This window comes from Heteronotia binoei, unplaced genomic scaffold (genome assembly GCF_032191835.1).
Source record: "Heteronotia binoei isolate CCM8104 ecotype False Entrance Well unplaced genomic scaffold, APGP_CSIRO_Hbin_v1 ptg000654l, whole genome shotgun sequence".
Taxonomy (NCBI): domain Eukaryota; kingdom Metazoa; phylum Chordata; class Lepidosauria; order Squamata; family Gekkonidae; genus Heteronotia; species Heteronotia binoei.
In genome coordinates this window covers 574,376-633,559 of record NW_026800062.1, presented here as the reverse complement: position 1 = coordinate 633,559, position 59,184 = coordinate 574,376, and the positions used below count along the sequence as shown (strand labels likewise).

The window sequence follows — 59,184 nt, the reverse complement described above, 5'->3', positions numbered from 1 at the left end:
GCATACCCCTTCGCCGCCGCCGAACCCGGCGATCGTCTTGGGGACACTTCCAAAGAAAATCCTTGCCTCTCCGGCTTGATCAACAAGCCCCTTGGGTCCGACGGGCATGCAGCCTATTTCCCTCTCCAGTTCCGATCAGGAGATTGACCTCACTCAGAGATTGGTATCTTCGAAATTGACCTCTAAAGTCAGTGGCGATGAGGGCTCGGTGTCGAATGTCGACACCTCCCAGCATAAAGATCTCCCGGCACTGAGGGCACCGCTAGTTCCCACCACCCAACAGGAATGTGGAAACTCCAGATCCATTTTGTTGGCCGCCTCCTCTGCTCAGCTGGGACCCGCATCCTTGGTCATATCCTTTTGGGGTTACTCATACCATCCTCCTTACCTTTGGTACCCCTCACAGCAGCCCGACTGGCACCAATGCTCTGAGGTTTCTCACCACTCCAGGGTCTCAGCTCGCTCACCACCTGATTGGCAGATGCCGTCGGCATTGATCTCGACCCCAAGGATCAGAAAGAAGCTGTCTACTACGACCTCAGAGGCCGACAAGGAGTCCATTACCAAATTTATCCTGGATGCTCCAGGCTTACCTGATACGCTTGCGGACAGCTCTCCCTCCTCTCCTTCAGCCTCTGATGATGAGGGAAGAATGGTCTGACCAGCAGCCTACGGATTCATCTCCATATCCCAGGACAGCTGCAGATCTTCCAATTTCCCTCTGAGGACTTGAAGTCATATGGGGAGTTGGTTAAGAGAATGGCCCAAGCTCTGTCATTCCCCATAGTACAACCTCAAACTATCATCATCATATCATGCGCTTCTTGAGAGGGCTTCTGAGACTTCATCCGCCATCTAGGGCTCCTGCTCCCATATGGGACCTCCCTCTGGTCTTGGACAGATTGTCAAGAAGGCCCTTTGAACCTGTAGCTACCTGCCCTATGCATCTTTTATCTTGGAAAACAGCCTTTCTGGTGGCAATTACGACTGCCAGAAGGGTTGGTGAATTGGTGGCCTTGTTCTGTGATTCTCCTTACATTTCTTTCCACGATGATGGAGTATCCTTGGCCCCAGACATCTCCTTTCTCCCTAAGGTGGTGTCTATCTTCCATCTCAATTAGGAATTTCGGTTGCCAACCTTTTACCCTTCTCCTTCTTTGGACGAAGACAGGCGTCTTCATTCCTTGCTGTTTTTCCTGCATCGCACCAAAGCCTATAGAAAAGACCCTAATTTGTTTGTGTCTTATGCAGCCCCTAGATTGGGGTTGAAAGTCGCTGCCCAGCGACTCTCAAAGTGGATCACATGACAATAAGACTTTTTATTTGTTAGCAAAAAGACCCTTGCCGGATCCAATTCGTGCTCATTCCACTAGGGCTGTGGCTATGTCCACTGCCTTCCTTCAGGGTGCATCACTGACAGACATTTGCTCTGCACCAACCTGGGCATCCCCTCATGTCTTCATGCAACATTATGCCCTAGACGTTAGGAGGCGTAAATGAGCACAGCTGGGTAACCTGGTCCTGCAAGCCACTACTTCTGCCTAACCGCCAGCTCCCTCCTCCAGGTAAGCCTAGCTTGCTAATCTCCCATGGGTATGAAGCACAGAGACCGCGAAGAAGATAAACAGGTTGCTTGGTCATCTGTGCATTCACACCACCTGCCCTCCTTCCCCACTGCTGCCAGTCATGTTAAGTTTTCAGGTGGCGGAGGGAAAGGAATTGGCGGGATCTCCACGTCCGCTCGGTGAGCATGTGCACTGGGGCTGTCACGCATGCCCACTGGGTCGGGATGTGAAAAATCCCAGACTTTGGAGTTACCGATCAGGGATCGGCACTGGCGCTTCATCCCATGGGTGTGAATGCACAGATGACCACTCGAAGATCATCAGTTACAGGTAAGCAACCTGTTTTTATGCTATTTTGACTTCTAACTAGCAATTAGGATATAAAATGTTTCGTTTTAGCTATGTGCCTCATCTTGGGTTTTGGCTGGCTTCACTGTGTGTGTGTTCGAGGCCCAGCAGATTGAAGTTCATCTCCTATTTCTGTAAGTTTGATAGTTTATTAAAATCTCCTTGCAAGCAAACCTGGATCTTGCATTATCATTTTCTTTGGATTTCTGCAAACTTCAGAGCTTCTGGCCAGGGCTCCAAGAAATGTCAACATCAATAAGACAGCTTTTTATTATTTTACATCAGGAAACTACAAAGACTGCTTGTGTCATTTTTGAATCTTTTGAATTGCCTCCCATACATCATAGGACACTTTCTCTCCTCTTGGTAGCACCCATATCATCTCTCCTGCTTCCTTCTTTCATTCCTACTCGCCAACCAGCCTTTTTTATCTGCCTCTTCCACTTCAGTTTATTTATTATTTGTTTACTTCATTTATATCCCACCTTTCTCCCTAGTGGGTATCCAAAGCAATTTATGTCCTCTTCCTCCCCTCAATTTTATCCTTACAACAATCCTGTGAGGTAGGATAGGCTGAGAATGTATAACTGGCCCAAGGCCACCCAGTGAGCTTCCATGGCAGAATGGTGATTGAAACCTGGGTCTCCCAGATTTTAGTCTGAAGTCCTAACCACTACATCAAACTGGATTCTCTGGGCAAATAGCAAGCAGCCAGGCCTAGATGGGCCAGGCATGATAAAAAGTTTCCCAGTGGTAGCTGCCAAGCTTGGCCCTGATGAGTCATCCTTTAAAGGACAAAACAGGCCTGGAACGGGCCCCTTCCTCTTCCCCCGCCTTTTACTGAAAGAATCCAAAGATTGAAGACTGGCGATACTGTGGGGTTGCCTAGGAATGGCTACTCAGAGCATTTGTTTCTTAAAGCTACAGGCACTGGCTCTGTTATGCTGGAGGGTTTTAAACCCCCCCCCCCCATTTAAAAAAAGGATTTCATATCTTTGTGCAAATCTGGAATTTTTTCAAATATATAGAAAGATCCGTTTTCTCTGTTCATGGATGTAGTCTCTGGAATTAACAAGTGCACAGATCTGGGCATGTTAAAAATTAGATATATTGATATTGGTTATTTAATCAGAAATGACATGAACGGGAAGTAGTAAATCAGAATATTCCATTGCTTTCTCTTCCTCTCGCAGTATGATCAGGTGGGACATATATGATCAAGAAATATGATCAGTATTGCTATGTTGTCCTTTGTCCCACATCTCCTGCTTGTTAGCCTCCATTGTAATCAAGGGACTTGGACTCACCTGTTTTGTTTGGAAGTGCTGCTGAGCACTCTGCGCTCCCAGGATTCAGCAGGATCAGGCCACCCAAAGTTTAAATAAATTATACATACACATTGTGAATATTGTGCAAAATGTGAGCTTTAGGAGAGGGGTGAGTAGGGATCTAATAGCTAAAGTCTGGTGTAGTTTCCTATTTAAATGCCATGCTGATCTTTTTCTTAGACAGCCATATGAGGTTATGTCTGCAAAAAGTCTGCTATTTTACTACTCTTAATAGTTCCAGAAATCTTACCTTTCCTGTGCCAGAGTGGTGGTGGTAGTGTGGAATGGCATACAAGTCTCAAATATCACCGCCTCCATTTCTTATCTATAAGAATAACATTTGTTAGCAATACGTCTAGTGAAGATGTGATGATGGAAGAAAAAAAATTGACAGTGCTGTCACAATTATAAATAATACCAGTATGCATACAAGCATTACATTTAGGAACCAAATAGTCAGAGTTCGGATAGACTTTTATTTTTGTATGAGATGGTGGCCCACTGAGATGGCTTAACACCCAAGCACATCTGTTTCTAACGTGTGAGGACATAAAGCAGAAGTCTAGTGGCACCTTAAAGGCTAACAGAAAGATCAGCTGTTGATCCAATAACTGCAGCTTGTAAAAACCCTTTTAACCAGATTAACAAGAGAATCATGTTGCTAAGCCTGTTGGCAGTTCTCTTAGTGAAGAAGAGTAAAAGTGAACTTGGTGAACTTTCACGCGACCAGAAAGCTCACATTATGCTGAAGCAGCCATGTTTCAATACAAATCAGCATGAATGGCTTGTTACTCTACCGTGAGGCTCTTCTCTTTCTGGCACTACCCCGACTCTTTAGCAGTATTGCTGCTTTACTTCCCTGGGGTCTTACCAGCTTCAGAATAGGAAAGGGGGGCACAGAGTTGTACCACCCTAGTTCTTCTGTTTTTCTTGGAACAGTGTTCCTGCAGGGTATGACAGATTCCTCTTTTTCTACTTCTATCTGGCCTGGTTGTGGAGCTACCATTTATGCTTCCTCCTTGACCCCGCCAATGAGCTCCAGCCTCACCTCCCTGATCCTGTACCTATCGCCTGAGCCATTTTTTGGGACAGAGTTTGGAGCACCACTTCCCCCAGTCTCCTCCTCCATCCTTGCCGCTCTTTCCCTTTGTCTCACTGACCAGTTCCTAGGAGGCCTTCAAAAAAGTCTTTCTTTCCTGGCTTCTCCCAGGTTTTTGCATGGCTGGGCTCCTTCCAGGCCCTACCCAAACTATTATGATTGGGCTTTTGCTGACTGGCTCCATACTTGCTGGCTGGCCTGATGGCCTCTGAGGCTCACTATTCCCCAACATCTTCTGTTGTCCTGGCGTCAGGAGATGATGTCAGCAATCAATGCCCAAAACTCTGGAGCCTAGGAAGGAAGTTCCAAGACCCATGCCCAGTTACTCAAGCTACCTGTTGCCCAGGGTCCTGTCCTGGGAGTTCTGGCTAAGCTGATGATGGCTACCTGAGGTATGAGGGAGGTGTGTGAGTCCTGCTTGTGTCTTGCGGCACTGGAGAAGGGCTCAGTTTTGCCACAGGTAACTATGCTGGCTTTGTGAGAAATAAAGTCTACTAGTATTGGAAATTAAAAGAAGTTGATCAGGCTTTCCTCCTGAAACCTCAACTATTTCAGCACAGGGTTCTTTTCATCAAGCTTCAGGCTTACCAAGTGAGAAATAAGCTAGAGACACAGGGTGATTCCGCAATAGCCTTTGCTCCGGCTCCGACGCTGTGTTTCCCCCGGGGCAGATGTTGGTTTCCGCACATTTTGACCCGGGGCGACAGTTTGACTTGCCTCCGAAGCAGTGCTGCCCCGGATTAAGGAGATCGGCAAAATACCAGATCTTTTTTTGCTGCGGTTCCAAGGCTCAGAATTTTATGTGCGGAACTCGAGCCAGTGCGCTGTCAAACTTCTTGCATCAGTAGAACACACCCACATAACTCCATGCCCATGATTCCGCCCAGTTATTTCGTCATACTTCCGCAATTTTACTCCCTTTGAAAATTATGCAATATTTTCCTGAAATGGATTAATTTTTTTTAAAAAAACAACTCGTTTCGCGTTACAACACAAAAACAATATAACGATGTAACGCTATTTTCTTTTTCCGAATGCATCACTTACTTGCACCCGCTCTTCCTTACTATATTCCACCTGAATTTGATAATGTGCCATTGCATTGTGATTACGTTCTTCCCCCCTCCGAAAAAAATCAATCCCGACTGCTATATTTTTTTCCAAATAAGATCGTTGCAATGCAACTAAATAAAAAGCGATGTTGCACGAACTACTTTAAACATGCATGATTGCCACCTTTATCGATCCCCCCCCCCCATGGCCTCAAACGAGAGCGGAAATTAGATTATGTTTACAGCTTTATATTTTTGATAGGTTGGGGAAACTTTCTCCCTTAACCCCTCTGCATATTTCTTCCCCCCCCCCTTCACACATCTGTTTGTAATTTGTTATAGGTTTTAACGGAAAACTGTGTGCTTAACATTCAGCGTGTGTGGATAAAAATGGTGGATCGCCGACTCAGATTTCATGGTGCTTAATCTAACAATGGCAGGGTGAAAGGAAAACATGTGACTTTGCCAGTATTATGCCTCTGGCATTATGTTGTAATGCAAACAAAAACATTACGTTGTAATGCAAACACGCATGCATGTAAAAAAAAAGGAAAACGTATGAGGGAGGGGGAACTCCGGGAGCAGCGGTAATGCGGAATCAGAAAACATGGAACAGATTGGGAATTGAATCGGGGGGAAATCCTCTAATGCGGAATCGGGAAATCTGGCCCACATGAAACAACCCCGGAGCGAAAGGAGGGCAAATGCCAAATGCGGAATCAGCCACAGTCTTCAGTGGACAAAAGCTGCAGCTTTATTAAATAGAATGTATTGAAATCAGTTCCCTAAGATATATATTCACATGCCCCCGGGTTTGCCAGGTTTGAGAATAGAATAGGATTTCTTACATTCTAAATAGTCATGTAGCTTCTGTGGATTCCTAGCATATTGGGCTTCCTTAAATAAGGCTCTTAATTTCTTTTTCCAAGAATAACAATCCTGGTCAAACCATTGGGACATATTAGGACTACCTAATTTCACCACTTCAGCTTTAGAGCTGCGAAGATTCATCAGCAAGGCATTCCTAATTTTTTAAACCTCTCAGACTTAAAAAGAGCAATGAAATCTTAGGGAGACATGTAACCTAATCTGTCCATCACAGGTTATATTTTCCATAATTTTCCAAAGTAGCATGCTAAATGCATGCCCCTCCCATTTAATTTTAATATTATTATTTTGCTATCTCCTTTTTTTGGGTGGGGGTGGAGAGTATCGCTTTCTACACACAACAGAAATGTACAAATGCAATTATTATTCTTAGGAAATTATTTCTATTAAAAAAAAAAGGATTCGCCATAAAATTTGTTTTAGTCACTTCTTTATGGAAATAAAATGCTTTTAAATGAAAATGTTCCGATGCTGTTAAAAATGCATATTATGCATTCCCATATTAGTACATTTCTATTATTACATTTTTGAGATTCAGATCAAGCAAAGAGTATGTGATGACATACCACCTAATTCCAGAAACTAAATGTTCTTTCTACATCTAAAAAGTGTGCTATTTTCTTTCAAGAAGCTGCACAATTTAAAAAAATGTCTTCTGAAGCAACACAGTCTACAGATCTTATTTCTCAGGAGTACATAATTCATTTCTACTAATTTTCAATCTTAACTAGAAGAACTATCCTCAGTTTTACATAATCTCAAGAGAACAATAAAAATATTTCCAGTATTTTTGTTATTTTAGCATGCTGCTTACATTTGCAGTAGGAACAGATAAAGCTCTGTTTGATAAAGTTGACTCAAATCCACAAAATCTTATGGAGGAATGAGTGTTAGACTTTAAAGACTCTTATTTAGTTTAATTTAATTTTTTTGCAACACACTAAGATGGCTGTCCCTATGGATCATCTGTTGTTGTTCTAATGAAGTCTCAATAATCTCAAATAAATGTCAGTCAGTCTGCTAAATGGACAGTGCGTTATTCTTATTCCTGCCAGTCTTAATCAGTTTGTAGAACATATTTTGTGAAGGTGCGAAAACTTCTTATTGTTGTTGTTGTTTATAAGAAAATCTCAAAGAACAAGAGTACACTAAGTCTCTGCTCAGTGTGGAAAAATTAACACATCACAGAACACTTTTTGTTTCCTTGAGGCCTTTGAAATGCAAATCACCCAAATTCAGGACAGGCCCCATGCTGTTCAAATATGTAGAAGTGTACTGTTGCTCATTTACCTCCATTTACAAATCAGAAGAGTTTAAAAACAAGCTGTCTCTCCATCATCATTCTTTTTGTATTATCTACCAGTAAGCCTCACTTCCTTGTTAGTAGGGCCTGCCTATAAGATATAGTTCCGGCTGCACTTAAACAAAGACCTCTTGTTTAATATCAGACGTGGCTTGTGTATGTGTGCATGCACACACAGAGAGAGGATGGATTGAAATGGTACTTATGCTGTAAGATGACATTTGGCAGCTCCAAGTTGAACTGAATGGGCCATTGGCCTTCTCATTGGCCAATATTCAAAACTAGCTCAATTATTTCAGCAGTATAGGCCTACTTTTCACAAATGGTGGATCAGATAGCGGATCTGTTTCTGGGCAATGCCATGTCGGGACCACAAGGTTGACTGTTTATCCATACAAAAAAAAATCCTCAACACAAAAAGGGAGAAAGCAATAAAACTCTTTTTGGCAACTACTTTTCAATATGCAGGTTTCGTTTATTTGGGCAGAGAAGTATTCAGTGATGTGCACTGCCATTGCTTTCTGAAATGGCACATTGTGAAATAGGTGCACTTGAGAAAAATGCTGACTGGAGACCTTGGCTTTGTAGCTTATCTAGATGAAAGATCTGATCTTCCCAGAGTTTTTTCACCTAAAATTGCAGCTCTGTGTGACCACAGTTCAGATAGAGTCTTTGTGGGGGTGGGGAGAAATCTTTAACCCGAAGAGGAATAGGAGTAGGAGTTGGATTTATACCTTGCCCTTCACTACTGAGAGGAGTCTCAGAGTGGCTTACAATCACTTTCCTTTCCTTGTCCCACAACAAACACCCAGTGAAGTAGGTGGGGCTGAGAGAATTCTGAAAGAAGTGTGATTTACCCAGTGTCACCCAGCTGGCTGCATGTAGAGTTGTGAGGAATCAAACTCAGTTCTCCAGATTAGAGTCTATCTCTTTTAACCACTACATCAAAGCAGGCTCTCATTGAAACCATCTTTCCTGCACTGCTGCTAGTTTACAGAAAAAAACAATGGGTGGCATTTTCCCTTTTCTAGAGTTTACAGTACTATGGAGGTGGATTTCAATGGACAAATCTCTGAATAGGTGGAAGGGCCGTCTGTGGTTTACTTCTAGAAATATAGATCGTTTTCGCACACAGCTTACCTTGCAGTCACAATCCTGTTCTCTCCACAGCGTCTGTCGGATTTCCCACCATCTGCGCCAGAGTTACAGGAAGTGCCGCGGCTTTTGTGTAGCAAATGTAAACTGGGTTTTAGCAGTTGACGTTTGCTACGCAAAAGCTGCAGCACTTCCTGTAACTTTGGCGCAGATGGTGGGAAATCCGACAGACGCTGCGGAGGGAACAGGATTGTGACTGTGAGGTGAGCTGTGTGCGAAAACGGTCATAGTGAATATGCAGGTGGGAATCTCCCAGTACCTGACAGTTTATCTGTTACAGTTCTATCCTATCTTTTCTCCAGTGAGATAGCTCATGTGTTGAACCATAGAGGTGTCTATTGGATAATTCCCAGCTACCAGAATTCTGCTTATCTCCTTTGTACTTTGTTTCATTGGTCTTTGGACACTTACAACTACAGCAGTTCTGCTACTGGTAATGATAGCTAGCTTTCTTCATATTCAGGGAACTCACTGAATAAAATCCATGTCATGTGATGTCTTTTATTAGGACCTACCAAATTGACATAAAACATTGTACAACTTTTGAAGTCACCAAAAGTCATCATCAGGCTGGATGTTACTAAATAAAGTCTGATGAAAAGTTCTGGTGAGCTCAAAAGCTTGCACAATGTTTTGCATCAATTTGGTTGCTTGACATCAATGATATGGTCATTAATAGTTCCCTCACTACTTAGTAGAATGGACATCATTCTCTTTGCTTGCTGATCCTTGTGTTGTTCCTTTTCAGCTTGGGTTGGAAAAGACGTGGCATATGAACACATCCTGCGTGGTGGAGTGCCCTGTGAACTGTCAGCTGTCTGACTGGTCTCCGTGGTCTGAGTGCTCTCAGACTTGTGGCCTTTCTGGTTAGTTGGGAAGCATCTTTTTTGAATGGTATTTATACATCTCAGATCATATCAGTCCAACAAGAAAACAAAGAGTGCAATTGCTTGGATGAAGAGATTCATAGGTCAGTGAGGTCTGCTTTATCCACATGCAAACTTTCTTTCCCCTGATGTTGTGCTTGTGCTAAGAGGATCAGGATTGTCAAAATCCAGTTCTGACTTGAATCACAGCAATGAGACATGATGAATGCTAAATGCAGCCGTTAAACAAAAAGAGGCAGAAAGCAGTTTCAGATATAAGTTTCACAATTTATTAAGGCCAATAAGAGGGAAAAACAAAAACGCAATGTGATTGGTCCCTGCAAATTTGGCTCTCAATAATATACAGTTAAATGTACACATCTGATTGTTTTTGTTTGCAGAATCTAAAAAAAGGGAGGGAAACAAGGAATATATTAGCAAGAAGATAAGATAGAACTTTTTTTTTTACTCGCTCCTTTGTGTATAATGGTCAGTTCAGTCCTATAACTGCCCTCTGCTAAGGTGGATTCTATGCCTTTCTTCTGCTAAGTCTTCTCTCTAGGAAAAGACTTTCTGTAATGAGAACTATATTTGCTAATGGAGAAAGACTTGTTCTGATGGAGAAAATTCTATCGGAGGAATCTTGTTAGAAGAGAGAACAAAAGAACCCAAGAGAAGCCATGTTGGATCAGGCACAAATTCCCCCTGCTTGTATGGCAACAGTGCCATTAACCATGGTTAATGTTAATCAGGGCCTGAAGCCATGGTTTGAGGTGGTTGAAATGTTATAGCTGTGACAAAAATCATGCCAGCAACACTGGACATCAGTTATCACAAGGTGAATGTTGGGTCCAATATTTTTAAAAGGGTAGTTCATTTTGTGTGTTTCAATGGGAGATACAACACATTACAGTAACATTTTGTATGTTCTGGCCTCTTGGCTGTGAACATTCATCTCACCATACACATCTTGGCAGGTAATAGAGCGAACAAAACACTCCACAGGGGCAGTACTGCAAAACAGGAAAGGAAAAAGAAATGAGATTCTAACAGGTGCAGGAGGCATTCTGAGTGTCTGGCTTGTTCTTCAGAGTGTTATAAAAGAACTTTATTAACGTGATCTCAAGAGAGCTGCTACCAGCTAACTTCTGCAGTGACTTCTGACCAAGGAAACCAGGCAACCGTGTTGCTCTGCTGCCACTCAGTGGAATCTAAAGAAAAGCTTGCCGAACATCTCCTTAGTGTAGCATTTGGTTATACTAAGGAAATAATTTAACCTTTACAGGCATTACAGGAATTGTGGTTCATTGTGTTCTTATCGTTACATTGCCATTACAGCTTTTTAACAAAGGATTTTGATTGCTTGTATTCACAGTACATTTTGGTTCAGACCCTGCACGGGCCTTTAAAATAAGGGTTCATTGAAATTCTGAGTGCAGGGCAGTTGCTGGTAAGGAAGCTATTCAATGCTACTATACTTCCACAAGTACAAAAAAAGTCCTTGTGCCAGCACTACTGCACCATCTGTCTCGGTAATGAAATTTAATACCTTGGGAAGAAAGAAACAGAATCAGCTAAAAGGACCACAGAAGGGGGAGGGAGGTTACGTAACTACGTGAAATAGAGCCTTTCTAGAACAAGCTGGGGTAGCGTGTAGCTGGCCAGAAGATTAATGGCAGCTTAAACCCATTCTGTTTTAATTTTTTAAAGAGTGGGGTGAAACATTCTTTGAAAATTCTGTTTATAAAAATGTCTAGGGAGACAAAAAGTATAAAACTGCAGAACTCCATTTCCTTTCTGATTTTAAGATCTTCTGCTAAGCAGTTATAAGTCTTGTAACTAAGTCATAAGTATAGGTTCTTTGTGGTTATTGGGACTGATTTACTTTTAATTATTATTATTAGCCCCGGGCCCCTGAACTAAGCAGGAATGGCCCTGGTTAGTATTTGGGTGGGAGACTATGAAGGAAGTCTAGGGTCGGTGCACAGAGGCAGGCAATGGTCAACCATCTCTGAATACTTCTTGCCTTGAAAACCTTGCAGCGTTGCTGTAAGTTCAGCTGCAACTTGAGGGTACCTTCTGCTCCCAGTTATTATTATTTTAAGTAATATATACAGTGTCATTAAAATATATGCATATATTGATTTTATTAACAAAATATAGCCAGGTTTCTGCCTCCGAGTCTCTTTTAAAATAACTTCGTTAACAAACAATGTGGTGACTCTTATCACCCGCCAGCTAATGGTGGTGGAAAGTGCTTGCAAGTTGCAGCTGACTTTTGCTGATTTGGTAGGGTTTTCAAGGCAAGAGACAGTCAGAGATGGTTGGCCATTGCCTACCTCTGCATTGTGACCCTGGACTTCCTTGGTGTCTCCCATCCAAGTACAAACCAGGACCAATCCTGCATAGGTGTAGAGATTTGATGCGATTGGGCAAGCCTGGGCCATCCAGGTCAGGGTAGCTAACAGCTGTCATTCTCTAATTTGTCTAGATAATTGATGTAGCACATATTTACACCCCTTCGCTATTTGGTTTATGCCAACTAGATGTGATGGAGGAAGAGGCACATGTATTTATTCCCATGTCTGCTTATTCAAATATACTTTGGGTATGGAAGTCTGGGGGGAGGGGTTGTTCCAGAAAAGGAAGTGCACACATGATGGAGTTAAACCATGCTCTTTCCCATGCTGTGCTGCATTGTTTGCTCTATGTATTTTACTTCCAGCTCAGATAACTTCCAAATATCAGAGCTGGACTAGAAAATAAATGCATCAAAGATTGAAAAAGAGTCAGGTAAAGCAGGGTTTGGTTTTGTTCACTTGTGCACTGGATTTTCTGCCAAAAATGCAACTCCTCACTCTTTATTTACATGTGAGTGAAGGGACACGTGAATCAATATACATGGATCCTCCTGCCACATCTACTTTAGGCCATGTGAAAATACACACATGCTCAAAACCTATTTGTTAGAACTCTTTGGGCCAACTTTGTACTAAAAGAATGGTTCCTGAATAAAGGAATCCACAGGCTGAAACTGAGATGTTTTGATCCACATGATAGATACTGCTACATTAGTGCTTCTTGGTCTCTCTCTTTTCATTGAAGGAAAGATGATACGAAAGAGAATGGTTATCCAACCCTTCCAAGGTGATGGGAGACCATGTCCGTCACAAATGGAGCAATTCAAACCCTGCCCAGTCAAGCCTTGCTATCGATGGCAATATAGCCAGTGGACTGACTGCAAGGTCGAGGTAATAGACACCTTTCCCTTCATTTTATCTTTAGATATTTGTGAAACAAATATGTATCCATCCTATACGAAATGATCTGCTGAGAAACTCTAAACCACAGGTTCTCAGACTGTAATGAGGTTTCCTAAGAGGAATGAAACATAGTCTGGATTTTCTTAAGTGCTACAAAGGAAAATAATACCCATCCTTTTTAGCTGGTATCATTTAAAGTTAATTCAAACATTTACCAAGGGCATGTTGTATGGTCCTCATGAGACTGTCTGTACCATCTTAGAATGTACATTTGGGATGCGAGTTGAATGCATGATGGAATGCACTATGTTAATAGCAATTATAGTTCACTGCTATCAAGTCAGGGAAAAGAATTTAGCCTAATCTTATCCCTGACATTTCTACATGCAAGATTTTTTTTTGTCAGATGATCACTTTCAAATATAGAGGCATAGTTCAGATGCACAACAAACCATGGTTTGTCACTACATGAAGGAACCTGTGGAGGACATCAGACTATGGTTTTGGGATACTGAGGAAGAGAGGAAACCATTGCTTCTGGTTCAGATCTAACAACAACATGAGTTGTTCCAAAAATGGAATTCTTTACTGAGTTGTGTGCCAGGGGAGAATGAAGTGGGGTGGGCAAGGAAAGGGGCAAGTCCAAGAATCCCACAAGCTTGTTTCATGAATGAGGGCAGATGGAGCATGACTATTATGAAGATTGACCAGCTTTTTTTAAAAAAAAAAATTGTGTGTGTGTGTGTGAGTGCACCTGGAAGTCATAGCAACCACCCAATTTCAAATTTACCATTTCTAGGCAAGGTAGTAGAGTGGGTGGTGGTGACACAGCTGCAGGCTTTCTTGGAGGAAGCTAATGTCCTGGATCCCTTCCAGTCCAGTTTCTGCTCTGCCTGTGGGACAGAGATGGAGTTGGTTGCCTTAGTGGATGATCTCTGAAGACAATCTGGATTGAGGTGGATCAGAGCTTCTGATACTTTTGGATCCATCAGCAGCTTTCAGTACAATCGACCATGATGTGTTGACCCACCACCTCGCCGATGTGGGGATACGAAGGCTAGCCTAACAGTGGTTGGTCTCTTTTCTCCAAGGTTAGGGACAGAGGGGGAGTTATCCCAGTGGCACTGGATTGTGGTGTGCCACAGGGAGCAATTCTCTCTCCAATGCTGTTTAATATCTATATGTGCCCCCTTGCCCAGATTGCTTGGATATTTGGGCTGGGTTGTCATCAATATGCGGATGACACCCAGCTCTATTGGATGGCCGCCTGGACACAGCCCCAAAGGAGTTGGATGGAACTTTGCAAGCCGTGGCTGGATGATTACAACAGAGCCACTGAAACTGAACCCAAACCAAAGACAGAGGTCCTTTGGCTGGGCCAGGGGGGACCAGGAATGGGGATCAGGCTCCCATCTTTTGATGGGTCTCTACTGGTGCCAATGCTGAAGGTAAAGAGCTTGGGGGATTCCTGGATGTCTCTCTGACTATGGAGGCCCAGGTTACCATCGTTGCCAGCTGGTCCCATATCTCATTCCTCATGACCTGGGCATAGTGATGCGATGGTCTCTTCCAGGCTAAATTATTGTAACTCTCTCTACTTGGGGCTGCCCTTTGCTCTGATCTGGAAACTCCAGCTGTTACAGAATGCGGCTGCATGGATGTTGACTTTGTTGTCTGTATGGGTACAGATCCATCCTGAGCTCCACGAACTGCACTGGCTTCCTATCAAGTGCCGGATCCGTTTCAAGGTGCTGGTGCTTACCTTTAAAGCTCTATATGGCCCGGGGCATACCTTCAGGACTGCCTCTCCCCATATTAGCCCCATCAGTTCCTAAAATCTTCAATTCAACATCTTCTGGTTCCCGACCCCAGAGACATCCGGCTTGCCTCAACTAGGGCCAGGGCATTTTTGGCCCTGGCCGCCACCTGGTGGAATGAACTCCCCTTGAAGATCAGGGCCCTGCATGATCTCTTTCAGTTCCACAGGGCTTGTAAAATGGAGCTCTTCCACCCGGCCTTTAGTTGAGGAGGTGATGGTTGTCTTAATTTGGCCTCCCTCACCATCCCACTTCCCCAGTTTGGGGATTTGGATTGGCTGTTGAGGCAGAGTTTTGAACTGGGATCATGCTGTTTATGTCATGTATGGAATCTGTTTTGTTGCCTTTTTAATCTGCTGTAACTGTTTTAACCTGTTGTGACCCACCCTGAGCCTTATGGGAGGGTGGGATAGAAATAAACCTCTGGTGAATAACCCCTACTGGGGTCCTGAATAAAGCCTGCCCCCATCTCCTGACTTCTGCTATTCCAAGGAGATCTCCCATCCAGATACTTTCCGGAGTCAATTCTGCTTAACTTCTGAGATCTGATGAACTTTGATGTAGCACCAGGCTGGGAAAAAAATCTTATCCTGCTGGATAGGGATAGTTCTACAGCCAGTTGTGAAAACGTGGCATTGCTTTGATGTACTAATACCTCTCTGTTGGCTGAACAGGTTCTGACAGATTCTTCCTTCCAGAACCCAAGACCCAGATTTGTTAAGGCCCTTTTATATACCTGGAAAAAAAGGGAAAGGTCCTCTGTGCAAGCACCAGTCGCTTTCGACTCTGGGGTGACGCTGCTTTCACAACGTTTTCATGGCAGACCTTTTTATGGGGTGGTTTGCCATTGCCTTCCCTGGTCATCTACACTGGATACTCATTTTACCGACCTCTAGCTGGCTACCTGAACCAGCTTCTGCTGGAATCGAACTCACATTGTGAGCAGAGGGCTCCGACTGCAATACTGCAGCTTTACCACTCTGCGCCATGGGGCTCCTAAAAAGGAATTGTCCCTTCTGTGCAAGTGTGTGTGACAGTGAGGGAAGTGTGATCATGTGAAGGACAGCATCTTTATGCATATACCCATTTGAATTTCCCATTAGGGAGGAGAGTTCAGTTGTTCAGGATTTGTAAGTCTCAAGTAGGTTAGCAACCTTTTCATGTTTCATTTATTTTCTTAGTCTATACCCATGTCCTGTAAGCTGTATTTGCTCTCATGTTGTGCCTGTAGAAATAAATAAATTAAAAGAACATATTGCCTTGATTCTTAACTACATGCCTTTTTGCTGGCTCACAATATATACAAAGCCTCATTTTGGTTGAACTTGGGACTTTGTATATATAAAGCAGATGGTCTGCCATTGAGCCACCACCACTCCCTAGGCTCCTTATGGTAGCCTAAGATGATGGCCTAACTCCAAGAGGCTAGCAACTAACAAAGTTTACTCTTTTGGGGGGGGGGGGGATAATGGTACAAGGAGCAGGACCCTTTAAGAACATAAGAAGAGCCCTGTGGGATCAGACCAGTGGACCATCTAGTCCAGCATCCTGTCTCACACAGTGGCCAACCTGTTCCTCTGGAAGTCCAACAACATGGTATAGAGGTCAAGACCTTCCCTTGATGTTGCCTTATGGCTCTGGGATTCAGACGTTTAGTGCCTCTGAATGTGGAGGTTTCCCTCAGTCACCATGGCTAGTAGCTACTGATAGACTTATCTTCCATAATAGATTTACCCTTTGCTTTAGCCACCAAGGGACTGAAGTATTAAAATTTGTATTGTGGCATTTATCCTCTTGGGCTGCCCATCAGTGGGGAACTCCCATTAATCTTCTGTGGAATTTTGTTTATTCTTTTGAGTTGATAAGAACTGCCACCTTTCCCATGTCTAATGTTTCTGGTGCTCCTCCTTTTTCAGGATGCTCAGTGTGGAGAGGGCATAAGAGTCAGAAACATTTCCTGTGTAGTTTATGATGGATCCACTGATGATGTAGGCAAAATAGTGGATGAAGAATTTTGTGGGGAAATAGAGCCTGTTGTTGATGGCAGTAAGAAAATGGTGCTTGAGGAAACATGCACCCTACCTTGTCCAGGTAAGCTGATTTCTTGGTATGACTCATAAGCTTCTATGAAAGTCACTGCTGATTGATTTTTTTATTAAAAGCCTTGAAATTCTTTTCTATATTTGCTCAACTATAATCAAAGAAGCTACTTTTCCATTCATAATGTCTTAAGAATTTGCTCAATCACTGCAATTTTTATAATATAATTAATATTATATCTACCATAATATTATTATATAATTTTATTGTTTCACAATGATTCACCTAGTATATCATTCCCCCTGAGGGTGTCCTGTATGCAGATATGCTGAGCATCCGAGCAGGAAGAGGGATAGAGCCAGAGTATGTTTGGGGGAGGGGTGCCTTGATATATGCAAGATGACTGTCCCCTTCCATTTGTCCCTGTGCACCTACTATGCTCATCAGGCAGCCATCTGTTGGATCCCACCATATAGGGTGGCCTGTCTGGCATCAACCAGAGCCTGTGCCTTTCCCATTGTGGTTTTGGTTCTGTGGTCTGGGCTCCCTGAAGAAGTAAGGGGGGAGCCCTCCTTAGATATCTTCCGGAGGTGCTGTAAATCCTGCTTGTTTGCTAGAGATTTTGAGGGGAGTTGAACAGCAGGCATCTTTGGTGGGGGGGAGGGGAGACAGGTTCAGGGTTTACCTGTTTTATTTTTGTTTTAATGGATTGTTATGAGCCTCCTTGAACCACAAAGAAAGGCAGGATATAAATGTTTTAATTGGTTAATAAACAAAATAAAAGCCTTCATTTTAGATGACAGCCTCCTAAAACAGGGCTGCTTGTGCCTGCTGTTGTGTTGCAGTCGGCAAACATTGGCAATGGAGAACAGCACACAGGTGTTAGCCCTCAGCTGTGAGTGACCAGTGTTAAGAGGGAGCTGAAGTGGCCCAATGCTTCCTTTCCATCTGCCTGGGACCTAAAAGGGGAGGAACTCAATGGATCTTCTTCGTGGTCTCTGTGCATTCACACATATGGGTATTCCGCAGGATAGGCCCTGACCTCGGAGAGTTCAAAAGCAATCTTGATCGTAGATCTGGCGTGCCTCCCACTCGTCCTGGGGAGGAGGCAGCTACTGCGCATGCCTGGACGAGGGGGAGGTGCTTAGCCACTCAGTTTCTTCCTTACCGCCGACCGGATCGCACCTCCCTCGTTGATCTCCAACTTCTTCACTGCAATCTTCACTACAATCTTCACAATCCAGCCTCCTCTTCACTTCATTCTCGTCTTCCACTTCTCCTGGTATCGTATAAAAAAAAAAAAAAAACCTCTTTTTACTACTTTTCCGGACTTTCTCCCTCCCCCCCCCCCGGGCGGATGGAAGGAAGGGACAAAATAACTTTCAAACGTTGCGCCCGCTGCTCCTCTAAAATCCCCTCGTCCGACGGCCACTCTCTCTGTCTATTTTGTCTCGGGGAGGCCCATCGTACAGACTCCTGCGTGCACTGCCGCCAATTTGGCAAACAGGCCCGTAAAAACCGCGCCGCGAGGCTCAGGAGCCATCTTATGGAAACCTCCCTCCGACCGACCATGCCGCATGGCGGACAACAACAACTCGCGCCATCTTCCCCACTTCTCGCGGGAGAGACGCAGTCGGCAGCTTCCGTGGCTCAGGGTCCCTGCAAGCCTAAGTCCGGCAAACACACCAAGAAGTCGGATGACTCGAAAAAGCGCCACCGATCAGATTCCGCCCACGCGGACCCGACGGGCACGGCCAGCTCAAAGAAGCCTAAGACCGGACACTCGAGTTCGAACCCGGCCACGGGCTCGACCACAACCAAGCCGAAGGCATCGAACCCGACCACAAGCGGCTCGGGCTCGATCCCCAAAACTCCGGCATCGAAGTCGACCACAACACCGCCGATTACTCCACTGGAAATCGTGCGCATCTCATCCAGGTCCCCGTCGATCCCGAACTCTCCACCGGACCAGATACTGGAGACCCACTCTCCTATCTCCACTAAGAGCCGCCCTCTCGACCCTCGCCAATTCGTGGATCTCTCGCAACCGCTGGATGCCCACTCGCTAACCAGAGAACCCTCGACTCCGAGAGTTCTCCCAACCAGACCAAGGTCCCGCAGTCGCCGACGGTCCCACAGCCGACGCAGGGGGAGATACTATTACTACTCCCCATCGAGGTCCAGGTCCCCGTCCCCACGGGACCGAAGGAGGTACCGACGATCGCCCTCCCCCGGCGCTTACTACGCGGACCCGAGGGACCGCCACTATCGCAGCTACCACGAATCTCCTCGATACCGAGATCGCACCGACAGACATGACCACAGTCGATACCGTGACATCTCTCCGCGCAGACACCACCCTGATCTAGAGAGACCTCTCCGGCTCCGTGACGACCCAGTGCGCCCCACCACCGAACCGGAACCTCCTTCACCATTCGAACCCGGGCAAGCTATTCCCAACAAACAACCAGCACCTCAAACCCAACCGGAATCGCACCAAGGAACCGATGTCGACTCCGAGGCGGAACTCTCCGACTCCGACCACTCTTCGGGTTCGGACCTACAATCACCAGACTCCGATATAGCCAAACCAGCAGACCTATCACCGTCAGAGGGTCCAAAGTCCTACCTCGACCTCGTCTCGAATATGGCAAACTCTCTGAACCTCAAACTCAACACAGACGCACCCAGAGTCTCGGACGTTGTATTCGACCTAGTGCATGCAGACCTTCCATCCAGTTCCTCTCTTCCCATGCTCCCTGTCCTCCTCGAAACGCTTAAAGAAGCATGGGACAAGCCAGCATCGGTACCACCAACATCCAAGAGGGTTGAAGCACTGTACAAAATACACGCACCAGACTCCAAGTTCCTATTTACCCACCCGGCTCCGAACTCGATCATCGTCCACTCCTCCTCGAAGTCGAAGCAAACGAGACACCCAGTACCTCCAGAACGAGAGGGCAAGAAGCTCGACACTATCGGGAGGAAGATATACTCCCTCACCACGGCCACAACTAAAATACACAATTACATGGCATGCTTCTCGGCATACGCCTACAACCTGGCTACCTCCCTCAACACATTAATCCCTTCGCTGCCTGAGACATCCCAGAAGACAGCGACCACTGCCCTACAGGAGTTGGCCAGAGTGAGCAAGCAGCAGATCAATACAGCTCGTCACGCTGCACAGTGCTCCTCCAAAATCCTGGCCTCAGCCATAGCCCTACGGAGGCACGCGTGGCTTAGATCCTCATCCCTCCAACCGGACATCAAATACAAGGTTGAGGACCTACCCTTCGACGGCCTTGGGTTATTTAACACAACCACAGATGACATCCTCACATCAGTAGACGATGGGAGAAAAAGGGCAAAACGACTGGGAGTCTCGCAACACCAAGGTCAATTCAATCGACAAAGGAGTTGGAGACCCAGCCACTACAAAGGAACCAGGTCTCCAAGACAACAGGAACCATGGAGACGTAAACCACAGTCCAAACCTTCCTTCCAACAAAGGTCACGCCCTCAAACGACCAAGAAAACCGCAGCCACCTCCAAGCCGTCTCTTTGACCATCCTGCCCCGAGTCGTCCAGTTCCCCCCCATCAGCCAAACCATCACACACCCACTCGACTGCAACCATTCTACCCTGTCTGGAGATCCATAACATCGGACTCCTGGGTCCTCGCCGTCATACAAAGGGGCTACCTCATAGAGTTTACATCCTCTCCGAAACACCACAGATTCCTCACCACACCTCCGTCCACACCCCTACAGACGGAAATCGCATCCCTGCTAGACAAGGGCGCGATAGAACCAGTTCCACCTCAATACCATCGCACCGGGTTTTACTCCCGCTACTTCCTGGTACCAAAAAAGGACGGAGGACTCCGCCCCATCCTCGACCTTCGCAAACTCAACCTGCACATAACCTACAAGAGATTCCATATGGTCACGCTCCAGGCAATCCTTCCGCTCATCCCAGAACAATCATGGATGGCGTCCATAGACCTTCAGGATGCCTACTTCCACATTACAATCAATCACCACCACAGAAGGTTCCTCAGATTCGCCATCGGGGAGCAGCACTTCCAGTTCCGCTCTCTCCCATTCGGCCTCTCCACAGCCCCAAGGGTCTTCACCAAATGTATGGCAGTGGTAGCTGCCACACTATGACAACAACACATATCAATTTACCCGTACATAGACGACTGGCTGATCGTCGCCCATTCAAAAGAACAATTACAACTGGACGTCTCCACTACCCTCGCTCTCCTGGCCACCCTGGGCCTCCAAGTCAACCTATCAAAGTCCAAACTGGTTCCCACCCAGAGAATCCAGTTCATAGGAGCAGACATCTCCACGGTCTCTCAAACAGCTTCACTACCTCAGGACAGAGTACGCAGCATACAGTCTCTGGCCAACGCCATCATCGCCCAGCGCTCCCAAACAGCTCTCACGTTTCAGAGAATGCTAGGCCTCATGGCAGCAACCACCGCAGTCCTACCTTTCGCGAAGCTGCACATGCGACCCCTGCAAATGTGGTTCGTCAGGACCTTCCGTCCTCACGCACAGCACCAGTCCACGCTACTCACCCTTCCACTACACATCGTGACATCCCTCAGATGGTGGACAAGGGAACATCACCTTCACAGGGGCATGCCGTTCAAACAGCTACCCCCGTCGGTAATTGTCACCACAGATGCCTCCAAGTGGGGATGGGGAGCCCACTTGGGTACCCTCACGGTGCAGGGCCAATGGTCAGACTACGAACGCTCTCTCCACATAAACTGCCTAGAGCTCCTCGCAGTACACAAGGCTCTACGCTCCTTCCTCCCATCGCTGAGGCACCAACACGTTCAGGTCACCTCCGACAACATCGCCACGGTCTTCTACATCAACAGGCAGGGAGGCACCGCCTCCATCAGACTCTGCAAGAAGGCGCTGGCGTTGTGGCACTGGAGCATAAGCCAGGGCATCTTCCTCACGGCTGTTCACCTACCAGGAGCCGAGAACACCCAGGCAGACGCCCTGAGTCGCCACTCGACCAACAACCACGAGTGGTCCATCAACAGCCGCTACATCCGACAGATCTTCAACTTCTTCGGAACCCCGAAAATAGATGTATTTGCTTCACCATCAAATGCCCAATGCACCCACTTCTACATGAGAGGTCCTCCATCCCAACGATCCAAGGGGGACGCTTTTCTCCAAACCTGGAACGGGGCACTCCACTACCTCTTCCCCCCCATTCCACTCATCACCAGAGTCCTGCAGAAGATTCAGCTGGACCGCACGGATTGCATCCTAATAACTCCGTGGTGGCCGCGCCAACCATGGTTTACAACCTTGCTGCTCCTGTCGAACAATACATTCCTCCAACTTCCTCAATCACAGGACCTCCTCTCCCAACAGAACGGCAGGGTCCTTCATCACAACCCAGCATCATTCAGACTGACAGCCTGGAGGATCAGTTCCTAGAGTTTCCCCCTGATGTCCGCCAGGTCTTAATAAACTCCAGAAAACCATCTACTAGAAAATCCTATCTCCTTAAGTGGAAACGCTTCTCTCACTATGCCTCCCAACACAACTTCGACCCTGGCTGCGCCACCATACCCCAGGTGCTAACTTACACCCTAACACTCTCTAGGGCGGGACTTTCATATTCTTCGCTAAAGGTGCACCTGGCAGCCATCTCTGCCTTCCACCCCCGTATTGGGGGCACGACAGTTTTTTCTCACCATGCTACAAGAGCCTTCCTAAAGGGCATCATCCGCCTACACCCACCAATCAAACAAATCCTTCCTACTTGGAGCCTCTCTCTCGTCCTTAGTCAGCTCATGAAGCCACCCTTTGAGCCCATGGCTTCCATTCCACTACACCTGCTATCATGGAAAACAGCGCTGCTCACAGCCCTCACCACAGGTAAGAGGGCCAGCGACATCTGCGCACTCAGGGCGGACCCACCATACACGGTCTTTCATAACAGCACGGTGGTACTCCGACCCGACCCGACCTTCCTGCCAAAGGTCGTATCTCCCTTCCACCTGGGAAAACAGTCAACCATACCAGCCTTCTTCCAGCACCCCGCGGATGCAGGGCAGAGGGCACTCCACAACCTGGACGCACGTAGGGCCTTAGCCTTCTACATAGACAGGACTCAACAGTTCCGTAAGGACCCTAGACTCTTTGTCACCTACGCCGCCCACAATAAGGGCAGCAAAATATCTACTCAGAGACTTTCCAAATGGCTCGTTGCCGCCATAGAACTCTGCTACCAACTGGCAAAACAGCCAGTCCCCCAGCACATACGAGCTCACTCGACCAGAGCCGTCGCTACCTCATCGGCCTTCATGAAAGGCGTCCCTATAGAGGACATCTGCGCTGCCGCCGTCTGGTCCTCTACATCTACCTTCGCCTCGCACTACGCTCTTGACGTCCGTGCCCGGCGTGATGCCTCCTTCGGACAAGCAGTGCTGCGCTCCATCTTCGATTAACCACTGTGAGTACTATACTCATAACGTTTTTTGCTCTAACCATGCATATTCTTACAGATCCAGCACCCACCTCCGAAAGAATAGCTCGCTAATCACCCATATGTGTGAATGCACAGAGACCACGAAGAAGATGGACAGGTTTCTTACCTGTAACTGGTGATCTTCGAGTGGTCATCTGTGCAATCACACAGACCCACCCAGCCTTCCCCGCTGCTGGACGCTCATCTAGCTCAATTGTTTCCACCTGTCCGGCGGCGGGAAGAAACTGAGTGGCTAAGCACCTCCCCCTCGTCCAGGCATGTGCAGTAGCTGCCTCCTCCCCAGGACGAGTGGGAGGCGCGCCAGATCTACGATCAAGATTGCTTTTGAACTCTCCGAGGTCAGGGCCTATCCTGCGGAATACCCATATGTGTGATTGCACAGATGACCACTCGAAGATCACCAGTTACAGGTAAGAAACCTGTCCTTTTTCCTACAGATGGCTTCAAGAAATATAGATCAGGAGGGAAAATACCAGATGCCTTCCACTTTCCCCTGCATTTCTTCTCCCCTCTAAATTATAGGGTTTTGCATGCCATATGTATTGGTTTATGAAGAGGTATTGGTTTAAATGCAGAGTATTCTGAAACTTTTTTGCACATCTCCCTGCACCTTTCGTTCTTCCCCCACATGATACAATCCTTTAGACAGACCATTCATGTAGTTATTCCAATTCAGCATTTTCTCTTTTTGAAAATAAAATGTCAAAAGTAGTCACAGACTGTAGCTTATAATAATTCTGAGCCAATATTATGCAGATTTAATCTCAATTCACAAATAGTAATGTGGTGGGGGTAGTCCACCTTGGGGGGGGGGGATGCCATAATGGTATTGTTATGTGGCTTCCCATAACAGTACACACCTCCTTGATTTCCTACTCTTTCCTGGCTCCCCTTCTTCTGCTTTGACTCTATTTCATTTCTCCTTGAATGTCCACAGCCAGTAATGGTCACATATGAGATATGATGATATAGGCAATCAGATTTAGCTATATGTTGATACCACAAATAAACAAATGATGCCCTTTGAAGCAAGAGCGGAGTTTCTTGTATTTTTGCACATAGTCAATAAGGCTTTTGTGATGCCCCTCCCCCCCCCAAAAAATCAACTGTCTGTAGGACTTTAGATTCTGATGGAACCTTTTATAAAACTCCTCCCTCAATTCTGCTGAGTTCTAATTTCCAATTCCAAGTTTGACAAGTGTTAAAACACCTCAAGTGAGAATGTATTTGTTTTTTTTAATTAAATTAAAAATATATTGAATTTTTGTTCACTGTTAAAATTTAGCTGAAGAGATGACCTCTGCTTGAATGATCCCACACTGCACCAAAGAGAAGATTGACTGCCCTGTGGGGGTGGACTAATGATGCACTCTAGTTAATGTTTCCAAAGATTCACTACATGCCCTCCTATTATACATACATTGTTTATTCAATAATTAATTTCTTTACACAATTTCTTAATGTTGGCAAATAAAAACCCCTTCATTAAGGCATCCAGTTAATGTGGAGCCAGTTTTATTTGTTGTCAACATAATGTAAGGCAACATGAATTTTTAATAGCCCTTTTGCTGAAATAATTAAAGCTCTAGGCTCATTTGCAAGCCTGGGTGCTTTTTTAGGTTTATAGCCCTCGTATGCAGGGCATTGTTTGCAAAGCTGACTTTCCCAGCAAACCCCTTCATTCTCTTAACATGCTTCATTTGTGTGGATGTTATTTTGAAATCTCATGTTTTAAGAACAAAATATGTAGACTTCTAAATATGGAATTTCCATGGCAGAGAAGGTATATCAGATTAGCCAGGAATAGTTGATAACATTTTGGGTCAGAAAAGCCCAAATGACATACCTCTAATTTAGTTATCACAACCAAATCCTAAGACTGAATATCTAATACAGGCAGACCGTATGTCTCCAAAAACTAAGCAAGCACAAGACATGGACATTTCATGTCAAGGTTTTAGAAGGACAATACTGCAAAAGTATGCAGGACTAGGGCTTAGGGCTGTGACATGCCATTTTAAATATCTTTTGGCAGTATCATCTTCAGCAGTGCTTGTTTTTATTGTACAGGTGACTGTTATTTAAAGGAGTGGTCAGAATGGAGTCTTTGTCAGTTGACTTGTGTAAATGGTGAAGATCTTGGATTTGGAGGAATACAAGTACGATCACGAGCAGTGATGATTCAAGACTTGGAAAATCAACATCTCTGTCCAGAGCAGGCTTTGGAAACTAGACAATGTAATGGTGAGTACAGAAATCGAAGGTGGGGAACCCCTTATAACACTAGGCAGCAAGAGAAAGGTAAGAAAAGGATGTGACTTGACTTGATAAATGTACGGATATGCTAAATGAGTTGAAGAGAAGATGATGATACTGGATTTATATCCTGCCCTCCACTCCGAATCTCAGTCTCAGAGCGGCTCACAATCTCCTTTACATTCCTCCCCCACAACAGACACCCTGTGAGATGGGTGGGGCTGAGAGGACTCTCATAGCATCTGCCTTTTCAAGGACAAACTCTGCCAGAGCTATGGCTGACCCAAGGCCATTCCAGCAGGTGCAAGTGGAGGAGTGGGGAATCAAACCTGGTTTTCCAAGAGAAGAGGAGATGGGAGTGTCTTGTGTCAGTGTTCAGGTGTACCAATCTTGTTTTGCAAGAATGGCTCAAAATGCAGTTTTCCCACTTCAGGCAGTTGTAAAGATATTAATTGGAACAACTGCAGCAAAAAACCTTCCAGCTTTTTCTTGGGTGACATTCTTGGGCCTCTTACAGCCTGTATTTTGGCATCCAGTTGTGCAGGGTCTTGAAGTAGTTTTGGTTTAATATTTGTCTCTCTATTATTTGATTGCAGTAATGGTTGCTTTTGTTTCCTTGAAGCATCTAATAACTTGTGCAAACAAAACAGAGAAGAAAAATCACAGCTGTAACATTCTGATTATCATCTTCATTCAGGTGGCCAGTGTTATGAATACAAGTGGATGGCCAGTCCATGGAAGGGATCTTCTCGAACTGTATGGTGCCAAAGGTCAGATGGCTTAAACGTTACAGGTAACTGTTCCTTTTTGTTCTTTTTGTTCTTTTTCTACAGTGGACTCAACCACATGTGGGAAAAATATCCATCTAAATAAAACACTACAAGTTGAATTAGCATTGCCAACCTGACAGAATTATATTGCAATAATTATATTAAGACTTTGTTCACATGTTTGCTTTTGTGTGAAATGGCTTCATCCTGAAAATTGCCGGAGTTATATTTAAGGGGAAAAAGGAAAGTGGGAACTATTCAGCACAACTTTTGAAATTCAGAAATGAATGTGCAAATGTCTAAGGAGCAATGTACATCACTGTAATCTTTAGTTTCTGATATCACCTCCTAATTAAAATAAGGAACATTGCCAGTATTGTATACAATATTCTGTTTTGGTGCAGTTGAAAATCAGTACTCTTATTAGAACCAATAATTAGGAATCTAGTATATTCTTACAATATTTTAGTCCATGAATTGTCACCACGAGAGGCAGTAAGAGGTTGCTGAAGAGCCCATTATAGGGTCATGTGAGTGGAACTAATGTATGATATGACATAGCCTGTCCACTTCCCTCCTTCTGTCCCTTCACTGACTGAGCAGCCCTGGTAATATGTTTTCTTTTCTCCTGAAGAAACTTTGGTTGTCCCATTCTGTGTCAGTAATATATAGTGGCTATTTGCTCAGTCCAGGAACCTGAAGGAAATGATAGGATCGCCCTTCAATATAAACCCTTGAAAATCACACTTGAGACACTTTAAAATTCAAAAATAACAAAAGGTTTTATTTAACACTGAGGGGAAAAGTCAGGTGAAATCAGACACTGAAATTGCTGAGGTACTACTAGTACAAGGTCTCTACAGGCAGTTTCTAATCACACAAAACCAGAGAATTCTGTACTCCTCTAAGATAACTCTCCCTGTTTTACTGGGTAGGGAATCTTTTTCTGTCTCTAGATCTATCCCTTTTCCTTTTGGCTTGAATGGGAGTCTTCTCTACTACACAAACTTCCTTGCCAGACTTTCCCCCAGTTCTTTTTTCTGTGTTCAAACTGCTCTCAGGTAATGCTGAATTCAGACTGCATTCAGTCAAGGCTGAAATCTGACTCTGCCAGCTGTTAGGGCTATTCTCAGATGATCTCAGTTAAGGCAGGAATCTGACTAACTCTCCTTAGCATCTAGCTTTGTCAAGACTTTTTTTGCTCAGCTGATACTAAACTATTAGTTTGCTTAGAGCAGCCTGTCACTCAAGGCTCTCTGGCTCTGTGAAGAATTAACCCTTCACAGTCCTTTAGTTGTTGGTACAGCACTTGTAAACCTCTTAAAATGTGCAGTCCATCATGTATGTTTTGATATAATCATAAATAGTGTTTAAGAGCTCTTATAGTCTCTTATGAAATGTTTAATGAACATTTGTAAAACCTCAAGTTTATTAACTTTGGTTACTGCAGACTCAAGTTCTTAGGAGAGCTAATTACTATTCAAGGCAATCATAATAAATTAGTTATTTTGGTTTCAGGATGGACTGGTATCATTTGGGCATGCCCATATGGTAGGTTTTCTTGTAGTTATTTATTTTTATTTAGTGCTCAATCCAACCAAATTTAAGCATTTTTATGCCCCATTTATCTAAATTGAAACGACTTTAGAGGTTATGACCACTGCTTGGAAACCAGCCAGTAATCAGCAGAGATCCTGGAATACTGATGAAATATGTTCTATGCAGCTAGTCCTGCATTTATGTATTTACTTCTTTTATAGGCCACCTTTCATGCTGTGAAGCCATAGTCCAATGGAGTTCAGCATATATATAAGCAGAGACAAAACAAGAATAAAAAGTTTATAGGGTCAGCAGTTGTTTAGATTTAATTAAGGGGGAACAATAATGAAACAATAATAGTTTTTCCTGCATAATTTGTAGGATAAATGGATTGTATAGGACTCTTCTCAGTCCCTTAGTTATAATTGTTCAGTTGTTGTTTCCCCTTAATTAAATCCAAACAGCTGCTGACCACATAAACTTAACTTGCTATTCCTATTTTGTCTCTGTGTATCTTAAAATAACTTCATCATGTTACATGCTAATTTGCTGTTCAGCCTCGGTCTATGAGTTTGAATGGTTATCTTTCATTTCTCTGTATCTGAGGAAGTATGTGTGCACACAAAAGCTCATAGCTTGATTGAAGTTTTGTTGGTCTTAAAGGTGCCACTGGACTCCAGTTTGGTGTAGTGGTTAAGTGTGTGGACTCTAATCTGGGAGAACTGGGTTTGATTTCCCATCCCACCCCCCACATGCAACTGCTGATGTGACCTTGGGTCAGTTATAAGTCTCTCAGAGCTGTTCTGCTCAGGAGCAGTTCTTGGAGAGCTCTCTCAGTCCCACCTACCTCATAGGGTGTTGTGGGAAGGGAAAGGAAATTGTATGAGACTCTTTCAGGTAGTGAAGGGCAGGGTATAAATCCAATATCCTATTCTTATTCTTCTAACTTTGTTCTGTTGCTTCACACCAACACCCACCCGGATCTATGTTGATGTTGGAGGTCATGAAATAATAATTGTGTGAAGTTTTTGCTTAGATTATTTTAGTAAAAGCCGGCCAACATTCCTTAAAACTATTTTCAGCATTTGCAAGAATGTAGAGTACTACAATATCATCCCACAGATGTTTCATTGTCTCATTCAGAAGCTGAAGTTACCTGATGGAGGCAGACAGGTGTTTTGGCTTGACTGGAATTATTCTTTTAGATGATGTTCTGCTCAGCGATACTATAACAATGTTGAAATATCTTTGTGCTGTCTTTAAAAAAAAGAAATATCTTTGTGCTGTCTTGATTCATGTATAATAAGCTATATTTACATCATTTTCTTAGCGCATTGTTTTTCATGTGTTTCACTTCTGTCACAACACAGTTGCTCTGAGGTCTCTTATAACAAGGTGTTATTTTTGCAGATACCTTAATTCAAACCAAAACTGATGGTGAGACTGCTCTTTCCTCCTGCAGCTCCCTGAATGGCTGACAGTTTGTTACAAGGGTGTTTACAGGCATGTGCTTCTAGCACCATGACATACAAAATTTTATACTGTTTCACATGTCAACTAGAAAAACTTATTTAGACCACCTTTAACCATCTGGTTAACATACAGCTCTCTAACCACATTTAATATGCACCTGCTGATTCCAGGATTTCATCATCATTTCTTACAAGTACCTTAATTCTGATACTTTTGAATGCTTGGGAATGCAAGTAATGTGTATCCCAGTGATCTCAGCATGGCACCTGTTGCTGAGTTTCCTGACACTTACTTGCTTCTCCCCAAATTAAAGAGCCAGTCCTGACTATCCTCCACCTCACTGGAGCGGGAAGTGCTTCAGAAAACCCCAAAAGGCATTGCCTTTGGGTCTTTAGGGGGTATCTATTCAGAACTAGCAGCTTTCATCACAGGAAGATGAGTGGCTTGAAAATTTCCAACATTTTGGTGATTGCCCCTCATGGTTGAAAAATCCTGGTCTGTGTTATGTCTCGCTACCTTTTGCTATGGAAGATATTAAATAATTTGTAGAGATAAATGAGGACGCTAAATACTACAAAAACAATTTGAATGACAGCGGAAAGGATTGATAATGATGATGAAAACCTTGTGTGTACTTCTTTTTAAAAATAACTGAAGCACTGATAACGTTTTAACCACTGAGGAGTAACAGCAGAATGCTGGAAAAGGTAACCTTTGTATTGCTAAGCAGCTTGATTCTGTATTTACTGACCCTGGACACATTTCTCCCCTTCTGAAATTGATTTTAACAGGCTTTAGAGTGATGGCATCATAAAGGATTTTCCCAGTGGATAAATGTTTCTACATTTGTGAGAAATGTCATATTCTCCCAGCTAAGTCTATTTTTAAGAGGCAAGGAAATTAAAAACAGAAAAGATGGTGAAAGGGCCATTAATACAAGAAAGCCAAATTACAGACCCCTAAAAATTGTGTTTTTCAGAAACATTGAATGGCCATCTGTCTGTTCTGTCTGTGGGGCTTGTAAGGTCATTTAGTGCTCTGCAGCTTCAGATGAATGATACACACAACACAGAGGGGAAAACCTGTTTTCTACCATGAATCAATTTTGACAGTAGCCCAGCAGTCAGCATTTGGGCCATTCTGCCAAGAATACAATTACCTCTCAAAGTACAAAACCAATTATTTCCTGCACTTTTTAACAGACTCAGCCAATTACCTGTTTAAGCCACTAAAATGGTTTCTGGCATACCAACATTGTTAATGAGACGCAGGGTGATTCAGATAAATCCATCGGTTCCTAGAGTCTTCCTGAAATAACCTTCGGAGAAGGTGAACGTCCTCTTGTGTGATGAAATGGCACTTTCTGAGGTGGTTGCAGATACTGTGATGACCAGCAAGGGACAGTTGTGTCAAAATACGATCTGTTTTGTTCTGCAGGAGGCTGTTTGGTGACGAACCAACCAGATGTTGACAGGTCATGTAAGCCATCGTGCACCCAGCCCCATTCTTACTGTAGTGAGGTATGTGCTATCCATGGTCATAGAACTAGCCAATCTACATTTGGCTATACCAGTATTTTCATATATCCCACAGGAACAGTGGCAAATAAAAGGCCTTCCTATCAGTAAAATTGCAACAATGGATCACATTATTTAGCTGAGAGGCTGATTAAATAATAATTTTGAAGTCATTTAAACTTCCATTGTTCCTTGTTCGTCTTTGTATAAGTGAACAACTTCACACGGATGGATGGATGCCATGGAGGCATTCATTTGGCCTTTTTATTGTTCTAGGATGATGTCTAGGATTCCAAGCTGTGTGGTTTTGCTACAGTAAGTAAACACTTGTTCCTCTGCAGATGAGAACGTGTGCTTGTGAAGAAGGATATACTGAAGTCATGTCTTCCAATGGCACACTTGAGCAATGCACTCTTATCCCTGTGGTAGTCATTCCCACAGTGGAGGACAAAAGGGGAGATGTAAAAACCAGCCGAGCAGTGAACCCCACACAGACACCCAATACCAAATCAGGAAGAGGAAGGACTTGGTTTCTACAGCCTTTTGGACCAGGTGACATTTTTTAGGAATCCTTAGCACTACTAAGTACTACCAATGAACTTAGTAGGTTTTCTGGCAGCTTTACAGTATTGCATGGCCAAGGTTATGCATGAAGAACTGCTCAAATATCCCTTTTTAAAAGAGCTCTTCTATATTAGAAACATACTCAAGAGATGTCATGCTTTTTATTAATTTGTACTCTCTTGCTTTATAGTTTTATATAGCAGAGACTGGAAATGTAAAAAAATGGTCTGTATCTAACATCCTTGCCTAGAATAAAGGTTTTCTGAATTTTTGTGGCCCTTTCTAGCTTTTTGAAAGATTATTCCCAGGACTGTTGAACCCACATGGAGGAATATCCACAGATTGTTGAGGGAGCTGAGATGAGGAAGGGACAAGGACTGAAATCAGTCCTCCCTCTCTTCCACAAGCACAGCTCTGCTGAGGGAAAGGGATTGTTTCATCCCTTGTCCCTCTTTGGGGTAGCTCCGCAACCCATATGGCGATTATTCCATGTGGTTCCTTTGACCCCGGTCAGTGATCTTTCCAGGAGTCAGAATGGAGTATATGAATGGAGAGCAATGCAGGAAAACTCCTTAAGTCTTGGATGAACTGATGTTTAGATACAAGCCAATCAAATTAGTACTGTAGACAGTAATATTTATCACACTTTTATGTACCATTTCTCTGTTTATAGTCCACATGATTTTCTCCGCCTTCATTTTTACAATAAACTTGTGAGGTATGTGTTACTGAGGGAGAATGGCTTGTTGAGCACACATACTCTTTGTGTGTGTGCATTGTTTTCCATCCCAGGAAGGGTGTTATGAATCTGCAGTAAGGGTGAGGCTCTGTATCCTAATATATATGAAAAATATATATAAAATAAATTATTTGGATTCCAGTGACATACACAGTGACTATGTTTGGCCTGATATCCATTTGTTCTTGAATGTCCTAGTAATGAAAATATTGAATCTTGAGTTTACAGAATGAACAGCACAGATTTTGCTCTTCACTCTCTGGCCTGTTATGTACTAACTTGCATTTCATGCTAGCGTTGCAAACCAGTTATCTCACTTGTCAGCTGAGAAATTTCAATTATATTCCAAGAGCCACTATTGTACAATATCAACTGTGATTTCCACCACTTAACTTGCAGATTAATGACTAACATTCATTCCTTTTAGATGGGAAGCTGAAGACCTGGGTTTATGGTGTAGCTGCTGGTGCATTTGTTTTGCTCATCTTTATTGTTTCTATGATCTATCTTGCTTGGTGAGTCCTTCGGCAGTTCACTGCCTTGTAGCCTACTCCTATACAAAAGTAGTGAGTACTGAGAAAAAAAAATTGCAGATATCCATGTGGTGTGGCCTAAAATTAATTTACACCATTAATCTTAAAACAATGTATTCTTGCCAGGAGTAGCTATCTAGGATCTCAAGCAGAGATCATCCTAACTGTCCTATCTAAATCTAATTAACTCAAGTGCTCAAGAATTAAACCTAAGGTCTTCTGCATGTAAATCAGTCTTGAGCTAAACCAGGCTACATCTGGAAATAAGAATATAATCTAATTTATGAAAGTTTCTTGTAAAGCAGAGAGCTCCAAATGACAGAAACATGGCAATAATGTTGCATGGCTAGCAGAGAAGAATAAAAAGTCAGCAACTCATATGAAATATTTGTGTAAGATGCCACAAACGCATGGATATAAAACCAGCCCAGAAAATTGTTCTAAAAGGACATTTTACTGGGATATAAGGCCCGTGAAAACTGAGGTTGTGCTTATCTTCTTAAATATTTTAAATAGTAACTGAGAATAATATTGTCTTAAAATGTTCATTACATGTTTATACATACAGTGGGCTGGAGAAATAAGCTCCATCAAAGTTCACCTAAGGACAGGCACATTGCACAGCTACCCACTCTTCTTGAGCGATGCCAAGCAAAATGAACATCACTGTTGGGAGGGGACAAATAGGAATGTTTCACTCCTCTATCCAAAGTTGCTATAGAACGTGAATTTTTGCCAAAGTTGCTATACAGCGTGAATTTTTCCCAGTTATTTTGCACTGTTAACTCTTGGGGACCCGGAATGTGAAGTTCACTTAATATATCCTTTAAAAGTTTAGCTGCACTGAGGCTATCTAGTGTGTTGAGCATTAATGACAGAAGTTGCAGTGCAGGTAACTATCAGCTATCATACCACTGGTGAGAGAAGACTAGCCCAGTGCAGGTTTTCTGATCTCATCAGCTTGAGGATTCTCTTGTCTCAAGAGTGGGAGCTAGAATAACATGGTGACTATAACAAAGTGGGAAAATACTTGGGAACTAAATTAGTCTAAGAACTAGAATACTGAGATTAAGGAGTCCTTGTAATTTTCTTAAATATATCATAACCACATGTGAAAATATACTGAAACAATAGGGCTTCCTTTGATATTCTTTTAAGTAAGCAGTGCCTAGTTTTCTATGTAGGAAATCTTTTAAATCACCACCCAGTTATTGTTATGGGCCTGTTCCTTTTTAGAAGCAATGCAAAAATCACCCTTATATGGATTGAAGGTAGGAATTACAATTTTAATGTCCATGTTTTTATTCTGGGCTCATATTTATGGGTAGGGTTGACAACTTTCATTCACTTAATTTTTTTATTGAAAACAAGGAAAGCCCATTCAAAATTATTATTTCTGGAGGTAAGAACAAATTTAAACTATTTTGGAAGTTTAATAAGGTGAAAGTTGTGGAATCAGATATAAATGTAGCAGCTAAACAATCCATACTTGCATTTAACCCCTAATTAAAATTAAATGTAATCTGTTTAATAACCTCTTAGATTTATGAATTTTTGCTTTCTGTTACAGCAAAAAGCCAAAGAAGCCTCAGAGAAGACAGAACAACCGTCTGAAACCTTTAACACTGGCTTATGATGGAGATGCAGACATGTAAACTATGACTTCCCATCAACCTTAGTCTCTTGAAACTGTAGTGTTTAAAGGCAGCATGTACATTGTGTACATTATGGAGCAGATGTTACATTGCAAGACAAAAAATAATGACTTCATAATGGCCATGGCTATTCCAAGAAACATGTTTTGTTCTAGACCAATCAATACAGCAAATTGTGTTGGAAAATTCCTGTAGCTGGAAATTTTAACGCGGCCTTCTTTGAAATTTAGGAACTGGGTAGTCACTTGTGTTTTCAGCCTATGGTAGATGACTTAATAGTGACATCATCTCTGAAAGTCTTGATGCCAAAACTATCAACTCCATTAACCTATTGTACTCAGTAAGCATGAAGAGATCATATCAAGATGTCTAGAATGCTTTACTTACAACTTGTATACTCAGTTGCCACCACATATGTATTAATCTGTCAAATGATATATTGGTTACAGAACATCGTAGTGCATAGCAACTTGTTAACTTTTAACTGAGAATTGACAACCCACTGAGCAAGTCTGGCATCTTGGCAGATTCAAGACAGTTTTTCTTAAGCTGTTTTTCAAAAGGTGAAGAAGGACTTCCAAGACACTGTCTTGTAACCAGTTCCAGGTACAAAAGCCTTCCTACACACAATTATCATGGAAAGAAACATTTTCAGGTTCAAAATTTTATAGGAGGTCTGGAAATTAATATCCACATGTAATAAGTTTTTACATTCTCTAACTCTCCAACTGTTGCCTGCAACATTTTTGCTATATGTAAGGCAATTTTTTGCACTATATTAGTGCAGCATGATATGCACTTATTAACTAGTATTGCCATAGAAACTGCCTCTTTTCAAGAAAGGATGAGGGGGTGGGTGATGGGTCTTTTGCAAATAGCATCCAATAGACCTTTATCAATACATTCTCAAGTCCTAATGAGAGTAGAGCTCAGTTTCTGGACTGTGACTGGATCAGACCAGCTAATACAAGTACTGTTTATGCCATTTCTTGTAACAGCAACTGTTTTGTAGTCAATGCCATGGCAGTAATATAAGTGTCTAGTTTCTGATTCCGTCCTACTTCTACAGAAAATAGATTTTGAAGTTGATTTCTAATTACTTTGAAGGTTCTTTATGACTAGATTTTTATATTGCTAACTTTGTAAAAAAAAGAAAAGAAAAAAGTGGTCACCCTTTAATCATGGGGAAAAAATACTTGTTTAAACAATATTTCAGTGGGTTCTTCAGAAAGAATGCAAGATAGGCATTTATTTCCTCCCGCTAATGCTAAGTGTTTAATTGCTGCAGAATTTATAGCCCTTTTCTACACATATATACACATGCCTCTTATACATCCTTACACAGGAGTCTGACTTGACAAATGAAAACTCCAGTGCTCTCATAAACCTTCCATTTTGAAATGTCCACTTCATTCATTTCATTGCACAAAACTGATTCCTAGAATTTCTTTGAATGGGAACTCCCCCAACACAGCATGAATGCACACAGATCTTTGGATTAAGGTGATAGTGCGCAAATGTTTATAATACGTTTGGCAATACATCTTTCTTAGGTATTCATCTCTTTTTTCCCAATGGGTTTTCTATGTATTACTTCAAAGACAAAGTTTCCAGGGCATGACACAAAATGATTCAGTTTCTTTAGTCATGATTGATATAGGAGCTACTTGACCACAGATGAATATACAATGCAACAAATCAGTACTATTCTTTATAAAACAGAATTTTTACAGTTCTGTATTGGTGTCTCATGTCGCTGTCAATAAGCTAAGCTATTTGTAGTTCACCCAAATAAGTTTATTTAGAAAGCAGATTTTTAACACAGTCAAAACTATACTGTAACAGTGTAGTGTATTGGTTGTGAGACCAATAACAGTGGGATTCAGTGGGTCCCTTTTATTAAATAAGGAAGGACTCCTTTTTCCAATGCAAGATTGTTAAATCTAAACTATTGACTTCTGTAGAAATAAGTGATTGCTTGAGATGGTGTGGATTATAAATGTTGGATTTCCAGGGGAGTTCCCCATTCCCACAGTAACAATTGGATACCCCTAATGGTGTTTGTCAAGTTGCCTGGTCATCCCAATTCCCACTCTTGGATCCTGGGAACACACAGAATGCTTCCTGGCCACAAGAATCCTTATCAGCACATCTTATATTGAAAACAGAACAGTGTTGTATTTCTATAGCAGTATTAACCAGAAACAAACAGAACAAATGGGCAAGAAGTGCAGGATCTCAGTCCTGCAAAGGGGATTAATGCAAGACAGCACTTAAAACTAGACTGAAACACATCTGATCAATCACAATATAGATTAATATTCCACTTTACACTCCATTCTGAGACTTTGGTTTGTATTTCTTATAAGGCCAGGATATTATTTTACAACCAGCTTTCATTCATGGAGCACAGTATCATGATAATGAAGAACACTGAAGGCCAAAACCTACTAAGGAGCAAATGTTCCTAAAACAAGAATGTTTATTAAAGTTTGAGTCCAGTGGCACCTCTAAGACCAATGAAATTTTATTCTGGGTATGTTATTGTGTGCATGCACACTTCTTCAGATGGTTATGCTAGGCTGATTTCAATGAAAAATTTTGGTTGCTGATTTATTAAACTCAGTTTAGGATCAAGTTCTTGATGTAACATGTTTTGCAGATGCTGCTGGTCTAATTTTTATGCTACATTTTCAGAAGTTGGGAATGATATAGCAAAAACAATGCCTTTAACATTGCAGAGACATTTCAAGTATAACCAAACATTGTTTACATAATTCCAGTCAATGTATGGAAGGCAAGTGGGCAAATTCAAATTCAGAATTACATCAATGAGAATAATATCTTAAAAAAAAAACAATGGCAGTGTATTCAATACAAAATAATGATGAAAACTTTGGCCCAGTTCTGGTGTTGACTGGATAGTGACATGTTGGCATGATGGGTTAAGAGGTCTTGTGAACTGTGTAGCTGGAAGAATTTTTGATGCAGGCATTTCACATGGAAGCTCAACTTGATTCATGAGGCTTTTTACTCTCCCTGTTGAGAAAGTAAACTTTGCATTAATGAGGCAGGCACACATGTATGAGATGCCTTATGGATGCCCATTTCATATTTTAAGTCAGGAATCACTAATGCAGTGCCCATGAGTGCCATGGACACCTTTTCTGGTGTTTGCCAAGTGTTTTCAGAAAATGAATGGGGTTGCCCAGCAGAGCTTCTGATTGGCCATTGAAGATCTGTCTGGCTGTGCAGATTTTTTTTTTTAAAGGAAACACTGCTTTGACAGTAGCTGCCACCACCACACAAGGATCTTCACTGTGTGACTGAACGGTCAGTTGTGTATATGCAAGAAAATATTTTTCAACAATATGCTTATTTTAATTGGCCTCCTGTTTGAAATGTTGAAGGGTTACTGTTAGAGTTACTCATAACCTCACTCCCTGACATTTTGTGTTTGCTCTGCCTCTTGCAGCAGCTATTTTGTGATTGCCACCCCCCACCCTATGTCAGAATTCCAGATGTGCCCACAAACTCAAAAAGGTTGGGGACCCCTGCTTTAAGTGCTTGGGAGGAGGTGCCTATAACACTTGCCCAGCCCATGAAACTTATGATTTAAATTTATAATTTGTAAATTCTGAAAAAAATCCCTGGAAAGTTTTTACCTTTTGTAAATTGTGCTTACCCAAAGTTAAACATTCACCTGATTCTAGTAAACTTCTGAATCAGGCCATTAAATTGTAATTCAGGATATATTCATTAATTCAGAGCTTTTCAGCTGTTTCAGGCCAATCTAGCAGTCTATGTCAGAAAGGGAGAAAGAGATGCTTTGATTCTTTAGTTCAGCTTATATTTACTACCATGCTACAAGTTCTTTTCAGTGTATAGACTCTTTCCTTAATACACACAAGTTGAGAAGTTGTAGAATATTATGCTGCTTTTGTTAAAGGTAAAGATTTCCCCCATAACCTGAGAGCCCTATCTACAAGTGGAAGTCTAGATATGACAGGGAAAGGGGGATTATTCTAAGCAGCCTTGAGCAAAAAGGGACTTTGGAACATCAGTTAATAAGATTTTTTAAAGTAAATAAATATAAAATGCAGCCAATTTACTGATGTTAAGCACTGAAAACTGAGTGGCTGATCTAATTGGTGGAACTTCACCACATGCATCTCAGATTTACATTACAGGGTGTAAGAAATTAGATGCACAGAAGTTTAAAGCTTGAAGGATTTTCCTTCATTGTAAAGAAGGAGAATTAACTGTAAAAAGATTATTGGGATAGGAGGAAGGCTGCAATTGCAGTCTGGATTATGTTAAAGCTAGAAAGGTAGTATTGAAGCAGTAATTTTTAAAGTATCTGTGTTAAAAGTTGCTTTAAAACTGTTAGTGTTTCTACAAATCCAGTGCCTAAAGCAGCCACTACTGTAGATTGTTAGTTTGTGAAAATAATGTTTTCAATGATCAACTATCTTTAATCAATTCTGAACATAGCTGACAAGACATTTCCTTCTTATTGTAGCAGTTTGTAATTTCTAAAATGGTGGGTTTTTAAAGATTATTACATCTGCTTTGAGTCCTGGGACCATTTCTCATCAACGCTTGCTGGTTCTGCACAAGCCCAATTATATTTGTTACAGTTGCTGGCTCCTAAAGTCCCCCTCTACAGAAATCTGAACTCTGTCTTTGAAATCCAACACTACAAAGTGATTAATATATATGACAGTAGTGAACATCACAGTGGGGAAAAATCCCTGGAAAGTTTTACCTTTTGTAAATTGTGCTTACCCAAAGTTAAACATTCATTTTGCCTAACTTAATTTACTTGAATTTTTTTGGGTAGAACATGGAGGTGGTTCTCTGGGGAATGTTTACCTTTCTGTTAATTTGTAAATTGTGTAATGCATTTTTATTTTTTAAATTATGTATATTTCTTTTTTAATGCACAAAATGTTTACGTACAACTACTGCAAATATGTGTATATTGTCACTGAGCTTTATTCAGTTTATACAGATCCCATGTGAAAACATAACCATTCGTACATTTTCACAAGGGGTATTTGTAAATCCTGAGGTAATGCAGACAATAAATATTAACACGAAAAGGGTATATGAGTTTATTTTATAACTGATGTTTTATTTTGTCTTGGAGCAATTACAAGCATTCCTTCTTCACGACTGAAACTTACATAATAACAGAGTATTTCACATTCCATTGGGTGTGTTAAGGTCCACAAAGAATATACTACATCCTTGGTCCATAAAAGTAAACAAATCAGCACCACTGTCTTGTCTAGCTTGGACTTTAGGTCTGGGGTGGATAATAAATGGTTAGTTAAGACTTTAACCTGATCCGATTACCTTGAGTGACAAGGGATTCAAGTGGAATTCTTTGGTTGAGAGAGTCAAGAGAGGGAATATAGGGTTGACAGTGAGAGAGTGAAGCAGATTGAGAGAGGATCAAGAAGAATCAGTTAGGGAAGTGGGAAGCTTAACCCATCCCTAACAAATCTGAGGGAAATAGCTCCTAGAAGACAGGGGTGATCCCTAGTGAGGGATAAGGAAGGAAACTGGAACTTGTGTGAATGTTCCTACCTCCACCAACTTTTGTGTGTTATACCAAGAAGCTTATGCTAGTTTATATAAGACAAACTGCCAAGAAATCTCAAATTTTAAAGACCTGTCTGAATAACAGAAACAGTTACTTGATTGTGACAAATTATCTGGTGTTTATTTTTATATTAAGTTACCTAATTCCTGTTGCCTGTTCATAAGTCCTAACCTGATTCCTGCCTGACCACTTTCCATCAAAGTGAAATAAAACAGTCTATTCTTTTTGATTGACCATTAGCCTCTTATGTGCCATTTTCAAATGAGGACAAAAAGAAGAATTTTAGTCTCTTCCCTCAGTTTCCTAGGCTGGGTCAGCATCTAACAATACAATCAAATGGCTGGTGGGACAGCTGTGTGGGGGGAGGAGGTAAAGAAGAAGGGGCTGTTCAGTGAAGAACAAGATAAAGGGAAACTCTGTGAGGGTGGGTAAAATCATAACACCCAAGGTGGTTTCTGTGCCAGATCTAAACACAAAGCCTAGAAATTGAGGATAGATATTCAGGTGTATCCCAGAGTGTTTGTACTACCACTTCTCACTTGAATACCTTGACCCAGGTGGGAAGGTTTACAGCTGGCTGAGGGTTGAAACAATTTTTGCAATTTCTGCTAAACTCCTAGGCAAGTTACTTAAGCCCAAACAGCTGAAAGCCTACCAGCATCACCTGCCCAGTACAAGCTTAAACTCTTACACTCTAACTCCTAAGGGAATTTCCATCCCTTCTCTCATAACACATGTGGAGCTGCATACATAGAATTCTGTTCCTATGCACAAAAGGAGACATAAGCATTGAAAATTCAACAGCTTTTGTCTGAGCTTAAGCAGAAAAGAAAGCCTCCTTAAACAATCTTAAAAATAAATGTCTTGCTCTTGCAAGAAAGGCTGGTTATTTAGCTCTTACATTTACTGCATAACCACCATGTTCAGTTTCTTGATAAAATCTTGCATGTTGGTTTTACCACGCTCAGTTTTTACTGCATGCAGATAATCTTAAAATGTTTAGGTACAAACTGCTCCCACAAATTTTCTGTATGCTATGCCATATATATATATTTGGCTTACATTTCTGGAGAGGACATTAAGGTGATGACAGAAAAGAAAAGCAAGGATGACACATGCCATATTGGATGCAGCTTCCCCTCGATGTTACCATATCCCCCCTCCCCCCCAAAAAACACTTGCTTTAAAATGCTCCCATTGAGCTGGAGTGATAAGAACAGATGGCTCTTTTCTCTCAACCGGATATTTGCTGCACGTTTATTGATTGTGCCGACAGTCCTAATTCTCTTCAGAGGCAGGAACTGAGCTTTAATTGGCATTAATGTTATCAGAGTAGTGTTCACATAACAGCTTTTTTTAAAAGTATCAAGCTGAAAGGTCATCAAGCACACAAATACCCTTGAAATATATGGTTTCAGCTGATTCAAGTTATCGACTTTCCCCCCAGTCACATAAATATGTGGTGGGATTTCTGCAAAGGGCCTGGTGTGTTGTGGACTTCAGTATCATACAGCAACCAACGTGCAAGATTTTACCAAGAAACAGCCATCCACTTGCCTCTTTGTACATTTACCAGTTGTTTGATCAACTAAACAAATGATGATTGCATGGACTATGAAAATATCCTTTGGCTTCAATTATGAAGTAACCTAGTTATGCAGAAACATTTCCAAATTAAGCTGCCTGAATGGGATTACCAGTAGCACGAGCATTTTGAGCCCCGACCTCTCAGAATTTAAAAAAAGTATGCACTATCTAGTGCCAGGATTCCTGTCATGGTCTAATATGGAACCAAACATGAATCAGGTGTGAGCCAGACTGTAAGGACAGCATATTTTGTAACACCATTTGATACCAAATTAATAAGATTTCCTCTCCCAGCCAGAGTACAGTTCTAAGCATTCCTCCTAAAGGGCTGCTCTTCCATCTTGGAAGAACTATACCTTTCTTGCTCTTTCATCCTGAACATCATGCTGCCATCGCACAGATTTTAAAATAATCACTAATGTTAGTACATTTGGGGAGTATCCCTTTTCATTCTATCCTAATAGAGAATGAAGATGACATTTTTTGAAAAAATCTGAGGTACAATAAGAACATAAGAGAAGCCATGTTGGATCAGGCCAACGGCCCATCCAGTCCAACACTCTGTGTCACACAGTGGCCAAAAAATGTATACACACACACACATATATACATATATATACACACTGTGGCTAATAGCCATGGATGGACCTCTGCTCCATATTTTTATCTAACCCCCTCTTGAAGCTGGCTATGCTTGTAGCTGCTGCTACCACCTCCTGTGGCAGTGAATTCCACATGTTAATCACCCTTTAGGTGAAGAAAAGTACCTCCTTTTATCTGTTCTAACCCGACTGCTCAGCAATTTCATCGAATGCCCACGAGTAGAGATGTGCCAAAAAAAGAAATTCGATAGTACATGGATTCGGAAATACGGAATCCCGTATATTTCTGAATTCTGTAGTTGAAATAGCCACATATACGGTAGATACGCGGCTATTTCCGAATATACGGCCCCATTATACCCTATGGGCCATTGAAATCAATGGCAAATAGGATATATTTGAAGCCGCCTGGAGGGGAGGGGGTTTGAGGGAGAGCCCCCAAATTTGCAGGGGACCTGCAGGGAACTCTCCCCTACAAACCCCCCAAGTCCCAAAAAGATTGGGCCAAGGGGTCCAATTCCTGGGGCACCAAAATCCAAACCTAACTTCACCCCAGAGAATCTCTATAGGACCCGAATGCACTATATACATCTATCTACTCTATGAACCCTGCCACACCAAACACAATCTGCTCAAGGTCTGCTCTGCAAACTTGGCTGCAGCAAACCCAGATGCCAGCTCTCCAGCCCTGCCCCAAAGAACATGGGGAGAGCTGGCCAAGCACAACAAGCCTGCCGACTCTGGGTCTCTCACACAGGTGCCAGCTTCCCTGCCACAGAACACACAATCTATAGATGCCAGCTCTCCAGCCCTGCCCCAAACAACACGGGGAGAGCTGGCCAAGCACAACAGAACCAGGAAAAGGGACAACAGGAGAAGGCCAAGAAACTCAACTGTTAAAATGTGGCCTTTTCACCAATAAGAAACCTCAGGCCAAATCAGTCAACAACAACACCCCCCCCCCCCCAAACCAGAACCAGGAAAAGGGGGACAACAGGACAGGAGGATGCAAAACCTGCAGCAATAGAGAATAGATCCAAACAGAAGGCCAACACAAACTCAACTGTTAAAAAGTGGCCTTTTAAACAATGAAAATTAGGCCAAAAAGCCCCCCCCCCCGCCAAAGAACCAGAACCATAGGAACAATAGCAGAAAAGGAACAATAGGAAAAGGAACAATAGCAGCACAACACAGCAGCAACAAATCAAACACAGAATCCTTTTAAAACAGTAAAAAAACTTAACTTTTAACAATACAGGAACTTTACCAACCCCTCCCCCCCCCCGCAAAAAAACCCTTCACCTTAACCCCAAGAAATCCAAGCCACCCAAATTAGGAAAAGTAAAAGGACACTGCACTTCTCTCTCTCTCTAAAGTAAGATATGGGCAAATTGGCAAAAAAACCCCACCCCAGGCCCCCTCCCCCAGTAGAACCCCCTAACCCAAAATAAGCTACCCACCACCCAAATCTGGATAAGTAAAGGGACTCTGAGACTTAAAAAGTCCTAAAGTACCAACTAAAATAAAAACAAGAACCCCAAGACTGTCTTACCTTAGATGTCTTCTCTACTCCAGGCAAGTCTGGTAAGACTGAGAGAGAGCAGCAGCAGCTGAGGCCAAGGGCCAGCACAGCACAATCTCTCTCTCACACCAACATAGCAGCAATGGAGGAGTCCAGCCAGGCAGACCCCTTAAAAAGGTTTTCTGGCCCTACAGAGAGCAGTTTCAAAAAATAGCACTGCTCTGTGATTGGCCAGACAACTGTGCTTACTTGGATACCCCAGTAAGCAAAAGATCAAAAGAACAACAATGTTGCTGATGGCTGGGGGATCAGCTAAACAAGAGCCCTGCAAAGCATGCATTTGCAATGCATTTTGCAAATGCATGCTTTGGATTGGCTGCTGGGGGTCCTCTTCCCCGTCCCCCCCTCCCTTATCCCAAACTGAATGCACACCCCTACCCACGAGTTCTTGTATTGGGAGAAAAGTTCTTCTTTCTCTACCTTCTCCATCCCATGCATAATCTTGTAAACCTCTATCATGTCACCCCACAGTCGAAGTTTCTCCAAGCTTAAGAGCCCCAAGCATTTTAACCTTTCTTCATAGGGAAAGTGTTCCAAACCTTTAATCATTCTAGTTGCACTTTTCTGCACTTTTTCCAATGCTATAATATCCTTTTTGAGGTGCGGTGACCAGAATTGCACACAGTATTCCAAATGAGACCGCACCATCGATTTATACAGGGGCATTATGATACTGGCTGACTTGTTTTCAATTCCCTTCCTAATAATTCCCAGCATGGCGTTGGCCTTTTTTATTGCAATCGCACACTGTCTTGACATTTTCAGTCTACCACGACCCCAAGATCTCTCTCTTGGTCAGTCTCTGCCAGTTCACACCCCATCAACTTGTATTTGTAGCTGGGATTCTTGGCCCCAATGTGCATTACTTTGCACTTGGCCATATTGAACCGCATCTGCCACGTTGATGCCCACTCACCCAACCTCAACAGATCCCTTTGGAGTGCCTCACAATCCTCTCTGGTTCTCGCCACCCTGAACAATTTAGTGTAATCTGCAAACCTGGCCACTTCACTGCTTACTCTCAACTCCAAATCATTTATGAACAAGTTAAAGAGCATGGGACCCAGTACTGAGCCCTGCAGCATTCCACTGCTTACTGTCCTCCACTGCAAAGACTGCCCATTTATATCAAAGATTTCAGGTTTTCACGGCTGGTAACATCATTAGGGTTTGTAGAATCTTTCAGGCTCAAGTGCCGTGTTCTACTGGAGAACATCCTCGGTGGCGTTGCAGCCGGAGCAGCCGCTCTGACCTTCTTGGCTGCTGTGCATTGAGTGGCTGCAACGCCACTGAGGATGTTCTCTGCAGCTGAGAATGAAACATCTGGAAGGAAAACTTCCTCCGGTAGAACACGGCACTTGAGCCGGAAAGATTCTACAAACCCTAATGCCCATTTATACTCACTCTCTGCTTCCTATTAATTAGCCAGTTTTTGATCCACAAGAGGACCTGTCCTTTTACTCCATGACTCTCGAGCTTACTAAGGAGCCTTTGATGAGGAACTTTATCCTACAACACTAGAAAGAGCTCTGAAAATACAGAGCCAATCAGTGAGAGAAAGGCCCATACAGTTTGTCGTTGTGGCCATCATCCAATTAGTTATCCAAAGACCTGCTGTGGAACAAAGTGAAAGGGCCTTTCTGCATTCAGTCTACTCCTAATTTTTCCAGAACTCAAAGTAGTATGCCTTTGATTTGAATCATTTTCTTTCATTCTGTATATGTAATTATTTTTCAGCACTTTGTGTCGGGAACTCAAGTCTCTGAGGATTATGCAGATCCATGTTAGCTCAATATTGCCTAGGATGATTGTCAGCAGGCCTCTGGATTCCAAGCAAAATGTTTTCCCAAGAGAGGCTGCCTGAGTTCCTTTAACTGGAGAGATTTGTTTATTTATTTCTATTTATATCCCACCCTCCATGCTGAAGCAGGCTCAGGGTGGCGAACAAGGCCAACAGGCAAGTTTAAATACATAAGACCAATTAAAACTATAGATACAGTTGCAACCTTAAAACATTTAAAACAACTAATACAATAATATGAACATTATATTCATAATGGCAGCGCACCAATCACTCTATTCTGATTCCCATCATGAATTCAAATCTCCAGATATAGTTCAGATCTAGAGGCAGGCTCTTTAAAGGACAGTTCATTTGTCCAACATAATATTTCGCATGCGAGTTCCAGAATTTAATAATCAAAGGCTTGGTGGAAGAGCTCTGTCTTACAAGCCCTGCGGAACTCCAAAGATCCTGCAGTGCCCTAACCTCTTCTGGGAGCTCATTCTACCAGGGTGGGGCTGCAACCGAGAAGGCCCTCGCTAGGATTGCAGCTAACCTGGCTTCTCTAAAGACTGAACCTGAAGCTTTTTGTTATTGGTGCTGCTGCTACATAGAACTTAAAGAGGGTTGACTGGGGTTTATTTCCAAATCAGGATTGTTATATGGAAGCATGAAACACATACAGTATGTTTCCAGGTGCCTATTGGTATAACCCTTTTTCTTTATGCCTTCATGAGTTGCTTTTTTTAAAGACACCAGGCACTGAACCCGGGATCCTCTGTGTACAAAACAGATGTTCCACCACTGAGCTCCCTTATTAAATATCCCAGCTAACATGGACACTTCAAACAACACTAATCAGCTGTTTGCGGGGGGGGGGCGGGGAGGAGCAGAATGGACAAAATCCAGCTTCCCTTTCACTGCAAACAGCTGATCCACATTATTCAGTATATCTAACCTATAACTATGTGTGCACACAATTTGACTTGGGGTATAGTGTACAGGCCCAACAGGTGGACTGAACCGTGCCTGTAACACCAAATGCCCCATTCCTCTAGCGATTACATCATCTATGAACAATAGGCTGGATCTGAATATGTTCTCTTAAGGGTGTAGGTACCAAACATTTAAACTGTTGAGGCCTGTCATGGCTGCTATCATACAAATTATGTTTGGCTGGAGGTAAAAACCAGAAAGAGAAACCACATGCTTTGGGGAATAATCCTGGAAAAGTATAAACCCCTGTTCTGCAAAAAGAATAAGCAGCCATTCTCGTGCAAAAGAATTGCAAGTGGAACGCTCAAACTGTGTCAGGCTCATGGGAATTCTCTTCCAATTCCCTGCCTCAGACCCCATTTGCTCTTTATAGGACTATTACAGACCAACTCTGGTGGGAACTGCACAATTAAATTACTGCTGTATATCTGACTGGCAGCAGAGGAGCTGCCAGATAACAGAAGTGTTTCTTGCCTCCATCAAAAGTTAAATAAAATTGGTTCAAAGTAGACTTTGGAAAACTCTCATTCCTCAACTGCGATGAATGTAGGTAGAAACAAAGAAAGTTACTAGCACTGAGGGATGTAGCTCAATGATAGAGCTCAGATTTTCCCTGCAAGAAAAGTTCCAGGTTCCAGCCATGGAGTATCAATTAAATGATGTCTGGGAACATAAACAAAGAGACCTTTCAGTGCCTGAGATCCTGGAGAACAACTACTAGTGAGATCAGACAATTCTTAGCTAGATGGCCTGACAGTATGACATGGCATAAGCCAGCTTAATTCATATTGTATACAAAGACAGTGCTGTTTCCTGAGTACTGCGGTAGATGCCGATTAACAGCGACTAGAAATACGAATTCAACAATACAGAGTGGGAAACAAAGTGGATTAGAAAAACTTGCACCCCCAGGTCCAAAAACAGCACAGTGTCTTTTTGATATAGCATCTAGTGTGCAACTTGTCCCAAAACAATGGCATAATTATAACAGTGAATCATATATGCTCTCTTTCCATTTTTCTATAGTTCACAATACTCCCTGTAAATTTTGGAAACAGGAAACTAACAGTAATGGAAGTAGAGCTAGTGGTGAAACACCACAGTTCCAAAATAGGGCTGTAAACACTGAATTGAAAGCAAGCAAGCAGCTGATCACCTCAAGCTTGCATTTTGTGGTGGAATAATTAGATTATGATATATTCTTTCCACAAGGTGGCAGGCTTGTCAAATTTGCTGGAATATTACAGCCCTATTATTTGATAGAACGTTTGAAGCTCACCAAATCTGATGCCAGACTCCCTGTTATTTATCATGCATCCCAACATTTTACAAATAGTCTGTGTTATGCTCTGGGAGGGTCCACAAATGAGACTTCTCTGGGCCAAACTAGAGGTGACATCTGCTATACACTGGATTGGATTCCCCTGCCGACTTATAGACAGAAATTATATCAGGGAATTATTGTTCCCAGGCACCCTGGAGTGCCTCAGGGATCTGTTGTGGGACCTGCTTTGTTTAACATCTTTATGAATGATTTGGATCAAAGAATAGAGGGAATGCTTATTGAACTTGCAGATGATACTAAATTGGGAGGGGTAGCAAACATAGAAGACAGAGTCAGGATACAGAATGATCTCGAAAGGCTGGAAAACTGGACTAAAACAGGAATAAATGTAGTTCTGTATTGAGGTAGGAATAATCAAGTGCATAATTATAAGATCGAGGGAAGACTTGTCTCAGCAGTAGTATATGCGAAAAGGATCCAGGAGTCTTAGTGGACCATACACTGAACATGAGTTAGCAGTGTGATGCAGTGGCTAAAAAGTCAAATCCAATTTTGGGCTGTATCTACAGAATAGTGTCCAGATCATGCAAACTGATGATATCGCTTTGCTCTGGTTAGACCTCCCCTAGAGCATTGTGTTCAGTTTTGGGCACCACAATTTAAGAAGGATCTAGACAAGCTGGAACGCATCCAGAGGAGGGCAGTGGAGATGGTAAGGGATCTGGAGACCAAGTCCTGTGAGGAAAGGTTGAAGAAGCTGGGGATGTTTAGCCTGGAGAGGAGATGACTGAGAGGTGATATGTTCACCATCTTCAATTACTTGAAGGGCTGTTGTATAGAGGATGGTGCGGAGCTGTTTTCTGTGGCCTCAAAAGGTCAGACCAGAACCAATTGGTTAAAGCTAAAAGAGTTTTCAACTAAACAGTAGGAGGAACTTCCTGACAGTGAGAATGGTTCCTCAGTGAAATACTTCCTTGGGTGGTGGTGGGTTCTCCTTCCTTGGAGGTTTTAAACAGATTCCTTCTAGATCTATGATTGGGGCCACAACACAGAGGGGAGGAGGAGCTTCAGCCCTTTATCCACATTGTTTTCCAACAGTGGGGGCCCTATTTACCCCAATGTGAGGCTCTCTAAGCTTCAGCCAACTCACATCGAGCCCCATGACTTTCTGTCCAGAGGCAGCACCCCTACTCTTACCCACTCAGTCGCAGACAGCCCAGGGCCAACTGCAGCAAGAAGGGTCCTGCAGGAGCTTCCAGCCGGACCCAACAGATGCCAGGGGTGTGGCAAGAGCAGAGGTGGCATGGTGGGACTCAACCCCATTCAGGGCAGGTCCAGCCAAGGAGGCCAGATACAGGGGAGAGCACCTGACAGTGTGGAAAAGTGGGAGATGGAATCCCAGCCTCACCAAGTCGAACTGGGTTGTAGGCAAGCTCTTTCAAAGGAGGCCAAGGGAGTGGGGCAGGGTGACAAGCCCCATTGGCCCTGGCTCCTGCCTGTCTCAAATCTTGACTGGAAGGAGAGGGAGAAGCTGAGGATATTCCTCTCCCAGGGAGCCCTTCAAAAGGTGGAACCAGAGAGGAGTGTCTTGACCACTCCTTAAACTGCAAAGTGAGATGATGTGAGCATGCCAGAAAGGGAGGGAACTGGATGGAAGCAAATCCCCCTTCCTCTAGGCCCATCTGAGACCCTCTTAAGACCCTGCCAGAGAAGGGGATCCTAGAGGATGCCACAGTTCCAGCCTCCACCTGGAGGAATTGAACACCTCCTTCCCCTGCACTGTGTTTCTGAGCTGAATTCAGTTCTGGAGCACTGGAGAATGTTAGTTCCCTGATATCATCTGTAACCCTGTCTAGTTTGGCCCTCAAATCAGCTTTTATATCCACCAGAAGATTGTGGCCGCATGGCCTCCCTGTACCTATGCCGTAGGCCCTCGCTGTTTTGGGGGGACCTGTTCTCAGGATCACCAAGAATGGCAATAGCCATGAATGCTGGGATTCAGGGGCCTGCTGCCCCTCAGCAGCAAGCCCTTCTCCAGTAAGGGCTTTAAAATGTTCCATACAGAGGCAGTTGAAACAGTGCTCTTGGATGTAGGTTCAAGCCATTGCTCAGCCATGGGACTCATTCCGAGGCTTCCAAAAGCCACAGTCTCTGGGTTGTAAACACAACAGACTGATGCATAAATACACTGCTGTGCCAGCCAAAGCTGTCAGGGAGAGGGGGACTCTGATATTAGGTAGCTGTGCCACAGAGCTTTTTGAACCACCTTCCTAAGAGGTACAAATCAGCTTACTTTTAAGACAGCAATTCGGGGTTATTGTTCTTTTTTTAAGTGCTAGTGCTGTTGTGTGGAGATACAAAAAGGGGTTGCAGGTTTCTTTCCCTGCCTGCTAGGGCCTGCACAGGTAAAGAAGACAGACTGGGCAGGTTGCTAACTGACGACCCTCACTCCATGTCAGATTTCACAAAGACCAAGGTAGAGATGAAAGCGACACCCAACATACAGAGAATGTCCCTTCCCCAGTACATCCCTTAACAGACTCCAGTTATCACAAGAAGCTTTGAATTCTAATCAGTATAGAAACAGTCAAGAAAAATGCCAGAAAGAGATGCCATATACTCCATACTCCTGCCACAACAAATACATTTGCCTAAGGTCAGGGGTCATTTCATAGAAAAAGAGGTGCCGGAGCTCATTTGCGTGACTCTTTTGCATATGCCACACACCCCTGACATCACCGGAAGGTGTAGTAAATTATATCAGGTCAGCATCTACCTTAAAATACTTCTTGAATTATAATTGTCATAATAAAACCTTACTCCCATCATACTTTTTAAATTACTTTCTCCTATACAGCCACAGTGGCATGATGAAGATTTCCATCTGTCTGCTTTATATGTTTTGGTTACTTTCCAATTTTTTTGTTGGGGAAAATATTAGAAAGTTTGTCAAATCATAGAGTTCAGCAAAATTCTCCCAGGAGGTTTGAACAATGGATCCCAGAAGCAAGTATTTGTGGGGAGGGGGATAAGAAAGAAAGAGCATAATAAAATTTAGAAGTTCTGGAGTGCTCCTGCCCAAAATCAGGCCTGCCTGTGGTCATTAACATAGTATTGTAGCACCTTTACAGGCAAAAGAACAAACCAAAAAAGTACCACTCTGAATGCATAGCTCACTCACACACAGACTCCAGCCTAGACTTACAGTGCCATCCTAAGCCGACTTATAGCCTTCTAAGTCCATGGAAACCAATGAGCTTAGAATGACACAAGTCTGTTTAGGGTGGCACTGTTAGTCTCCTCCCTGCACCCAGGTTAGTTACATCTTTGGAGTGGAATTTACATGGAAGAGAAGGGCACAGGTTGATTATCTAGCAAAAACAAGAACAATCCCCCCAGCAAAGTATATAGAATTAATAAATGTATTCAAATCAGACAGAAAATATTCAAATGTAGATCTTTCGCCATCAGAGTTGTCAACTCAAGGCTGAGAAATTCCTGGCAATTTTGGTGTGCGGCCAAGAGATGGCAGAGTTTCGAGAGGGGTAGGATCTCAGTGGGGTATAATGCCATAGAGCCCACTGTCCAAAGCAGCCTTTTTTTCCAGGAGAACTGACCTCTGCAATATGGAGATTATCAGATGATGGCAATCCTATTCACTACACTCATTTCTTTCCCTGCTTTTCAGGGTGCTAAAGTTATGGATGGTATAATCATGATTCAAAGATGTGACAAAATCACTCTCAGTGCTCTAGAAGGCCCATAGTGAGATGCTTTTGAGTCACTGTGTTTTGAAAACATTTTTTATTTGTTTTGCAAATACTGTCTCAGTGCAGTTTCAATGTTGGGGAAATATTGGATTCCATGGGTACAGAGGGAAAATGAGCTCTGAAGAAGGGGTCAATTAATTGTATAGGAATTTATTTGGGGGCTCTGGTACTTGAGGCTCTCCATGCCTTGCTGTCAAGCAAATCTCTCCTTTCTCTACCCTACTAGTTTAGTCCTCTGTAAAAATTTATATTACAACATAAAATAAGCAGCCAAATGACAAGTCTGATGTTTTGGACCCAGATCCTAAGTCTGCTTCATGTGAAGTTTATGACTTTGGGGCAACTGCATGTTTCCACCAGGGGTCTCTCAAAATCTCTGGGAAGGCTGGACTACCCAGGGTGGGTCAGGGATACAATTTCCCCCCTCTCTTTTTTGTATACACACACATATCGCAAGCACATGTGTGCGTGTGTCTGCACCTGGAAGTCATGTCAACCTCTGGCTTTGGTTACTTTCCAGGTACTAACCACAGGTACTAACCACAGTTGACTCAGCTTAGCTTCTGAGATCCAGAAAAGGGAGCCGAGTCATCCTAGAGAGGCCTGGGAGCCTGGCAAGGTATTGCTCATGGATATGAAGAGCATCTCTTCTCATCAAGCATTTTGCACATGACCTTCTGGAACTGAGACTAGGAAGGCCTCACAGGAAGTGTGGTCTGGAGTCCCATGGGGGCTCCTGGCAGCCCTGCACTCAGGGGAAGAAGGCAAGCACATGCTCCCGTCAGCTCAAAACGTTTGGCATTCACAAGTATGTTTATTTAAGGCACAAACCAGCCCTGTATATTTTCAATACAAAAATTAAATTTGTAGTGGTGTTCTTGGTGGTGCACAGTTGATGAGCAGAAAGCTCCAAAATTAACCCAGGAGATTATAGTACTGCTTGGAAGCTGTATTCTCAGGTAAAGCTTTAAAGCAATCAGAAGCTGAGAAGGGAAATGTCAGCCATATTATGCATCTCATCCTTCCAAGGACTAACACAGCTTATCTTCTGAGACCTGACAAGCATGCCATATGGTTGCCAATCCCCAATTGAGGGCAGGGGATCCCCTGGTTTGGAGGCCCTCCCCCTCACTTCAGAGTTATCAGAAAGCAGTCCATTATACCCTATTGAGACTGGTCCCCATAAGATATAATTGAGAATCTATCCATGGGGCTCTGGAGGGGCTGTTTTTTGAGATAGAGGCAGCAAATGTTCAGCATAACATCTAGTGCCTCTGCCCACCTCCACCCCCCACCAAGTTTCAAAAAGATTGGGCCAGGCAGCCAATTTAATAAGCTCCCAAAAAAGGTGCCCCCATCCTCCATTATTTCCAATTAATGGAAGATATTTAAAAGAAATGTGGTCCCTTTAAATGTGAAGGCCAGAACTTCTTTCAGAGTTCAATTATGCTTGTCACAACCTTGCTCCTGGCTCCACCCCCAAAGTCCCCAGATATTTCCTGAGTCAGACCTGATAACCCTATTCATACATCTTGGCGGGGGGGGGGGGAGTTTTGTCTATTAGTGCCTGTTTTTGCCAAGTAGTAACAAAATTCAACAGCAATGGGACAAGAATGTCCTGACCTGGATAGCCCAGGCTACCCCAGTCTTGTCAGTTATCAGAAGCTAAGCAGGGTTGGCCCTGGTCAGTATTTAGATGGGAGACCTCCAAGGAAGTTGGGAATGTTACTCTGCAACAGTCATTTGCCTTGAAAAACCCCACAGGGTTGCCAGCCATAAATTCAGCCGTGACTTGATGACAAAAAACATGGGGCCAAAATAATTAGACTGCTTTGGATTAGTCATTAGACACCCTTTACTCACTTCAAGAAACAAACAAACAAAAAGGAACATGCTTCATTTTTCAAAGGCAGGAATATGAAAGCAGCAACATAGCAGTGATTCTTTATGTTGGGTGCACTATTTAAAGTCCAAACAAATGACCAACAAGAAATGTTTTCCGCTTTCCGCAAGAGGGCAGCAGAGGCCTACTTTTGGAACAACCAGGGCCCTATCCAAGGCCGCCTATTTTCATTGTAGATAGATTCAAGTGGGCAGCCCTGCTGGTCTGAAGCAGTAGAACAAAACAGGAATCAAGTGCACTTTTAAGAACAACTGATTTTTATTCAGAACGTAAGCTTTTGTGCGCTCTCTTAAGCACACTTCATCAGATGAGGGGATCAGGTATTGTGATATACCTGATCCCCTTGTCTGATGAAGTGTGCTTAAGAGAGCGCACAAAAGCTTACGTTCTGAATAAAAACTGGTCTTAAAGGTGCCACTTGATTCCTGCTTTGTTCTACTATTTCCATTGTGTTCTTTGTGTCGCTTCCCTGTCCTTCTTCACTATAATTTTGTTGAAAACAAGGAACACAAACAAACACAGACAGTGGATTAACAGCAATACTGAAACCATGTTTTGAAAGCACAAACTGGCATGAAATACCACTCAGGTAAGGTTAAATCAAAAAGAAGCAGAGAGAATAAATGTGCTCTCTCTCTCTCTCTCTCTCTTTTGCATTCACTAAAGTGTAAAGTGCTTTCTGAGGTTCTGCCTGTGCAAATGAGAAGATGTTTCGTCAGTTGTTTCCAAGGCACAATTTAATCCTAATTCTGAAACATTTGTATATCTGAACATCAGAACATGAGAAGAGCCTGCTGGATAATAAAATCTCTAGTCCGGCATACTGTTTCACACCCTGGTGGGCCAAATGGACAGGGCATAGAGGCCAGAGACTTCTGCTGCTGCCTCCCAGCACTGGTATTCAGAGGTCTGTTGCCTCCACGAATGCAGACTGCCTTCAGTCACTATGACTAGTAGCCACTTCTCCATTAATTTGTCTAACCCCCCTTAAAGCCCCCCCCCTTTTAGGAGCCCCATGGTGCAGAGTGGTAAAGCTGCAGTACTACAGTCTGAACTCTCTGCTCACAACCTGAGTTCAATCCCGGTGGAAGCTGGGTTCAGGTAGCTGGCTCGAGGTTGACTCAGCCTTCCATCCTTCCGAGGTCGGTAAAATGAGTACCTAGCTTGCTGGGGGGAAAGCGTAGATAACTGGGGAAGGCAATGGCAAACCACCATGTAAAAAAGTCTGCCACAAAAACGTCATGATATGATGTCACCCCAGAGTCGGTAACGACTGGTGCCTGCACAGGGGACTACCTTTACCTTTTCTTTATTTAAAGCCATTTTTGCTTCTGGCCATCAGTACCTCCAGTAACAGTGAATTCTGCAGTTTAATTACTTGCCTAAGTAAAGAACCACTTCCTTTTATCTGTCTTGAACCTAGTGTCCAGCAGTGTAATTGGGTGCCCCCTGAGTTCTAATATCCAAGAGAGGGAGAAAAAGTGTCCTCTATCTGTTTACTGTACACCATTAGAACTGCAAAGCCCCCTAGTTTAGGAAGGGGATCCCACACCCGAAGTCCCTGTTGCCTGCTGTTGCTTGGAGAGGTGGGGGTATAAGTGGAAAAAAATAAACTTCAGCGCCATTGCGAGTGCAATGACTTCACTTCTGGGTTGTAGTGGAGAGTAATATGAAGCTGCCTTATACTGAATCAGACCCTCGGTCCATCAGTGTCAGTATTGTCTACTCAGACCAGCAGCAGCTCTCCAGGGTCTCAAGCTGAGGTTTTTCACACCTACTTGCCTGGACCCTTTTTAGTTGGAGATGCCAGGGATTGAACCTGGGACCTTCTGCTTATGAAGCAGATGCTCTACCTAATAAGAAGAAACGGCATGATAAAACCATAGAGTTTCCAGTGTTTGCTAGAGCTACCCATAGCTAGTTCTGGATTGTAACCAAAAGTAACATAATCACACTTGTGAAACCAGTCCAGTCATTTCCTTGCACCCACACCATCCCACAGCTTGCCAGACTTAGCATCCCTTGCAGCATTATATAAACTTGAATCATGTCTCCCCTCCCCTTATCCATCTTTTTCCTAGAAAGAAAAGTTCCAGACTTTCCTCATAGGAAAGGTGTTCCATTCTCCATTTTGGTTGTCCTCCTTTGTACTTTTTCCAGTTTTGCAATATCATTTTTGAGATATGTCAACCAGAACTGTACACATTGTTCCAAATGAAGCTGCACTATAGCTTTATGCAAGGGCGTGACAATATTGGCTGCAGGCTTGCCAGTCCCTAGGTCCCAGGCTCTTCCCCACCACCAGCCAGCTGGCCAGTGGGGAAAAGCCCCACCTCAACAGTCACCACGTGCTGTTAAACTTTGGCAGGCATAGAAGATGCTTTCAACTGTTTGTGTTTTGGAAAATATGTGTGCCTTTAAATCTCAGCAGCAGGAAAGCAGGGGGCAGGGCATGCAGGCAGAGCCATGAGTGTGCAGTCCTGTAGTCAAGATTTCTGACATTGGGAGGGGGCATGAACAATAGTTGGGTGTACTTAGCAGCCCCCTGCCCACTGTGGGAGGCCAGCAGTTGCTCCTGCTGCCTCTTCTGCACATTTTAAACAGCCCTCCCTCCGCCCGCCACTGCTGCCACCTCCTCCTCCTCCTGAGGGGCCACAGGAATGAAAGCTAAGGGGGGGGGACTTCCCCTCCCTTCCGAGTGATTTAAATAGTGCAGGAGGGGCATCCAGTAGCAGCTGCTGCCCCTCCCATGCAGTTGAAAGGGACACTGATTGGCAGGCCCTTTAAATCATGTGGGAGGCTGGTGGCTGCTCCTGGGCACCCCCCCCCCAAGAGATTTAAATTGTCCAGGAGTGAGGCAGTGGCCCCCACCCTCTTAACTTTCATGGGAATAGGGGGCGGCCTGTGGCCTCTGCTGCAATTTGGTGGCCTCCTCCCTCCCCATGATTGAAATTGTGTCAGAGAGACAGCAGGCAGGCCCCAGCCTCCTTGTGTGATTTAAAGCCCTTTAAATTGCATGTGAAGTCTGGGGTCTGCTCCTGCTATCTCAATCACGGGGAGTGAGGCCATGGCAAAACCCCCAATGCTTGGTTGCGGGCCCTAAGAGACCCCATCCAGAGTTTGTGGGCAGGGCCCCCACAGGCCCCCTGGAGCTATGGGTCTGCGAATGTGTGAGAAAGGCAGATAGTAGAGTCTCTGCCTTGTTTCTATAGTAGAATGGATAGGAAAGAGTTAGCTAGAACTCCACACCCTAGGCTTCTCTCCTTTCCTGTTCCTGTCTGGTTGAAATACAGCATTCAGCATTCTGCTGTATTACACTCAGCAACTCCTGTGAGTAAGTTGCCCCAGTAAGATCAAAAAAGTTTTTTATTTTGGCTGCTTTGTGAGTGAGTGCAGCTAGCATCAGCTTTTTTTGCGCAGCAAACAGAAACTGGTTTTTAGAGGTTTCTGTTTGCTGAACGAAAAAGCAGATGCTAGTTGCAGCTCTGGGGCAGATAGTGTGAAATCAGAAGGAAGCCCCACTAAGAAGAGGAATGTGAGAGCAGCGTGAGTGGGAAATCGGTCACAAAGTGAATAGCACTGGTCCCAGTCCTAATAATGATCCTTGTGGAATTCCACTGCTTGCTTCCCTTCATTGCAGGAACTCTTCATTTATCCCCACTCTCTGCTTCCTGCCATATAACCAATTTATGGATTTAGAGGATCTGTCTTCTTATCCCATGGCTGCTAAATTTATTCAGGAGCTTTGATTATGTCTGCTGGATTATTCTTTTCTGCATGAACAAGGGGATGATAATACACCACTCAGTGTAAAGGTATGGTATGTCCCCTGATATTCTGTGGGGGAGTATAATTTAGTGGTTTCTATGCAATGATGAGGCGAGGTGGTAGTGAGCATAGCTCTTTTATTGAATGCAGCATAGTATAAGCTGCCTCAAAAGACTGAAGACTGGGCCAACAGGGCCAACTACATATACATACAAAGGCCTTTTCCGCACAGTCTCCTACCCCCTATCAGGTCAGGAGTGTGCACTGGATTTAGTGAAGAGTTCTGCACATGCTGCTCCTGATCAATTTTTTGGTCCTTCTCGCCTCTAACGCAAGTTTTCTGGACTCCTTATTTTTGTGGAGTCATATTTTTTGCTCCTTCTTTAAAGCTGAAGCTGTGTGTGTGGAAATCATACATTTGGGGAACGATTGCCCACCCCTTGTCAGATCTTCACACCCACCATTCTCCCTTCCAATGACTCATACGATGATGCAGTGAAAGCTTTTCTCACCACCACCCACAATGGCGCCTCATACCTCTTTTTTAAAAAACCTGCATACTCTTTGTGTTACAACATAATTTCGGGCCATTTCTGTAGTATCATTCTGATTAAATGCCATGTTATTGAAAAATCGCTTGCTTCTCATTGTTGCTGAGCCTCAGTATCACCCTGTGAATGTTTTTAAAAATATTTATTCGTGTTCATTTTTATGTTTTGAGTCATCCTGCTGATGGCTTGACCCAATACTTCCTTGGGAAACGAATGCCGGCCAGAGTGTGCCATCTCCTGCGCTTGCAACGCGAGGAGATTAGCTTGTTGGGTAAGAACTACATATCATTGATACAATTCCAACCACATATACAACAGGGAGTTTCTTCCTCTAATGCTTAACTGACACTGTGTTCTTTGATAATACAAAACAACACCACTCCCAACACATCCCTCCCTGTCTTGTCTATTGGATTTATATTCAGGGATACATTCAAAGGTTCTCTGTATAACCTTGATAAAGGATCTCTCAGTGCACTGTTTTAAGCTAAATTATAATATGAGATAAGAACATAACAAATTAAAAACATAAGAGAAGCAATGTTGGACCAGGCCAGTGGCCCATTCAGCCCAACGCTGTGCCACACAGTGGCCAAAACCCAGGTGCCATCCCACATTCAATCCTCACATTCACTTTAGATATAATTATTACAACAATCACCTTTACCTAGTGAATACATAGAGATGCACCACTTGGTCAGGGAAGTGGCATTAGGTTGCTGGTGGAGGAGGACCCCATGTTTGAATGTCCTTCCCCTACCCCCAGAAAAGAATCTTCTTGCATACAGAAAATCAGCATGTAGGGGAAGGCAATTTTGCTCTGTCCCCAGTTTCTATTTTTCCATGCCAAGATTTTTAGTCCCAGAGAATCAAACATGCAGCCCCTTCCCTACTTATGCTGAAGGGCACTGTTTGATTTTACTGAATGTTGAAGCTAGCATTAGTCTCATCGGGAGGATATGTGTGTGCTCATTATAAATTTGAGTGATTCTTTAATGCAGGACTGTGCTACTAAAATCACTCAGAGAACCATGTTCACATTTTTCTTTATTCAAGAGGGCTGTGTTACAACCCTGGGAAAGCATTTTAATCAACTGTTCTCTCTCTCACCCACTCTCCATTAGCACCCTCTCCCCCTCTGCTCTCTGCACAACAGGGTCACTCTGGTGCCTCTCTGCACTGTCATCTCTGTTAACCTTCCCTCTTTTTCACTGCCTACCTTAAGTAATTGCTCTCTTACAGCAACTCCTACCTTGCTCTCTTTACTGCCAGAAGCCGAGTCTTTCTGTGTCAGTAGCTTTCTCTTTTCCCTTGCTTTCTCAGCTCCATGGATCTCCCTGAATCCTCATCCCTTGCTTCCTTTTTTTGGTCTAACTCTTTGGTTTCTGCTCCTCCTTCAGATCACTTATCCTCCTATTTTGCTGAACTCAGCAATTTCCACA

General features: G+C 43.3%; 1 protein-coding gene across 2 annotated transcripts; it reads left to right on the top strand.

Moving 5' to 3' along the window:
* The first annotated feature begins 9,465 nt into the window (after nt 1–9,465).
* LOC132590754 (thrombospondin type-1 domain-containing protein 7A-like) lies at nt 9,466–35,393 on the top strand. Of its 2 annotated transcripts, XM_060263667.1 has the most exons (9): nt 9,466–9,604; nt 12,710–12,855; nt 16,601–16,775; nt 25,329–25,502; nt 26,212–26,307; nt 30,734–30,816; nt 31,155–31,365; nt 32,544–32,631; nt 34,220–35,393. In XM_060263667.1, exons 1-9 carry the CDS (start codon nt 9,511–9,513, stop codon nt 34,302–34,304), a joined length of 1,152 nt encoding a protein of 383 aa, XP_060119650.1. In that variant the 5' UTR covers nt 9,466–9,510; the 3' UTR covers nt 34,305–35,393. The 2 variants fall into 2 exon arrangements, with proteins under 2 accessions (XP_060119650.1, XP_060119651.1); XM_060263668.1 differs by lacking the exon at nt 32,544–32,631.
* Nucleotides 35,394–59,184: the final 23,791 nt, after the last annotated feature.

Excerpts from the sequence above, each read along its gene's own strand:
- LOC132590754 (XM_060263667.1), top strand. The coding sequence starts at position 9,511 with ATGAACACATCCTGCGTGGTGGAGTGCCCTGTGAACTGTCAGCTGTCT. Across the intron at positions 30,817-31,154 it reads CCCATTCTTACTGTAGTGAG|ATGAGAACGTGTGCTTGTGA; the intron begins GTATGTGCTATC and ends GTTCCTCTGCAG. Across the intron at positions 31,366-32,543 it reads TCTACAGCCTTTTGGACCAG|ATGGGAAGCTGAAGACCTGG; the intron begins GTGACATTTTTT and ends CATTCCTTTTAG.